Raw genomic sequence first — 72,089 nt, forward strand, 5'->3', positions numbered from 1 at the left:
CTTTTCCTAATCTAAAATTCCATGTTTCTTAAACAACACAAGAAACTGAGGGGACCCAGGAGGAAGCACCAAGCAAGAAAAATAAGAATACCTAAGTTCTCTTCTGTTCTCCCATCTCTCTCTCCAAGAGAAAGCAACCAAGATTGATTTGGTTTTAGGCAGGCTGATTATCAACCCAGGAGAAAATCAAAGGTACTTATTTACTGGATTCCTAATCCCAGTCATTTCCCCAGTTCAGTGAATGTTAAATCATGATGAGGAAGGTAGGCATACAAGATTGTAATCTGATTCTTTTCAAACTCCAGATTGAAAAAAGGACATATCACCAATTTGCATCCTTTTTGGGAGTTCTACGTATTAAGTTTTAAAAGACCTAAATTTAAGGTACGTACAATAAAATAAACACTCCTCTAAGTTAGACTCAAGTATAGCAAAGAATATATTTTTGTCTTAATTTAATCACATTCCAAAGAACAAAAGAAATACAACAAACATATAAATGTCCAGATTTACCCTGCTAAAGTAAGGAGGGCATCCAGAAAGTAAGACTTGGCCTTGACAAATTCAGTCTTCCATTTCCCTGACTTACACATCAACTTTCTGCAGCTCTCCAACCAGTTTTTATTTCCCAGAAGTCTTATTCTTAGCTAGACTGTCTACAGATAATGGCTTTTAGCTAATACTGATGTAAGGTGTTTCTTTTCCCAGGTGTATTTGCATATATCAGTAAAAGATTCAAATCATCAGCATCAGGTTTAAGGGACAAATTATGATATTGGAGCAGGGGGAGTACGGTGGAAAAATAAGAAAGTGCTTTTGTGGAAAATTCTCAATTGGCCAGTTTCCTTGCCAAAGTCCAAGTGGAGGAGAATTGCAAACAGATATCAAGGTACTTAAACCAGAAACTGTCACCTGATGGACTTTTAGATTTCTTTTCATTGCAAATGATAAAAACACAACTCAAATCAGCTTGAGCAAATATTGGACTTAACTGGTTCATGATCTTCAAGAAAGAAAAGAACAGTAAGACAAGGGAAGAGTGGGGTTGCTACTGAACTTCCAAAATGACTGGAACTGGGGACTTAACGCACACTGGGCCTTTACTGCTCCTCATTCCTGCCTCTCTGCCATTCCACTTCATCCTCTCCCCTTGCAGAACGATTTTCTTCAAATGAGAAGATCTGTGACCTTTGACAGTTGCAAAGTATTAGATCTTGCAGATTTAATCCCTACAGAGAGGCTGCCCTCAGGCTCTCTCTGGCCCCCAGTTTATCCAAGAGAAATATGTATTAGCCCAGCCTGAACCAGTGCTTGGACCAGTCAATTGGGGCCAGAGCAAGGGTCGCCCAGTTTCAGGATAGACCAGTCAAATAGGGCCTGGGAATGGAGACATGAAAGTAGACTCAAATGTGTGTCCCCATGTTAATGGTGAGACTGAGAAAAAGGAGAAGGGTCAGCGTTCAGCAAAGGGATTTAGCGGACAATCCCAGGTGCCAGATGTCCTCTGCCAGTGGAGCAGAGCACAGTGCTGCTTACAGCCCCAAAGTATCACATTGACAGAAAATCCTCACCCCTTCAATGTGGATCACCACATGGTTTCAGCTCACTGGGGACTGTAAAGAACATATAGCCTTCTTGGGTTAAACTGCTGAGAAAATATGGAGGCGAAACTAAGACAATATCCAGGGGATATCTGAACAGGAAAAAAGCATTCAGTAGATAGTACATATTACACCAGTGTCCACTGGCCCACACCTACAAGACAGTCTCTGGGAACTTCAGAAATAGTTGAGGATGGGAGCAGAGGGAGCTTTGCTGGAGACTGCAGTTTCTGCAATCACAGTGAGGTGCTAGAGGCTGCAAAAAATGAATGCTGTTGGTGTGGGATGCAATGGCACGGGACTTAATGCTGGCGCCCTGGAGCTACGGTGCCTGAGTTCGATTCTTGCTCCACCACTTCCTAGCTGAGGGGTCTCAGGGTCCTTGTCTGTAAAATGGGAAAAATAACAGTACTTCTCTCACAAAGGGTGTTTTGAAGATTAAATCAATATATGTGAAAGCACTTTTAAAATTTTATTTCCCAGCCAGATGTAGACAGAGACCTTCTAGAAACTAAAACCTTCCAGATCTAAAGCAATTAAACTCTAGGGGTAAAGCTGCAGATATGAATAGGATATGTCAGCACAGAATCATGCCTAATACCTCAGTCTACCCACCATATACACATCTCCTCACCCTGATTTGGGGTTCACTATATCAGGCAGAAAAGGCTATTTCTAATTCTTATTCTCCTCCTGCCATATCTCTAAGGGTCTGATCTCCAGTAGCTTTTTCATAGGTTAGGAATTCTTAGGCCCAGGACATAAAGATGCCCCCACCCCCCACCACCAATTTGTGCTCCATCCCAATTGATTCTAGTTTCTAAAACCTGGAACTTCACAGTCTGTAAGAACTACTGGGCTACTGGGTAGGAGTAGGGGAGGAAGGGAGATAAGTCCTGAGAGGACTGAGAAATATCTCACAATGGCACACTGAAGGAGATAAGGAATAAAAGAGAAGAGCGTCCATCTGCGCAGCGTGGTGCAATGGCCCAGGCTGTCTCAGAGACTAAAGATAACACTCAGGTGCCCTCTGGGACAAGGTCAAGGCAAACAAATTTATCCTTGGCTACCTACCATGCCTCTGAAATAATAGGGAGGCAGAAGACAACCAGGTTAATCCAGGGCACCTAAGATCAAAGAGTGGCAACACCCAGGTCAGCTGTACTACCTCTTCCTGATGTCAGGGAAACATCAGCTCAGATACAAAATGAAAAACTAAGCTCTTTTGAACTGTTGACTGAGAATAACCATTGGTTGTGAGTGCAGCAAGTGTTTTTCTTTCCCTCTCTGTTAAAAGAAAGTTGCTAAACTTGTTACTGGAAAGAGTCAGATTCCTTAGATTGTTCCATATGCCCAGAGCTGACAGTTACACTGGCACACTTCGATTCCCCATTTCAGAAATGTGTGCGGAGACGCAACTGAACGACTTCCATGTCACATCCTGTTCTCTCAATCCAGCTTTTGACATTTGCAGAGGACTCTTCCAAGGGAATAAACTAAGCACAGATAGACTCAGTCTTCTTCCTTGAAGCCATCTCTTCCTTTAACATATTCTTCATCAAAGATGCACTAGAAAACACTGTCTAGTGCGTAGAGAAGGTGTAATTTTTCAGTTTCTCACTGAGACGCAGGTTGGCAAATAGGTTAATTTTAACTTCACAGATTGCAAGGTGTGTGAATAGAACAGCTATATCGAGAACAAAATAGAGCTGAGAAGAAAGAGCTGCTCTGAACCACCAAATTGTTTTCCCCTAAGGTCACAGAAGGCATTGGAGACTGTTGCATTAACTACTGAAACAAAACTGGTTTGAGGAACTTTGGTTCTCATCCCAAATAGAGAAGGGCATGGAAAATAAAAGGAAGAAACGAACATCCAAATTTTCCATAGATAATAACAGCTAACACTGATTAAGTGCTTACTGCAGGCCAGGCACCAGCATAGAAACACAATACACATGATCTCATTTAATCCTTGCCATAATTCTATGAGAAAGTGACAATTTCAGTCTCCTTTTGTAGATGAGGGGGCAGGGCACAGAGAAGTTAAATAATAGCTTGAAATCACATAGCTGGTATGTGGGAGCCATGAGATTTGTACCAACGTCTGTCTGGCTCAGAGCCCATACCTCATTTCTTCATCTTGGCTTGTGTTATGAACCCATGATATGAAAAGATCATTTACTGTTGACCCTCAGTTGTCTGGGGCCTCTTACACAGTTTATGGATTACCCAGCCTCTCACCACTTTCTTCCAGCACTAACAATTTGTTGGATTTTAATCTAGATTAATCACATTTGTTAGATTTTCCTTCAGAAGAGTGAGCATACAGGGGCCAAAGGCAGGGGAAAAGGAAAAACAAAGTGATTGATTTGACTCACCTGCTACCAAACCCATGGAGGAAGTTATTAAAATCAATGGGCAGAATGATATTCAGGGATTATTTGCATGTTTCAGTTACCAAAAGTATTCACTGTCTTTATAAACCTACATGATCAAGTTGGCTCCCAAGCAGTTTTGTTTGCTTTGCCCTTTTACCCACCTAATTAGCCTAGACAAAGACCTAATCTCTGATTTGAGATAAACAAAGTCATCTTGTATGAAACCAACTGGTTCTGCAAGTCATGCAGCAGCAAGGACCCACCCTTAGATTAAATACAATTTAAGGCCAGTAATGAACAAGGTCATTAAGTCATTTTAGGGTTTCTTACTCCTGCTGCTTACCCAACCAGGGTGTGTTTATTCATTTTCAAATGCCAGAAAAGTCTAAAGACAGATACCATGCTCCTCTTAATAATGAATGGATCTTAAAAGGTGCAGCTTCAGTACAAGTGATTTAGATTCATACTTATGTCATTCACTGGATCTACACCCAGATCTCAGCGATAGAAAATGCACACATGCACCCACACAATGCATACTCAAACAAATGTTTTCAATGATGATATATTGAAATAAGTAAATCTTTGTTAAACACTGTTAAAAACCTGACTTTAGCCTTAGGATATTAAATTACTGCCTTCAAGAATGAAGGCAGAATGCTATTCTTATTTTATTTGGGGGCAAAACAGGCAGAGCTAGGGCAGCATGGAATGTAGATATTTCGTAACCTTGTAAATTAAAATAAACATTTCCCCTGGAATGAAGTTATCTGAATACTTTGGGGGGAAAAAGAGCTCCCTTTTAAATCTTTTTGGCAAAATTCATCCCATGAATAAAATACGTCTTTTCCTACAGGTCACGACAGCCCTTGATTGATAAACAGAGATGGCTATAAACTGCTGGCTGCTCACCTCTGTCATCCACTGCTTCCTGCACAGGCAGACTGTGTTTCCCACCTTCCTCTGCAGTTAGATGTAGCCAGGTACCCAGTGGAATGAGGGCAGAAGGGATACATATCATTCCATACCTGGCCCGTAAGATCCTCCCATACTTGCTCCTCTACCAAATGTGCACATGGAGACCACATGTTGAAGAGGACATAGCTTCTATCCATTTGGGCTCCTAAATGACTTTATGAAAATGTGCAATGCCTTTTGGCCAATTCACTTCCCCAGTATCATATGTGAGCAAGAAATAAACTTCTATTATGTCTTAGATGTAATATAGTTTATGATCTTTTCTCATTGCAATTAACATACTCTAAATAATACAGACACATTTTCTGGGCAAAAATCAACTCCAAATTTCTTAAAATCACTGCAGTTTTGACTGCCCTTCTGAGTATTACTCACTAAAAGCATTAACCACATATATAGGTAAGTCCCTTTTGTTATTCACCCAGAAGCACAGCTCCATAGACTCGCTTCTGCAAATCAACATCTATAAACAAGAACATCTGCCCTTGAGATGTTTCACTTAAGGCTCATTTTGAAACAAATATTGGCTTTCTCTGCCCAAGGAGCCTTGACACATGCAAAGTACCTTTCCTAATTCACAGGTTAAGAATTTCTAATTCATCTCAGCCTATCTGGAGAATGAACACCTATCTCTTTGAAGTGGGCCCCAGGAAACTCACAAGTGAATTTCTCATATGCCATATAGTTATTGTTTGGATAAGATTATTTAATTTTATTTACATACATTATGCATCAATTCCCATCTCAACTGAAGGCAAAAAAAGAATTTGCAGTGTTTTGAACAATGTGAGAGCTGACTAGAAAACAATGTGCATAAAGTGTAAGGTAAATGCTTTTTTTCTTCAATAGTCCAAGCAATTACTCTTAAGTATTTTTTAAATGGCTTCAAAGAACATTTTAAATGATTTTTAAAATCTGCATAAAGAGTATGTATAAATTATCTGTTGATGTACACAAATTATTTTTTCACATACAAAAACACCAACACCTCTCTTCCTCATCCTTCCATCTCCACTGTTGAAGAAAAAGTGATTTGAAGAAGTTAATTGATTCTTCAGTTTCTAACTTCAAAGATTGCTGGGAAAAGAGAACAGAATAGTGACCAAAGCAGAGGCCAGTTCTAGAAACTGAAGCAGGCGGCAAGGTTAGGAGGAAGATAGAAGAGAAGATGTGAAGGGAAGAAAAATCTAAGACTAGAAACAGGGGAAAGAAATTGCCACGTTCAGGCAACCAGGAAACATGGAGTTAGAAAAGGGAGTGAGAGTGTCAAGAATAGTTCGTTATGCAGTGACTGAAGGCGAGGATGGGTAAGGGGACAACCCCCCATAGGCTGCTTGAAAGCAGCTCAGTAATGTGACCAGTACACTAAGGTTCTTTGACCTGTGAGTTATAGATTCAGAGTACCTTTACTTTTAATGTTCAAATTACAATAGTACTCCCTACAAATGACGTTCTTTGTTTTTTGTTCAACACCTGTAAAGTGCTTCCCCCACACTATTTGTGCTTAAAAACAACTGTCCACTCATCACCATTGGGCATCGTCCCTGGTTGATGTCCACTACCCTCCTAGAAGAAGCCTCGGTTGCCACTGTTAACACGTCCCTCGTGAGATCACCAACCAACTTAGGGGTGTGAAGTGGGGGACCGATGACTGAGGTAAAATGGAAAAGGTTGAATAAATGACCTGCGGCTGGACATCCACCTGCCTTCTCATCTAAATTCAGCTCATGTTAAATTGCTGACCAGATGAAGTAACTTTTGAGTGATATGTTCTCTCCACACTTTAGTTCTTCCTCTGTTTCCTCTAATCTTGATTTCTCTGTAAACATGCCTTGAAGGCAAAAGGAATCTGATCTCAAAATGGATTCCTGTTTTGGTTTTTGAGGTCTGCCAGTAATTTGTACCATCTAAGGACATCAGAAGCAGCTATTTTGACCATAACCAGATGGCTGCAGCTTCCCAAATTATCTGTATCTTCAGTGTAACATTTTTTCCCATTTGTTTCATGGAACTTTTTGTGAGTCTATTGGTATCTTTTACTTCAGCAATGAAAATTCCCCCAAGGAACATCTTTTCAGCCACCCTCTCAGCTTTTTCTAATAGTTGTAAATTGAATAATCTGTTCAACTTTACAGTGCTGCAAAGAAACATCAGTAACTTTCGGGTAGGTCATGCTTATATAGACAGAAAAATTAATCTGCCTGAGTCTCAGTGTTTCAATAACAGCTCCCTACCCCAGGTCCCCACCTCAGCTTCCCAAGAAACCAGCCTCAATTCAAGAAAAAAAGAAAGATAAAAGGAAGATTAAAAAAATAATATGTACTATGTGTGCATGTATCATATAGAGATATGTATGGTTGTATATACATATACATATACGTGTATAAACTTAAGGGAAATAAGGTTATACAAAAGTCTAAATTTCAGTCAAAATTGGGAAGACGACGAAAACAAGACCGTAAACTCTGGTATTTGGACTTTGCTAAGAGTAATTAATAAAAATTGATGTAATTAAGAGAGGATTTTGCCCTGGCTGGGGTGGCTCAGTGGATTGAGTGCCGGCCTGCGAACCAAAAGTCACAGGTTCAATTCTCAGTCAGGGCACATGCCTGGGTTGTGGTCCAGATTCCCACTAGGAGCTGTGCAAGAGGCAACCACACATTGATGTTTCTCTTCCTCTCTTTCTCCCTCCCTTCCCCCCTCTCTAAAAATAAATAAATAAAATCTTTTTTTAAAAAAAGAAAAGATTTAAATGAAAGCAATGGAAAAGCTATAATTACCATCATCAAACTGAAACTCTCCAGGAAATTATATATTCTCTCTTTCTCTCTCTTCTTCTCTCTCTCTCTCTCTCTCTCTCTCTCTCATATGTTCCTCTTTAGAAAGAGAAGCTTGGTCCTCACCTCTTTCTCACACATGGCAAGGGAAGGAGATGATGACTGAGACTCTACATAAGATCAGCGAAACTATCTTTTGTACCCATTCCAGTCCTTCAACTGGATCTTTGTGCAGGCTGGTGTTACTCAGGCAACATGTTGATAAATTGTCTTCTTCAGTGTAGCCTGCCCTGGTAAAGGCTTCAACTGGCAGTTAAGGAGAAAACCAGGCTGGAAAGGGAAGGTGGCTTTGAGGTAGGGTGGAAGGCTAAGCTGGAGGATGTTATTATAGAAGCAGAGAGGGTTGTAGGATTTTTCTGCAATGATTTATGTTTCTTATACCAGCCTTGAGTATATGGGAAAAAGATCACCAACTGGGGTTAAGAGACTGATCTGAGGAGTGGCTTCAGTTCATTTCTTAACCCTCTCTGGGCCTTCATTTTTTACAAACATAAATTAAGAGAACAATTTCTTCTTGTTTTTTCAGGCAAACTCAGAATTTGAGATGCTGACCATTAAACACTGTCATTTTGTGTTGTCAGGATAGGTTAGATTATGCCAAGGTTAAAAAATTAAAAATTAAAAATAAGAAAATCTAAACTAGACCTGTTGGCCAGAACTTGTCATTTGACCTCTTCCAAGTATGAGATGGAGGCAAGGAAAAATACAATTTTCCCACGTACCCAAAAGAATGAAGGGAGAACTAAAAATCTCTTCTGAGTTATGTAAGAAAGTACATGGAATATACAGTGTCCGACACAAATAACGCCCCTTTTTATTACAAAATCTTTTATTACAAAACCATAAGCATGTAATTCTGTAACATAATGATAACACACCCAAGCACACCATATGATATTTTAGGTGAAATATTCAAATTAAAACTATAAATTATTACACCCATATTATTACCCAGCCAACCACACCCAAGCAGGGTTCTGCTGAACCCTGTATATAAAATGATATAATATATTTAAGAGAACATAGATAATAGTACAGGGAATTGTCAATGTGCTCACAAGAACCTAATAAACAGAATGTTTGTGCCCAAAACCCAGCTACATGCTAGGGGAGCTGAACACAATTGTAATAGTTCTTTCTCTCAATGAGGTTTCACCCTTGCTGGGGAGACAAGATATGCTTCAAAGAAATGAGGACGCTAGAAATGATGGAAAGAGCTCTGTGTTAGGAACCAAAATATTTGAACTCTGCTACCAGCTCTATGACTTACTAGCTGCATCATCTTGGGCAAGTTCATTAGTCATTCTGGGGTTCCCCAGCTGAAAAATGCATATGCAAGCATCTGCTTTATCTACTTACAAGGAGGGCTGTGGTGAGGACCAGATGAGATGACCTATGCGCCTGAGTACTATGAATGCAAAGTGTTCTCCACATATAACATATAACTGGAGAACAATACAAACTATAAGAGCAATAGTATTTGAATCATCTTTTGAGCACCTGCTCTTTTAGAGACTATACATAGTACTTCTCTCCTTGGAGTCTGGCTGTGTATTTAAACAGGAAAAAAAAGAAGGAAGAGAAACTCAATTCCATGTGTGGAAAGTGGCTTGAAATAGATGGATGGGCTAAATTTCTAAGAGTAAAACTTATTGTTAAAGACAAAAAGAGATGAAAAGTTTCTGGAGATTTGTGGTTGTACAACAATATGAATATATTTAACATTACTTACTTGTATACATAAAAATGCTTAAGATGGTAAATTTTATGTGTATTTTATCATAATTAAAAATTAAAAACAAACAAGAAAGAAGGTAGATCTGAACAGCACAAACATTTTCTGGGAAACCTCAGGAGTCATAGGCAGGGCCCACTGATGAAGAAATTTTAAAGGTAGGCTGACAAGAGTGGTCTAAACCCAGGTGTTAATAAGAAGCTGTAACAGATTCTTCAACAGGGAAGTTACATGACAAAAGTACTGTTTAATAAGATTAATCAGGCACAACATTCAGGATGAATATTTACATCCAGAGTGAGGTAAGGAACATCAACCACATACAGTTATTCCTTAAATCTATAGGAATGTGACTACAGCCTGAGCTAGAAAATAAAGGAGAAAAAAATTGGCATGAAAACAAAAACCAACACATTGTAACACTGATTACATGAGGATAATGGAGAAAAGAGATTCAAAGAGACCCTAGATTTGAATCTGGAAGATGGCAAAAAATGACTTTGTACCTTCATCTGCAATCATATGAGGAGAACCATCTTAAATACTTTGAAACAATAAAAAGAAAGATGTGATTACTTAACACTAAAATGAAAGCTGGAGACAGATTGTTCATTTTAATCTACTTGGAGTGGCCCACACGAGCTCATTGGAAAAGTGGGGTTAAATTAAGGTCTGAAAAGCATATGTCAGTCATACATCCACTCCGCCCCCTGGATGGCCATCTTTCCATCACTTCTGAACAAACCCACTGTCCTGAGCATATCACACAAGGCCTTGGGTAACCTGGCCATATCACAGTTTTTTTAACCTTTAACTCACTACAACTTCTCATATGCCCACATGTCTCCCACACCAGACTGCTTAAAGCCTTCCACAGGTCAGCCATTCAGTTACTCATTTCATGCCTTTGCCTCTTCAGTTCTGTATGAAATGCTCTTTCCTTCCTTGTGATGAAATTTTCCATGCCTTGCCCTATTCCTCAATTCCTCATTGCTATTATAACTTTGTTTTTCTGACATGCAATTTGATTTACTCTATTTGGGATCATGACTAACTGAATACATGTTCTTCTATCTGTAGGATGACCAATTTATCTGGATTTGTCCAGCACCATCCCCATTTTAAAACTGACAGAACTGTATCCCAGGAAACCCATTGATCTCAGTCAAACTGTAATGACCAGTCACCCTACACTTCTTTTGCTATATCACAAGCCACAGGACATATGGAGCATTCAAGGTATTTCTATAAGCACTTTATTTATATTGTCTCAATGATCACAACCACCAACAAGAAAGGTGTTCTTATTCCATTTCATAGGGAACCCAAGATGTTTAATTTTTGAGCCCATTTAATGAAGAGCCAGATATCGAAGCTGGAGCAGGAGGTACTGACAAATGTTTCCCCACGTCATGCCTTAGCCAACCCTGCTTTTTAATAAAGAACTTTTTATTCTATATTCCAATTTTGGCAATGACTAGTTAATTTGTGCTCAATAAGTGTTCATTGAATTGAGGTTCAATGATTGCTAGGTACATAATGTGAAGTAGAGGAGAAATGGATAAAGAAGCAGGTAGTCACGAAAGGGAAATATTAGCTAACTTTTTTCAGTACAAAGGAAAAAGAAGGCTAGCGATGGCCCTTCTTGTTAGAGCTTGAGATAAAATTATATCTAGTCTGACTGCTCTTCCAAGTCTCTCCTCTCAGTCGGATGGAAACCTGACCCTTTTTTCAACATTTTTCTCAGAACATTTCCAAATATTACTTCTCATTATTCTTATATTATTCCATTTGCATTTTAAGCATACAGTGTAAAGGCTGGAAAACAATGAAACATGCAAATAAGGAAGCTGAAAGTGTTCTTTGAACAGTTAAGTGATGAAAAGTAATGGCATTCAAGTTCTTTAAATGCAATACATTATCTCTTAAATCGACTTTTCTGTTCCTTTTCTACCTTCTCCCTGCTTTTGTTACTCTCTGCAGTGAAAAATATATATATAATTCCACAATGGTTTTTTGTAGGGAAAAGTAACTTTTAGAGTTTGAATTATTTATTTTTAATCTTATAAAACATAATGCTTTTTTGGGAAAAAAAAAGTTTAACCTGGATAGAAAATTCTATGACAATTCCTTATCATTGTTACTTGAGATAGATTATTAAATTATTCCAGATGCATTTAGTACTGAATAGTCTTAAAGTTTTGGCTTATCATGAGGGTCAAGGCCAAACTTAGTGACGTAAATTAAACTCAATTAAGGGATGTTTTTAAACAATTGGATTATTATAGGGCCATTCAGGGTCTCCCTGTGAGCAGCTACATTTTATATTCTGTTTACATAAAGGAAGCTTTTAAATTATTTTCTTTCATCATCTGCTAACTTTTAGAAGAAAAGAAACAATTTCTATTTTATTAACCTGATATTTAGAGTGCTCAAAATAGTGCACATATGCATCAATTGAAATAAATGTATCTTCATCATGACAAAGAGACAATGGCCATGGAAACATTCTTCAAGGATGCTGGAACGGCCAGTAAAGCATTGTGTATGTTTTTAAATAAATTAAAAAGATCTCTGTGCTCACAAAATGTCTTATGTGAGCCAAGCCCCAATCACCTCAATGTAAACTCTGGTTCCTTCCCTTTTCTCTCACAGCTGAGCCCTTGGCTACACTCTTTCCAGACTCTGCTTCTGTCTCTTCCGCCCCTTAGTAAACAGAGAATCTTGTATAGCACTAGTCCTCAGGCAATATGTGCTAGTGTAAAAAAATGACTTACCTCAGTAGGAAATTTGTAAAGACAGGTCTTGGGTAAATGAAGCTTGTCTTTTGCTTGGCCTTGAGGATTGTACAGCCTTCTTGGTCTGCAGCCTGTCCCCCACAGGCCTTCTCTCTCAGGCCCCTTGAGGGCTTTCTCCCACTCCTGCCTGCACAAGCCACCCTTCCCGGGGTTCCACCATCACTCCCTGCCTGGAATGTTTGCATTTTATATACAGAAATATCCTCCCCAACCCCACCCCACTCCCCCTAAAATAGAAACTGTTTTATTACTTGTAATAATAAAATTAACACACACTTATTTCAAAAAATATAGAAAATGACAATGGGGGAGTGGAGGATTAAATGTGGCAGGTGGGGGGTGGGTAGGGCAGCAGAAAATAGTAGGGAAAAAATAGGGACACCTGTAATTAAACAACAATAAAAAATAAAACATATATCTAAAAAATGATAAAGAAAAATGGTTAAATCACTGTCATGCAGAGATGGAATCCATCCTTCCAGATTACTTTCTAAACTTACATGCATATACAAATGAAAGAGACCATGCATACATATTGCAACCATGCTTTTGCACTGTATTACCCAGTTACTAAGGGCACTCCAAGCTCTTTTTTTAAGCTCCTTCATAAATGCTTGCAGAATCTAAATCTAACATTTTGTCTTTTCCTGGTAGGAAATGACCTGCTGCATTCTCTCTCTGCACCCCCCACCAACATAGGCTTGGGTTGGAATGATGTAGAGAAAACTCTTTATTCATGAAACAAATGATGATTCACTCTACAAATAGGGCTCAGAACAATTCACCAAATATGGCAGGTCTAACTGCTCCCTACGCTGGGCTCTCCAAGGACAGATGCCAAGCCACTTCCTTCCTCTTCCTGCTCCTCAGCGCTCAGAACTCAGAATTTTTTCTTTCACCAAGTGGGAACTTTCAAGTTGAACATTCACATGTTTCAACTCTGGGAGTTTTCTCTTACTGTTCAGATTATTCTTTCTCTTGTTTTCTCTCTTTTTCTTTCTTCCCCCCACACCCCCCAGATGAGCCTTCTGGCTTGATGTCATGCATTTTCATATGTTCCTATTTGTTTTTATTGCTTTATATTCTGAGAAATTTCCTCTACTTCGTTTTCCAGCTCTTGCACTAAATTCTTTTAGTTAGGTGATAAAATTTTTATTCTTTAAGAGCTCTTACTTTTCTGATTGCTCTTTTTTCTGTGTAATACTTTCTTGACTTTCTCTGAGTATTTTTTAAAAATTTTATTATACTTCCTAAAGGACCTTGGTTTCTTTCAGGTTTAATTTCTGTTTGTTTGTCTTGCTCTTTCCTTTCCATGGTGCTAAATTCCTTTGTTCCTGGCCTGTCCTACCGCACTTAAGAAAAGGGCATTAAGAGGCTGCTAAGGATTCTGCTGTTGCTGCTGCTGCTGCTGCTGCTGCTGCTGCTGCTGCTGCTGCTGCTGCATAAACCAATCTACTCCTTGGAAGAGCTCTCCTGCACCTAAGAAACCTAATATAGACATACGTGTAGTAACGTAAGGTGTATAATGGCAGGCTTTATGTAGAGAGTGAGGCTGAGAGCCAATGCCAAGGTTGCAGACCCTACCCCATCCCCTATCTCCTTATTCACTAAGAATAAGAAAGGCACAAAGCCTTCACTTTCCTCCAAGAGTTTGTTCAATTATTTAAGAGCTGAGATCTCAGAATATTTTCCTGGGAATAAATGACTTTTTAGGTTCCTAGTAATAGAAAGATACATCATTGAAACAGGTGTACAATCTTGTACCCACAATTCTGAAATCCAAAGACGTCTAAAAGCCAAATGTTTGCCAAAGCTGTGGGCTGCCTCATTAGGTAGCAAACTGAACCTGAACTGACTGCAACTATATAAAGTCTTTATTAATCTATTTTATGTAAATAGCCATAGGCTTCACTGTAAAAATATTAGAGTTTGGTTACATGACGCTGTACCAGACCTTTCTGGGGTATTATGAAATATATATTCTTCCAAGACCCCATTCTTTCAACAGATTTTCTCAAAACAGAAGATTGGTCGTTCACAAGGTAAAATTGAAGATAAAACTGATTTATACTTTTAAATAGTCTTGCTTTAATAATACTTTTGTTATTGAAGGGTTTAATTCATTAATTTTGTTTTTTATCATTCATATCTATGAAAGTTCAAAAATAAAAGAAGTCTCAGGACTCAGTTTTAGCCAAGGTTCCCCATTTATATACAAAATAGGGAAATTATCAGTGATCCGTTAATTTATTTGTTGTATCAGATTTCTTTTTATGCCTGGATCAATTTTTTAAAACCTGGGTCTATTCTTCTTGACACATGTGTAAAATGGTAAGATAAATGAACTAAAATCTATGGTGAAAAAACATAGTGAAAATAAAATTTTCATTTAGAAATGCTTCCTCACCCAGAGCTATTCATATTGGCCACACATACTTCTCCAGTTATCTCAGTCAGGCAGAATTATTTTTCCAGTTGCATGTGGAGCCAGAAGGTGGAAATCAAATTAGCCTCCCTCTTAATTGGGCCCAAAGCTATTAATAATAAATCCAAGAGACATAGTTTAATTTAAAAAAAAAAAACTAGAAAGTATTGTCAGACAGAAATCACCTAATAAAAAAGTAATTTATAATGCACACGTTAATTAATAATTTACCTCCTAGGGTAAAAAAGTATATAAAAAGTAATAACAATTAAAACACACTATTTCTTTTTTAAGGATAATAGGATAACACCAAGAAGCTAGGGAAATCTCAAGCAACAAATTCAACTGCTGATATCACCACTTTCTGTCAAAACTATAATTAATTTTTTATGCTTTTTTAAAAAAAAATACAGAGATTCCTTTCCCTCAGTTCACACTCTTTTAAACAGGTAACTGTAACTTTACAAATGGTAAAAAGCTTCTGAACTTCAAAAACTATCTAAGAAAGATATTCACTAATTCAAAAGGATTTGGGAAACAACAATCAAGCACTTAAGGCCAGAATGACAGATTAAAATGGGCTTAAATTAGGACACACTGAGTTACTGACCTAGAACCAATTTCTGATTAACAAGAGGCTTCAAGGAAGGATATTTAATACCAATAGTCACCCCCTGGTTATAACATTATAAAAACAGGAACTTGGTACATATTTTTCATTATTATACCCTTAGCCTCTCCCACAGTGCCTAGAAAAATTTCATGCTTAACAATTACATGTTGCTTGAATAAATGAAAAAATAAAGCATTATAATATATACCTATATAAATCATTACTTAATGATTATACACCTAATGTTATATGTCAATTACATCTCAATTAAAAATATTTTTAATAAACAATTTTGCCAAATAAAAAAAATATCTACAGAAAAAAATGCATGAACATAAACAGTTATGCTGGGTGTTAAAATAAACTTCCCGGATCCCCGTTAAGGAATGAAAGACTTATTTTCCCCAGCTGGAGTGGAGGCTACTGGCTGATAGCTCTCAGGAGTCAGCCCCCTTGATCAGTTAAAGAGCACCACCTTACCCAAGGACACACCCCTTTCCTCAGGATGGCCCATATCCAATGACAGATCTTTGTGGATATAAAAGGCCCAGCCTCCACCCCCTAGCTCTGAAAGTGTTATCCTAACTTCCAAAATCCCTATATGGCTGAGGACTCTGGAAATTGCATCATAGCCCAGTTTTTTTCCTCTGCCCAATTCTACCTGCTTCCATTCCCTTCAGAGGTGTTGATCCCAAGAGCACTCGCTAATAAATCTCTTGTATGGAAATCTCTATTTCAGATTCTGCTTCTCAGGGGACCCAACCTGTGACAATGTGTATTCTTCAGCTGCAAAAATTAAAGACTTAGAAAAATAAAATATTTTAGAATTCCCTCCTCCACTGCATAACTTACAACTAAATGTAGTGGGCCAGTAGAGAAAAGCTGGGAAAGGAAGATTTGGGTTGAGACAGACAAGAATCACCATGACAGATTATTGACAATGACATCTTATTGGAAGCCAGTCTCTCAAAATAAGCATGGACCTGATTTGCCTGGCTAGTGTCCAGAAGTAGGGGCACCCCAGAGACGCATAAGACGGTCATTAACAACATGGAAGTAGGCATCCCACTGACCTTAATTTGAATCATTTCTTCACACCCGATGGGTTGAGTGACTTTGAGCAAGTTACTTAACTTTTCTAAGCTTTATAATGGAGATAAAAAATATATAAAGTTGGGAAATGTTTAACAAAGTACCTGGCATACTCACTAAATGGTAGACATTCTTATTGCTTTTTAAATATTTATTACTAAGAAGGCAGAAAGATAATGCCCTTCCCTTGTCAATCTCCCAACCTGAAAACTAAATGACTGCTATTGTTGCCAAGAGGAAAAATAATCCTCTGCACTTGAGTTATCAGCACTCAGAAATGAGAACACTGAATGCTTGTTCACAAGGAAATAGTAGGAATTATCGGTAGAGCCTCTTGAAGGGTGGGTGATGGATGCAGGACTTCCCATTGCTGGGTATACCCTGAACACAGTGTGTGACCTTCAGAACACGTGCTAAGATTTTATATTCACATTCAAACGGTATGGACCACTTATTGTCAATGAAGATCTTGTCACTACAGCTAAGTGTAAAAGACTTCCACTTCCACTATGACAGAATAAAAAGGTCAAAAAATCCTCTCACCCAAAAGCAACTATAAAGCTGGACAAAATGGTCATAAACAGTCATCTCAGCACGTTGGAATTTGACCAAAGACATATTAGAAACTGAGAAGCATTTATTCATGGAAACAACTCAACATTGGCTAAGAAGAGCAAAAACCTGTGGCATTTTGCCTGAGGCTACAACCATCCCTCCTTCAGCTTTTGGCCCAGGAATGCAACCAGAGTTGGGGAAGTGATAAAAATATAAATATAAGTTTTGTTGCTGCTGCTCCTAGTAGAGGGTACTCACTTCATTTGAAGCATTGTCAGTTAAAGAAGAAATCTGGTGGCAATGGATGGCCAGGGCTCCACTAGCCTGAGGATACAGGTCTATTTGGGGCAAGCCATGGTTTGGTGGACTAGCCAGAGCTTTAAAAGAGACTTGTGGGAAATGAGACATTCATTGGAAATTTAATAAACTCTTCAGATATCCTGGGTTGACCACATGCACAGCCACCCACACATTCCTGGTTGACAGAGCTGAGTCTGGGTATAAGAAAAGAAGATACAAGAAAGTAAATACTGATACACACCTGAAATTGACCTGAAGTTTGAATATACTCCCTGACCTACACACAGATCCATAAGCAATGAATGAAACTGTACTGATTCAAAGTGTTTAAGCCCAGCCTCTCACCAATCATGGGCTGGCTGTGCACATTAACCTATGCAGGCATAAAGGTAATCTGTAGGAAGCCAAGCTTAAAAATAAAAACAAGAGGCTTCCAGCCAAGATGAAGGTAGATACACTTTGTGTCCTCCCAGAACCAAAAGAAGGATACCAACCAATTTAAAAACAAAAAAAACAACTAAAATTGCCAGAAAATTGAACTGTATGGAGGCCCAACAAACAAGGAGTTAAAGAAATATTCATCCAGACTGATAGAAGGGGCAAAGACAGGAAGCCAGGGTTGGTAAGGATGCATGACAAGGTGCCAGCTGGTGGACCAGGCCCACATTCATGTCCTGATAAACCAGAAGGAAAATCTGGAGAGCAAAACAAATTATGCAACCCAGGGTTCCAGCACAGGAAACTAAAGCCTCAAAACCTCTGGCTGTAAAAATCTGTGGGGATTACTGCAGGACAAACTCCCAGTCTCACAGGAGAGTCCCTTGGAAGCACCCACAGGATTCTTGAACATACACAAGCCCTCCCACCCAGGAATCAGCACCTAAAAGGGCACAATCCAATTGTGGGAAGCAAGGGAAGTGACTGAAAGCAGGCTGAGGGACAAGCAAGTGGTATTGTTTTTTCTTTCACCCCTACCCCACATATAGTGCCACAATGCAGCCAAGTGGGTGGCCCCGCCCTGGTGTATACCCAAGGTTTCACCCATTACAGCATAATAGGTGTCAAGACAAATACATGTGGCCCAAAGGAAAGAACAGATCAAAACTCCAGAAAAGGAACTAAATGATAAAGACATAGCCAACTTATGAGATACAGAGTTCACAACATTGATAATCAGGATGCTCACAGAAATGATGGAGTATGGGCACAAAATAAAGGAAGAAGTGAAGGCTATACAAAGTGAAATAAAGAAAAATATACAGGGAAGCAACAGTGAAGGGAAGAAAACCAGGACTCAAATCAATGATTTGGAACAAAAGGAATAAATAAATAACCATTCGACTGGAACAAAATGAAGAAACAAGAATTCAAAAAAATGAGAAGAAGCTTAGGACCCTCTAGGACAACTTTAAACGTTCCAACATCCAAATCATAAGGGTGCCAGAAGAAGAGGAAGAGAAAGAAATCGGAAACTTATTTGAAAAAATAATGAAGGAAAACAACCACAATCTGGCAAAGGAAATAGACATGCAAGTCCAGGAAGCTCAGAGTCCCAAAAAAGTTGAATCCAAGGAGAAACACACCAAGGTGCGTCATAATTAAATTACCCAAGATTATGGATAAGGAGAGAATCCTAAAAGTAGCAAGAAAAAAGGGAAGAGTTACCTACAAAGGAGTTTCTATAAGACTATCGGCTGATTTCTCAATAGAAACCTTGCAGGCAAGAAGGGGCTGGAAAGAAGTATTCAAAGGCATGAAAGCTAAGGACCTACATCCAAGATTACTCTATCCAGCAAAGCTATCACTTAGAATGGAAGGGCAGATAAAGTGCTTCCCAGATAAGGTCAAGTTAAAAGAGTTCATTATCACCAAGCCCTTATTATATGAAATGTTAAAGGGACTTATCTAAGAAAAAGAAGGTCAAAACTATGAACAGTAAAAAAACAATAAACTCAAAACTATCAACAACTAAACCAAAAGAAAAAAAAACAAAAACAAACCAAGGAAACAACTAGAACAGGAGCAGAATCACAGAAATAGAGATCACACGGAGAGTTATCAGCAGGGCAGGAGAGGGGGGAGAATGGGGAGAAAAATGTACAGAGAATAAGAAGCATAATTGGTAGGCACAAAATAGAGAGGGGGAAGATTAAGAATAGTATAGGAAATGGAGAAGCCAAAGAATTGATATGTATTATCCATAGACATGAACTAAGGGGTAGGGGTGGGTAATGCTGGAGGGAAGGGGATAAAGTGGAGAGAAAACAAGGGACAAATCTAATAGCAAAATCAATAAAATATACTTAAAAATAAAAACAAGGAAAAAAAAGTAGAGGCATCAGAGGCCACACATTGCAGGGTAGACATACTTCACAGGCAGTTATTTAACCAACCAACAAACAACAACAAATCTTACAGGGGAAAAAATGTCAGAATCAGAGTTGCTGTAAGAGATTAATCTAAAATGTCTAATATAAAACAAAAGAACTACAAGACATCCAAAGAAACAAGAAATTATAAGCCATACTCAAGGTAAAGAGAAGTCAATAGAAATAGTCTCTGAGAGAACCCAGATGTTGGATTTAGTAGGCAAAAACTTAAAAGTAGTTACAGATATGTTTAAAGAATGAAAAAAAACCTAAGGCATTAAAGGAAAATATAATGACAATGGTAGAGAATAGAGCAAATAGAGATAGCAATTAGACAACCTCAATCAAGAGATAAAGATTTATTTTAAAAAACTAAATGGAAATTCTGGAGTTGAAAAACACAATAACTGAAATGAAAAATTCACTGAAAGTTTTTGGCACAAAATAGGATATGCTAGAACACTCTGAGAACTTGAAGACAGAACCATAGAATTATCCACTCTAAGGAACAGAAAGAAAAAGAGCAATAAGGTAATTAATACTAACTTCTCATCAAAATAATGAAGGCCAAATGAGAAACTCAAAAAAGAAAGTTATTGAATTGTACATTTGCAATAGGTGAATTTTCAGGTAGGTACATTATAGCTCAATAATGCTCTTTAAAAAAAAAAACAAAACAAAACTTAAGAGTAAGAGACCACACAGCACAGACCTACCTGAAACCATTTTTGAAATTATTCTGCTACTCAATTCTCTTTTTACTCTCTCATTTGCTTTTTTTCTTATCTTCTATCACTGTTTGTTCCTTCTTTCAGGCCACTGTTTTTTTGGCACCCATAATCCATGGAGATTACTTAGGCCCAGAAACAATACTCAAAGATATATTTGAGCCACAAGTACTCTGAGATGGTCTTTCTGCATATGCACATTATTTTTTTTTAAGGAAGAATTGCATTCCCATTGATCAGTCTGACTTTATTAATCTTTGCATAAAAACAAAAGAGAGAGAAGTTGGATACTCAAAATGACAATTTCAAGACGTCTTGCATTCAAAAACAGACAGCTTAAAAAATGGAAAACATAGGGCTCATATACTTGGTTTTGGCTCCATGATTTAGCACAATAGCAATTTTATGTAAACTTAGAATGTCTCAACATAATAGTCAGCTAATTTGTTGTGTATGCCCTTATTATTTATGCTGGTATTTTTATGAAAAATAATTTTATTTACTTCCATGCATTAATTTAAAGCAGGTTTCGGGGGAAAAGGTTCCTTGAAAATCACCATACTCTAAAAGAAGCATCTCTTTGTGCAATTATTCAGATACAGGAGAAATTGGGCAGCCTTTCAAAACTGAATCTAAGCATGACAGATAGGGGCTAGCATCAGGTGGGAAAAGTTACACAGTGTTCTTGGAGCCTGTTGATAATACTGTACTGGCTAAGCTGGTACACTTAGCTGGTGCAGTATGCTACAAGGACATTCAAATTAAGCTCCTTTTACAGTGCTGAAAGGACATAATGTGATTCAGGCTTCACAAAACAAACTTTTATCAAAATGAAATATCAATTATTAGACTTCCACCCAAGCCAACATCTTGATCTGGTAGGAAAATCTAAGGCAGCAGACCCTAATAACAAAGCCCTGAGCTGACAATCAAGAATTCATTCTGTTTCTATGACTAAATTACATAAACTCAATTATGGCATTTACATTCTTTGGTCCTCAGTTTTCTCATCTGTGAAATGAAGGTGTTAGTCCATCTGACCCCAAGTCTCCTTTCAAGCTTACATATAAATGAAGATTATAAAGTAGTCTGCAGCCCCACCTCAATTTTGTTCCTTGCTAATTCATAAGAATTTTTTTTAGATGTCTGCCAAGGACTAATTGTTACCCTCACTGAACAGTTTGGCAGATGACGACCCTGCAACAGACCACCAGGGCTCCAAAGATACCAGAGATCAACTTGTTATAAAAATTTACCAAACCCCCTTTATTATCAATGAACTTTTGGAGCCCAATCATGACTGCTTATGAAAGCATTTGAGATTAACATCCACAAAAATGCCTTCTTGCAGACACATTTGTCTTGTATGGAATTGTGTCTGGGTTTTCATAACAAGATATTCAAAATATTCCACCCACTTTCCATGGAATTGTTAAAACGTTTAGTCAGATATAAAGTAAAAATGAATTCACCAGTTTTTTTCTACCCAAGTTATTCGCTGCCTGTGTGTCTCACAAATTACCCCACCCCACCCCTTATACTTTTGGAATGGATTTCCCAATGAGGGGCTCAGGGAAATGCACACTGCTGGAATAGAGAGATAGAGGTTTACCATAAGGTATTACCTTTCACTTCCAGCAGATAGTGATGAGCAAAGAGAAACCGGACAAGACATGAGCAGGAAAAGAGAGAGAATAAACTCACAAATTGAGAATCTGGTCAATCTGCTCCTTACCTTGAATAATAATTCTAATACAAAAAAGTACCCTCTTGCCCCTCTTTACACCTTCGATTAAGATCAAATCTCTTAATTTTGTATTTTTCTAAAGGTCCTCACTGCAGAAAAGTTTATATTTCAAGCTACTTATTTCCCTCAATCAAATGGTGGAAATTATCTAATTTGCATTAACTCCTGTCTAGTCCTGGGAGCCTGTCCAGTAAAACAGGAACAGGGAAATTTGCATTTGGGCTCACAGATTGTTCACAATTTAATCAGCAGGTGAAAGAAAATCATTTCGCAAAATGTGCCTTATCTTTGGATGGTTCTTAGCTGTCAATAACCAAACTCTTCAGTGATCACACTTGACAATAAGCAACAATTGCTTGATTCTACAGCTGTTGAAGGGGAGTCATGTCATTATAACCTAAAAAGAAACCAATGCTTTATTTTAGGAAATAGGTATTGTCTGTCTCTAAACTATCCATCAATGTAACTACTAATATTTTTTCTACAAAAATTCAATTCTTAATAAATCAACAAGAAATAAATTCCTTTCACTGATCATTCTTTCTTGTAGATTCAATGTTATTTTACTACTTTGGATTTTTATTGACTGCTGTATTGATTTTTTTTTTAAATGAATCAGGCCTGGGGGTTCAACTGAAGATACATGTTCATTGGCCATGATTCTCATGTGCTTAAAGAAGTTATTCATAGTTATGCATCCCTCCTATGCCTGACCAAAGTTTATATCAGTCCTTATGGCAAGGATGTTCTACCATCTGAGATTTTTTATTTATTTATTTTTTAATTGTTATTCTATTACACTTGTCCCAATCTTCTTCCATTGCTCTCCCTTGCCCTGCCCACCCCCTGCTCCCAGTCAATCCCCACCCTGTTGTCCATGGATCATTTATGCCTGTTCCTTGACTAGACCCTTCCCATTCTCTCCCTCCTTATCCCCCTCTCCTATCCCCTCTGGTCACTGTCAGTCTGTTCCTTGTTTCCATGCCTCTGGTTCTATTTTGCTCATTTGTTTGTTTTACTCATTAGGAATAGACACTTTTCCAAGGAGGACATACAGAGGGCCCATAGGCATAAGAAAGGATGCTCAACATCACTAGCCATTAGAGAAATACAAATTAAAGCCACAATGAGATACCACTTCACACCAGTCAGAATTCCTGTTGTTAACAAATAAACAAACAACAGGTGCTGGCGAGGCTGTGGAGAAAAGGGAACCCTAGTACACTGTTGGTGGGAAAGTAGACTGGTGCAGCCAATGTGGAAAACAGTATGGAATTTCCTCAAAAAACTAAAAATGGAACTGCCTTTTGAACCAATGATTCCACTGCTGGGATTATACCCTAAGAATCCTGAAACACCAATTCAAAAGAATCTATGCACCCCTACATTCATAACAGCATTTTTTATAATAGCCAAGCGCTGGAAACAGCCTAAATGCCCATCGGTAAATGAGTGGATCAAAAACCTGTGGTGCATTTACACAATGAAATACTATGCAGCAGAAAGAAAGAAGAAATTCCTACCTTTTGCAACAACATGGAACTGGGGAGTATTATGCTAAGTGAAATAAACCAGGCCGCGAAAGACAAATACCATATGATCTTACCATCTGAGATTTTTAATGAAAGATGATCCCAAGCCATAAAAAGCAGCTAACCCTCACCACAGCAGCTGGATTCTGTCTCCAAAGAGAGTTATAAAAGAATCATTGCACACATAGCATTGCTTTGCAAGAATCTGATTAGATCTAGCGTGGTAACCAAAAAATGTGAACAAGAACAGTTTCAGGAATACTATTCTATTATCAGTTCCACATACTTTCTGAATTTTGTGAGTAGAAAGTCATTGTTTCTCTAATTTCTACTGAAGAAATGATACATTATTTTATATTATTTATCCAAAAGTAAAATTATGAAAGGAGCAAAGTTAAACAGAGGTGTGAAAATTAATGCCAAGGTTATTTCCCCACTATTGTCCATAAAAAGGGGGCAGGCCATACACAGGTGGAGGGCTGCATCCCTTATAAGAAAGAGAGAAGGTCAAAAAGGAGCCAGAGGAAAACTAAGACCTTGTATGCAGAAAAAAAGTAACATGTCTAATGAATTTTAAGAGGAACTAAACTTTTCCCACAATGTTTCTTGAAACAGAGCCCAAAGAGTCACACCATTTTAGAAGATCAAGGAAGCACAAGTGCAAGGATGGCGAACTGAGGAAACTACGCGGCCCAGGCAATCGTCGCTGTTTGCGAGCGGGGCCCCATGTTGCCAGATCTTCCAATTTGCTAAGAGACACTAAAAATCTTGTGTCAAATTTTCTGACTTTCAAACCAATATGTGGCTCAAACAAAACATCAGTGCACATTAGATTTAAATCATGAGCCAGAAGTTTGCAAACCTCTCATTTCACAAAATCAGGACACTAAGATTCAAGAAGTTTATATTCAAAGTTTGATAGTGGCTTGTGGGCAAATCCAACCCTGGAATCCAGGTCTCTGTGTTCACTTTATAGCCTTCAGTATATGAGTAACTGGCTTCCTCTGAATATGTTAACAATATAAATACTATGAAAAGGAAGAACAAAAATTACCACAGGTGGTTAAGGAGCCTCCCATTCTCCCATATTAGCTAAGCAAATTGCAATTATACTATTGAAAAAAAGAATCTAAGTCTCCCCAACCTGCAAGAGCTCTGCTCTGAGAAGTGAGATGCTCACTGATGCAAAGCCACAGATCTTCTGAGGGATACTCAAGGATACTCAGAACCCTTCTCAGATTAGAATCTGACTTAAGGAGTGCAAACCATCTTCTTCTAGGATTATGACACTTTCTCAAAATGACAAGTGTGTTGACACAAGGCAATAAACACAACTGGCCAGTATTTTCTAAGAAGTTTTACTCGTTAATGCCTTGAAATAACAAACACTATTTAAAAATCTTCAGAAATAACTTGTACTGCAGTATTTACTTGTTCCTGTTGAGAACTGAGCATAAAAATAGCCACTCATGGAGACTTGCATAAGAATAATGAGCTACAGTTTTCAGTAAAATCACGACCAATTCTCTAAGGTCAGAGGTGAAATCCACACAACTTTCACTAAACAAGATAATGCAAACTAAGGAGGATATTCCATTCTTGCAAGGAAAGGAAATGTAATGGTCTATGTAAAAATGTTATTGGAGTGTAGTGACTTGCATCTTGCAAGAGGGTGGAATGCATGATGTATGCATAACAGATTTGCTGTAAAGTTGGGAACTGGTATTTAACAAGTTTGCCTTAAAGGAACTGTCAGCCATTGGTTCTAATATGAGAATTTTAGTAACTAATACTACAAATACTATAAACACAAGTCAAAATTTTTATTTTTAAATGCATATATTCTTATGCAAAAGTTATGTGATATGTGTAATGCCTGGATGTTTAATATATTTTTATAATAATGTTGACAATCAAAGCATGATTTGGCACATTCACTGGCAAATTATTTTTAAATCTGTTTTGTTTAGAACTACATAATCAACAAGGAAAGACAGTCCAAAGAAATTCCTTTACAGAAAGGTTAACTTAATGTCTTCTAGAATGTTACAGTATAGTTGTTTGCTTTCTGACACTGCACAGTCTCAGATGGCTGTAAGAGTATAAAACAAATTGTACTTACCATAGACTATACAAATGTCCTCTTATGTTATCAAAAGAAATCGGATTAGAACGGCACTGCTTTGTAAATAGCTGATCACGTGATCGGACATTAAGCTAGGAGGTCATTCTGTAAGGACATTGGAGCTTTAAAAAGATCTAGGAAGACAGGAAACTGAACCAATAACTAAATACTCCCATGATCTCATGCTTCATTTTGGGAAACAGTGTAGTGGCAATAAAGAGAATTTTAGGACTATTTTAGATACAACTATGCAAGGATGGTGAGCTTGCTGTCTGCAAAGGAGCGAAGTGCTCCCTTATGAATGTCAGAACCGACTTCAGAAGGACCGAGGCCAATATAACATCATCTCAAAAAATAACAGGTATTATTATAGATCATACGGCAAATGGTATTTTGAATCATACCATCCATACCAAATTAACTTTCCAAAAGGTAAATCATGTAATTCTATTATTTCAGCAGCATATATCTAACCAGGTTCTTAAGATCAAACATTCTCATAGGCAACAAACATTTGCTCACTATTTTATTATATTCCTCACAGTTAGAAACACTTTTGTTCTCCCAAACATGCCATACTTCATTAACGAACATGAAATTTTTCATCCTTGCATTATAACATTTGTCATCTTTCAGGGTTCAGAATTTATTAATCTTTATAGTTTGTATTGTCTAATGGTGCTCTGTACATAGTAAATGCTTAATACATATCTGCTGATTGATTGCCATCAAATCCCCCTTTGATTTATTCACTCAATTAATAAACCTAATATAATTCAGATAAATCAAATTTTAAAATTGAAGTATAAAATTTGTGCTATTTGCTTCATACTATTTCTATGATCCATTTCTACCAATTAAGGTGTTTTTGTAACCATGCTTTCAAGCATTTCATGAAGCACATTCTCTCCTTGACATTCCTAGACATAGTGTTGAAATCAAGGGGAAAAATACCAATTTCTAATACTGTTTATAAAAGAAATATTGTCCTTAAATCTCTTCCCTACATATAATGACATATAAGAGTTCCATCTTCTCATGGAGAATTTACAAAGATTGCAATACCTACCCACTGTGTCATGAAACTTAATCCCCTAGTGTCTGGCCAAGTTTAAATTGGAGCACATCCACTATGCTTTCATCATCCAACAAGATGCAAGCAGGAGTTCTGGGACTATTTATCTTATTCTCTGGTAACGGGGGTCCCTTCCACCCTTTACCCTGAGAAATACTATTTGGCATGGTCCTCAAGCCACTGCTGCTCTTGGATTTTCAGTTAACAGCCTAAGCTGACAGTGTCAAATTCTGGCTGTGTGAGGGCAAAGAATCACACGTTTATTGACTACCTACCTTCTACAATTCACAGCAACAGGGAGAGACCATACTTGGAAGGTAGAAGGTCCTGGTTTGGGTCATTATTTTTAATCAAAAAATAACCCTTTACACTGAATTCTTCATGAGTAAAATAAAGAGTTCAAATTAAAATGTGTAAGTTATCTTCCAGAGATGAAAATCTACAACTTCAATGTCTTAGAATAATAATTTTCTCATTTATTAAATGGGGACATTACAAAAATTAAACTAGATAATGTACATTTTAGTTAAGGAACTTTGTTTCTTTTGTCACTGCTCTAGCCCAAGTGACCAGAATAGAACCGACCACTTTGTAGGCATGCGATAAATATTTGTTGAGTGAATTAGTGGGTGCTCTGAACAAGAGCAGCATAAATGTGATCCCTTCTTAATGACTGGCCACGCAGGTGCAAACCGAGGAGATGATCCAATAGTTCTGCCTGTCTGCGGAGCAGTACCAGCCAAACAGCTGTCCACACTTTACTTCTTGCCTACTTATCTCTGGTGCAATTCAACATCATGCCTGTTTTGGAAAGGTCCTATGGTTTTTGCTCCAAATCTCTTAACTCCCTAGGCAGCAGAGTTTAAGATTGTAAGATACATCTGAATCACCCCATTTTCAATATTGTGCACCCCCTTTTCCAATGATGCTGCCAACTACTTAAAACAACTGTACTTAAGACAACTACTTAAAACCACTGAAGATCAGAGACCCATGATTTCAAAGTTTACCAGGGCTGTGCCATCTCTCATCACCCTTTTGGCATGAGGTACACATTGATCAAAAGTTGAAGATTGAGGCAGATCTAATTTCAAATTGTCCTGTAGTCAGAGAACATGCTAGGTTATGTGTGCCAGTTTTTGTTTCAAGATACATATCTTTATCTCCCCTGCTCTACAGTTGTTGTTTAAGAAATTTGGGACACCATTTCCCAAAGCTTTCCCCTCAAAACCTAATCTTCAGAGATATTATGGGGGGTGGGGGGCAATGAGTTTTATGGGAAAATAATTTGAGGAAAATATTGCATATGCTATTAATATTAAAATTGCCATGTTAAATGCTCTGAGGAGTCATGTAAAGAAGAAACCATCTTGGCTTTTTCAGCATTTCTCCAGTTTTTTCCACCAGAAAATGTTTCCCTTTTCCAGTAGAACTTATAAACACCCCTGGAATAAAGGAATACTTTTTGAGAAATGATCACAAATCTATTTTAATTTGGGACAAAGAAGGAAATTAAATAAAATTTATAGAAAAAAATAGCAACCCTCAAACTAGTACTGATAACATTTCAACCTTAAAATTTAGCTGTGAATAAACTTCACAATTGTAGAGGCAGCTCCAGCTTTGATAGATGCTGGCATTAAACTATTAAAAGGGGCCCCAGTTAGGCATGCTTTCCTCCAAGGGAACAGTCTGTAACCTCAGCTATTACAGCCAAGTTTGGGGTGGGGGAGGATGATATATTTGATAACCTGGAACAGTAAACTGTTACAGAGAAAAGAGCTTCTGCCCAATAGGTAGAAATCTTCCAGGAGCCACACTGGCAGAGATCATCCTCTCCCTGTACAGATGACTCCTCACAGATTTATTTTAGATATGGAAGACAGTTTTGTTGTAGGGATGTTTTAAAGAGTATATTCACATTGGAGATGAAACATATATCCTATATTTCTCCCATATGATACATTTATACAGAGCAACAGGAAAAGTGCCAAAAACAAATGCAATTGCCAGAGTTCATGTGTGAAGTCAGAAAGCACGTGTACAAGACTGATCCCTTTACGGGCACACTGGCCCTAAGACACACACACACAGGGCCTCCTAACTACAGGGGGATGTTCATGGGTTTCTTGAATGCTTAATACGACTGTGTGTAATCCTTGGCATCTTCTGATTTGACAAGGACACCATCTGTTAGGAGAAAGGGCTCCGGCAGACAGGGACCTGCTTGGCCCTGCCTCCATCACTTGCTTCCCAGCAGTGTAACTTCACGTAAGTTGCCTGACCTCTCCAAGCATCACTTTTCTCTCTCTGTAATGAGAATAACATGACTCAGCACATAGGGTTGCAGTGAAGAATACCTGAGCTACTACAGTGCTTACTGTGCTCAGCAGGCTGCTTGGCAAGTAATGAGTGCTCAGTAAATGTTAGCTGGTATTGTTAGTGGCTATCTGATGGGAAGATGCAGTTGGAGCTAAAGAATTGCAACAAAGGTTCTGTAAAATAAAGGTGTGGAGAATTAGGTAAGCTGCCTTCTCTGTGTTTAGCAGGCACCTGGTCATCTACATCTTACTAACAGCCCTACAGCTGATGGTGATGCAGCCAGAATGAAGGACCACTGCTCTATTCTCTTCCATGGCAGTGCAGGTTAAGAAAAAAGGAGAAGAGAGGATAGAGACAAAAAAACACCAAAGACAGAAAACAGAAGGGTCTCCTTCGCATGTCATTTGGAAACTCCCTATGCAAGTTGGTGATTGGCTGCAGGTGAAGAGTGATCAGAGGTAGAGATTGAAATTGACTGTAAGTAATAGCAGTATACAGAATATTGTTGATCACGATGACGGTGAACAGGGGAAAACAAGAAGATTTTACAAAGCCCCAATATACTTTTGTAGTATAGAGTTAATTCCTTGCAGCAAATTCATTGTAACCAAATCCCTAAAGACCAACTTCTTAATGCCATGACATGTAAACATTATTTTTCAGAGCCCTTGGTTGCAATTCTCTAGTTCCATCTTTATCATCCCATCAGATAGCCACTGATACCAGCTAACATTTATTGAGCACTCATTACCTGCCAGGCAGCGTGCTAAGCTCAGTAAGCACAGTAGTAGCTCAGTTACTCTTCACCACAACCCAATGTGGTAAGTCATGTTACTCTCCTTATAGAGAGAGAAAAGAGGCTTGAAGAGGTCATGTAACTTACTCAAAGTTATACTGTTGGGAGGCAAGCGATGGAGGCAGGGCCAAGCTGGCCCCTGTCTGCCAGAGTCCCCGTTCTTAATCACAGCTGTCAGGCAGCCTAGCTGGATAAAGTATTACCTACCACATTACCTCTGGAGTATGTTCATGTTCTGGGCAAAGACCCGGCAGATCCTGCATCGTTCCTGGTGTGAAAAGATATTAGAGCTGGCAGCTCTAATCCCTCTCCTATCCTCTGTAGGTCCGAAATCTTCAGAACTTATACATCCAGGTGAACCAACTTTCATTTTTTCCTGGATTTGGAAGCCAATTCCTTACACAATGTCACATAAAGGGCATATCTGAAAAACGTGGTTTCTCCATGGTAGATCCAGGTGTCATTGTGACCTGCATCCCACTTCTGTATCTGGTGGTGTCCTTAAGTTATACTCATAGTCAGCTTTGATGCTGCCTTTTATAGGGTTCCCTCTGTTTTGAATGAGCCCCCTTCAACATTCATAGTTTGCAATTATCCAATTGAGAAGGGAGTCCACTGTCTATAGACATAAGTCATGAATCTCAGTCCCAGAATATAAGGAATAGTATATTCCTCTCTCTTTGGCCAATTTATAGCAACAATTTTCAGAAACAGCCTATGAGTTTTATTTTCAAACAGGTAAGACACCATTTAATCAGTCCTGCTTAGCACAGCAGTTTGCAGGTCTCCAAGGATAGACCATAGTAACAGTGCTTTGCTGATCTGGTTTCCACACACACACACACACACACACACACAAATCTATTAAAAGAAAATCCGTTAGAACAGATGTGTTGACAAATCCCTGTCCACAAAGCAGTCAAGCTATTTAACAAAAATGTTGGTTCAGTATTTGTTCTCTCTGTTAGAAGTGTGAATGTTTGCTGATTCTCAATGAGGGGTGGGCTGGAGAGGGTGGGCTGGGGAGAACCAGGAAAGAAGCATTAGCAGAACCAGGTGAGGGTAAAAGGAAACAGCAATGAGGTGGACCAAGAGGGAGCCTGGAAAGAGAGAAGACAGGGCAGGACAATCACAACCAAAGTTTGAGAGGCAGTTGCCAGAAAGCAAAATCCAGAAAACCATGACACTGACCATTCTAGGCAATGACAATATCAACAGTTCTTCCCCTGATGAAGCCATTTTAAGTCATCTTCCATTTCACACCTTCTCCTCCTATAAACACTCTCTCAATAAAAACAAAACAAAAATAAAACAACACTGGATTATCAAGGCTGAAATCTCTGAGTTTTCATTGACTCTTCCCTCACTTACCAGCGTTGTCAATCACTGAATTCTGACAACTCTTCCATTTTATTTTTTCTCAAATCCGTCATCTTCTCTCCATTACTACTATAACCTCTCATACAGATTCTTCAAGTTACCCCCCTACTGTTTAGTTACACCCTCCTTTGACTCATTTCCCTCTCTGCAGCCCAGAGGGCATTACCTAAAATGTAAAATTTATTGTCTAATTGTATGTACACATACTCGTTCTACTCCCACCTTTCCCTTCTTCTCCTGCCCCTATATGCCAACATGATGCTTAAATTCCTTAAATGACTCGCCTATATCATTCCAAATAAACTTCAAACTTTTAGAATGGCAGACAAGATGTTCTAAGATTAGACTGCCTACAGTTCCAGCTTTATCTTTTCTCCTGTCTCTCTTTCTAATCCCTATCTATACTCCAGCCAGCATCCTCAACTCCTGAATATTTCCTTCTCTACAGCATTACACACGCACAGCTCTCTACATGGATCACACCCCCACCAACTCTTCCCACCAGGCACAGAGCTAAAGCACAAATCAAGCTGATTCTCCTGACTGCCCCCCACCCTGAGCTCCCACAGGCCTTTGAGTTGTCTCTCTAGGTGCCTTTGTCATTGTCATACTGTCCGTCAATCTCCAAATGATACTAACCTCCTCAGGAGCAACAACTCTGTCAGGATATCCTCAACATAAGCCTAATGCTCCCTACATAATAACTTCTTAATTAACTGCTTCTTGAATGAAAGAACCCATGCCCCCACCCAAACTTTCAGAGTTGAGAAGCTATTATTTGCAAAGAGTGCACACCAAAACAAGAAAAAAAAGCCAACCTTCCATACCCTGCAGCACTAGATTTTTTCTTTAACATAATTTGAATTTAACAAAAGCATCTGAATAAGTCCATCTGGTTGATAAAAATGGAATTCTTACCTGCAAAATGAATAAGGGTTTAAAATAACTTTGTACACTATTTGAATTGTTTTCTCTGATGGAATCCTATCTGCAGTTTAATCACAGTGTTTATTGATGTTTCCATAAATGTATCTGTACTGAAGCACAGTTTATTTTCCGGACCACAGAGCTCTAATTTCAACCACCCCAGAGAACACCCATCATTTTTATCCAATCCTTTAACTTCATAGGAGGTCTTCCTTTCTCCTCAATGGGACAAATGAACCATTTCCCATCATTTAAGCTCACAGTTGCTGCCGTAGTGAAAGTCCTTTGCACAGGAGAGAACAATTCATTAGGCACTCAACAACACTACACTAAGTGCCATGAGGAGCTATTAAAGACCTCAATAAAGACCCTGCCATTGTGGCACCTCCATTTTCAGATGTGAATAGTCAGCAACTTGGGAGAAACTACTGTTTACACTCCTTATTCTTCCCAATCTATCCACTTCTTTTCCCTGTTTGCTTTTTCTTTCCCTTTTCTGATTTTCCTGGCCTTTGTGTCTACTTCCATTTGTTTTCCTTTTTACAGTTCCTTAACACTTGCCCTTGGCCCTAGACCCAACATCGGCCATTCCAATAATTCAAAACTCCCTGGCTAATACCAAACTTTTCCCCTGCTCCTTGCTTCACTTTCTGCTGTCGTGGCTGCGTGGGGAGTCCCGGCATTTCCTTCCTACTAGTAGGGAATCCTTCTGCAGATGATTTAACTTCTCTGCATTACAATTTCTATTGATAAGCCACATATGCACAATATTTTACAGAGTGTTGCTGTGGCAGATGAGATAATGAATACAAAAATATGCTAACACCATGAAGTGTTGCACAAACCTTATCATCATGACGATGTTTATGATCATTCTTCCAATAAAAAGATGAGAAACAAGCATATGACTATCACATAGACAAAAATAGCCCATTTGATCTTGATTTAAAACTCTGCCTAAATGTACAGTCCCAAAGCCAATCTTAATTTTTAAGAGTGTATAATAATATGTGGGTAAGATTGGGGCCTGAAGAGCAAAAGATGAGGGGAGGGTAAATTCAGTGGCAAAATACAAGGAATTTCCACGCAATTCCTTGGAGAAACATTGCTTATGCTGACTATAGGAACTCCAGCAATAATGACATTAATAATAATAGGTAATATTTATTAAGTAATTTTTATGTACCAAGCACTCATTTAATAACGTCATATGTCCTACAGCCAAGATTGCTTTACCCAGCAAAGATACTATTTAGAATCAAAAGGCAGATAAAGAGCTTGCCAGACAAGAAAACACTAAAAGAGTTCATCATCACCAAACTATTATTATATGAAATATTAAAGGGACTTATTTAAGAAAACAAAAAAGATCCAACTATGAACATTAAAATGGCAGTAAATACATATCTAGCAACAGTTGAATCTAAAAAACAAATTAAACAAACAAGAACAGAGACATAATCATGGATACAGAGAGAGTTTTGATGGTTGCCAGGTGGGAAAGAGAGATTGGGAAAGGGTGAAGAGGTAAGAGGACCAAGAGGGTCGTTACAGAATAGCCATGAGGATGTACAGTCCAGTAGAGGAAATAAAGCAACCAAAGAAATTATACAGACATGAACACAGTGTGCGGACTGCCTGAGGGAATGGGGGTGCTGTCTGGAGAGGGGCAACGGGAGAAAAATGGGAACAACTGTAATAGCATGATCAATAAAATATAATTTTTAAAAAAGACCTTCACATGTATTAACTATCTAACAACGCTATGAGATAGAAACTGTTATTACCCTCACTTTACAGAAAGGGAAATCAAGGCACACAATGTTATGTAACTCAGTAATCTGAGTGTAGAGCCCACACTCTTAACAGTGCTCTCCATTGCCTTTCAGCACAGGGCTGTGCTTAAGCACATGGGTTACCGGGCCAAACCATCGAGGGTAGAAGCCACTGCACCACTTCCAATAATGCTTAAGTTAATGAGATAACAAATCCCTTGTACGTGGTAGGCACACCAAAGATTTCAGCTAGCAACACACTGACTCAATTTGCTTTCTTTTCTCCTCAAGCAATGAACTGGCTCTATTGATTGTCCCAAAGCAAAACAGTTATTGAAGGCAATATATTTAATACAGGGTGCCTAGTGGAAACCCACACAAATGCATAGTGAACCAAGTGAACTGGGATCATTAAACGTGTGAGGCTCAGTCCCTCCCAGGCTTGAGAGTGGAACGCAGCAGCAAGAAACTGGAAACACTCTTTTTGCCATTTGCTCAGTGCCACAGTGGCCCTCTGTGAATAGAAGTATTTGAATTTTTTGGCCCCAAATCAATCCATACAGGGTAAAGCAGACATAACCTAAGGTCTGTCTTTCTAAACAGATAAGGTGAAATAGAGAGCAAGGCAATTTTAGACAATTTTAATGCAGTTAGTCCAGTTGAATAATTCAAGCCAAAAATATCTCTGTTTGGCCTTAATGAAGGTTTTTTAAAATGAAATAATTTTGGTAATTGTCCCAGAATTCCCATTCACTTTGCTTGTATCCACAAAACTTAAACTTGCAATGGAGAAACTCATTTTATTTATTTTTTTAATTTTACTTTACTTTTTAAAAAAAATTTTCGTTGTTCAGTTACAGCTGTCCCCATTTCCATCTCCCACCCCCCCGCCGCCCTGCCTACCCACTCCCTGTATTCAACCTCTCTCACCCATTGTCTTTGTCCATTGGTCCTTTATACCTTTTCCTTGACTTAATCTTTCCCCTGCTTTCCCCAGTTTTCACTTACCTCCCTCCCCTCTGGTCACTGTCAGTTTGTTCTTTATTTCCATGTCTCTGGTTCCATCTTGCTTGCTTGTTTGTTTTGTTGATTAGGTTCCACTTATAGGTGAGATCATATAGTATTTATCTTTCACCCCCTGGACTATTTTGCTTAGCATGATGCTCTCCAGTTCCACCCATGTTGTTGAGGAGGGTAGGAGTTCCTTCTTTCCTTCTGCATAAATTCCATTGTGTAAATGTTCCCCAGTTTTTTAATCCACTTACTTACTAATGGGCACTTAAGATGTTTCCAGCACTTGGCTATCGTAAATAACACTGCTATGAACATTGGGGTACATAGGTTCTTTTGAATTGGTGATTCAGGATTCTCAGGGCATAATCCCAGCAGTGGAATTGCCAGGTCAAAAGGCAGTTCCATTTTTAGTTTTTTGAGGAAATGCCATACTGTTTTCCACAGTGGCTGCACCAGTCTTCATTCCCACCAACAGTGTACTAGGGTTCCCTTTTCTCCACAACCTTGCTAGCACTCGTTGTTTGTTGATTTGTTTATGATGGCCATTCTGACTGGTGTGACGTGGTATCTCACTGTGATTTTCATTTGCATCTCTCTGATGGCTAGTGATGCTGCGTATCCTTTCAAATGTCTCTGGGCCCTCTGTATGTCGTCCTTGGAAAAGTATCTGTCCAGGTCCTTTGCCATTTTTTAAATTGGATTGTTTGTCCTCCTTGTGTGGAGTTGTGTGAGTTCTTTATATATTTTGAATATCAAACTTTTGTCTGAGGTATCATTGGCAAATATGTGTTCCCATAAAGTCGGTTCCCTTTTCATTTTGCTAATGTTTTCTTTAGCCATGCAGAAGCTTTTTTAATGTGATATAGTTCCATTTGTTTATTCTTTCCTTTATATCCCTTGCTCTAGAGGACATATCAGTGAAGATGTTGCGGCATTGGATATCTGTAATTTTCCTGCCTAAGTTCTCCTCTAGGGCTTTTATGGTGTCATGCTTTATATAAAAACTCATTTTACAAAATGACCAGGAACTCGGCAATCTGTTCGGGTGGAAGGGAAAATCTTCTGCAGTCTCTGTTTTACCTGATCTGAGGTATCCTTAGCTAGTTTTCTTTCATGGGTCCTGAGTCAATATTTCCTCTCCAGTCCCTCATATCACAGAGAAAATATGATCAATTATTTCATAATAGAGTGTGGGTTACTCAGTATATCACTTCTTCCTGCAGTATTCGAAATTTAGAAGAGTCACTATGGGAGGGAAAAGCTTAACAAAAAACAATGAATTGCTGGTGGCCTTTCAAATATACACAGTAGGACTGTGTCTTTGAGCAGGGAAACTTCCCAGCTTCCTGTCAAATCCACATCTATTTACAGTATATATATCGAAACACTTCAAGCTTTTTGGCACTTTAAAAACCAAAGCAAGATGAACTTTCATTAATGGAAAATAACACAGAATGGGATTATTTATTCAATGTACCCAAAAGGCTATGAAATAAATGGGACCTTTAGATTGTTTTCTATGTTTTAATGTTATAAACTAGAGAAGATAGTCTTTTCAAATGATATATATGTCTTAAAAATTACTGCAGGTAAGTCTGACCATGAAATTTGGCATCAGATATGCCATTTTTTAGATCTAAGAAAGTGTAGACAAGCACATCTGTCACACAGGAAAGTACAGGATCATTAAATAATACACACTTAGAGCAAGTTAAAAGATCATAACATGTGTGGTACAGCTCTGTGTCTGCATGCACACAATGTATGTATGTGTGTCCCCAGGAAGAATACCTCCAACTAAATTTTAGAGACATGATACAATGTCTGGAGTTTTTACCAATTTTTCTTAAGAGCTATTCAACACCATGATGATATTTATAAAAATTGCCCATATGTATTTTTAATATAATATTTTAAATCCAGAATTTAGAACAATTGCATTGTGTAATGATTTGACAACTTATCATTTGAATTATTATCTTTAATAGCAAAATTACATTTTGTATGTATCATTGGACATAGCACAATACTATATAGTATTTCAGTCTACCCTCTATGTATAAGAATAATTTTTTGAATTGTGGTAAAATACATATAACATAAAATTTACCATTATAGTCATTTTGTATACTGTTCAGTATTGTTAAGTATATTCACATTATTGTGCAACAGATCTCCAGAATTTCTGTCGTGTAAAACTGAAATTCTGTACCCATTAAATAACAACTTCCCTTTTTCCCCTCCCCTCAGCCATGGCAACCACCATTCTACTTTCTGTTTCTAACAATTTGACAACTCTAGATACCTCACATAAGTGGAGTCATACAGAATTTTGGGACTGGCTTATGTTACTTAGAGTAATATACTTAAGATTCACCCATGTTGTAGCATATGTTTGAATTTTCTTCCATGTTATGGCTGAATAATATTCCATTGCAAGTGTCTACCACATTCTGCTTATCTATTCCCCTCTCAGTGGACCCTTGAGTTGCATTTACATTTTAGCTACAATGGATGAAGCTGCTATGAACATGGATGTACAAATATCTCTTTGAGACCCTACTTTCAATTCTTTTGGGTATGTACCCAGATGGTGGAATTGCTGTATCATACGGTACTTCTATTTTTAATTTTTTTGAGGAAACACCATACTGTTTACCACAGTGCTGCATCATTTTACATGCCTGCCAACAGTGTGCACAGGTTCTGGTTTGTCCATATCCTCACCAATAATTTTTATTTTTCTGGACTTTTTAAATAGTAAGTATCCACTCTTATAGATGTGAGAAAGAATGGTTCTTTAAACATATTTCTCTAAAGTCAAGGTCAAAGGTTATTTATTGATCGAAATCAGTGCTATGTTTTTCTAATTAAAGAAAATATTTGGAACCAGACATACATGAATTCATATTGCAGCTCCATTATGTTCTAGTTTCTTCTCCAGCAATTTAGAAATATTCACACTTTTCTTAAAACATTATTGTAAAAACTATATAAATTGATATAAAGTACTTAGCACAACACCTAGCATACTGTAAGTGCTCAAAAATGGCAGTTGGTGCTGATATTGGAACTGATGTTAGAATAAGAAGACTTAAGATATCCGCCAATAAGAAAATAATAATTTTGTGGGGAAGAGACCACTATCTCACATGGACAGTTAAATGAAAACAGTGAGCTCTGGAACATCCAGAAGTTTTAGGGTGCAGCAAAGGCAGAAATCAACCTACAGAGTTCAAAGCACTTAATGTCCATGGCACTTATGAAATGGAGATGAAAATGTTCATCTCCATGAATAGTTCATTCCAAGATTACCTGCAGGTTTTTTATTAAGAAGGTCCGAGTTGACTTTCTCATTTCTGTAGCTCAATATATGGTGTCGTATAGGGGGTCAGTGGGAGGCTGACTATAAATCCAAACCAGAAGAGGCTAGACTTGTAGGTGCAGACATGGCAAAAAGGAAGAAAGCCAGGGATGATGGGCAAGTTTTAAGGCGTCAAACAGTAGACAATAAACAGAGGTCTATAAAAAGAGGTTGTTTGGTCTACTACCTTGAATCAAGTATTCAGCCACAGGGATTGGGAGACCAAAGGCAGGACTACGGAAACATGGAAGTGTCTAAAGTAAGGTACATCCTAGAGAATATCATCTCTATCAGGCAAATTATCAAGGTAAGCCTAAGAAGACAAAATTTGGCTACTGAAATTGGGCATTGTAGCAAAACAAGAGCCTACTAGCCTTATCACAGAAGATAAAAGGTGGCAGAGTAAGCAAAACCTTAGGGTCCCTGGATCAATCATCTAACAAAATGCCCCTAATAAAACATAGGCACAAATGAACAATTTCTGGCTAATGAACCATTAGCCTCTCTAGTATGATGTCTGTCACCTTCCACCAGAATCAGGTCATTTATTCATGCGTTCTACCAAAATTACTTGAACACCTACCATACACAGGCTCTATTCTGAGTGCTGTGGATACAGAGATGAATATGCCACAGTCCCAAATGGCTCTCAAGTGCTCCCACTCTAATAGACAATAAGAATCTTTTAACAGCCAGGACTCTTTAGATCAAGCATTTTTCCTCATTCGTTTCAGCTTCCTGCCAATGCTACACAATAAAACTGTGACACATGGTGGATATTTCTCTGGCCCATCTGAGAACACATACCATACTTCCACAGGTGGATAAAGTCACAAGAGGCAGACGTGGAAAATTGGAACAGTTTCATTTGTTTTCAGGGCATTCTACTACCACCAGGCCTTGGTTGAACCGGTGGACTGACTCCTCTACTTACTAGCCATGAAATACTGGGCAAAAATATGATTCCCTGTACCACTCTTTTCTCATCGTTAAATTGGGAATGATAATGGTTTCGTACTCAAAGGTATTATTATGTATGGAACAAAAGAAGCACTTAAGAAGACTTGATCATTTTTTAATTTATGTCACTAATAATTTCAAACTACAGATGTTAACATTTCTGAGAAGTGAGATTAACTGGGCCACAGTGGTTACTTAAACTAGCAGCAGCATAGAAAGTTACACTTAGACTTCTTCTCGCCTAAAGTCATTCCAGCACATGTTCCTGACTGTCCTCACCACAAATCTGAAATGTTGAAAAGATTACTTCAATATTACAAAACAAAACAAAACAAAAAAACCTTCCTATGTCTTAGTAATAAGTAATATACCATAGCTTAAAAATGTATGGTACATCTCAATAATATACCATAGTTTAAAATAAAGTAAGTATACCATATACTCTAAAATCAAGGATTGAGGAAGGAAGCAAGGAAGGAAGGAAGGAAGGAAGAAAAAGAGGGAGGGAGGGAGGGAGGAAATAAGAAAATTGCAGTTATATTTATTGTTAAAATGCATTATTCTTGGTACTTTGGAAATTGGTCTGAGCTCTTTGGAATTATCCAAACATCCATTCAATAAATATTTACAGTGTGCCTTCCAAGAGCCAGGGACTATTCTAAATGTTAGAGATTCTCTGTGAGCAAAGACAAAATCCTGATCTTTTGGGGCACACAAAAAATTGGGAGAAATTGACAATAATAAAATTAATATGTATTGTAATATTATTCAGAAACTAACAAGTGTTATAAAAAATAAAGCAAAGTAAGAGAGGGATAAGGGAGATCCTTCAGTTAGAATGGTCTCTCTGAGGAGGTGTTTGAGACCAAAATGGAAGAGGAAGCAAGGTGTGCAATAATCTGGGGAAGAACATCCTAACCAAAGAAACAGCAAATGCAAGGGCTCTGAGAAAAGAAGGAGCTGAGTGTGCTCAAAGAAAAGTAAGAATGCCAGTCTGGTAACAATAGGAGAGTGAGTTTGGGGAAGATGGCAAAATATGAAATCACAGAGCTACATAGAGGCCAGATCACATAGGCCAAACCTAGAGTTTTGAAGTTTGTTGTAAATATGATAAAAAGTCATTGGATACTTTTAAATAGAGAAATGACAATCTGATTTGTTAAAAGATTTTTCTTAACGCTGTGTAGAAAATAAATTGGAAGCTGACAAGAATGGGAACTGGAGGCTATTGCAGTCATCTAGGTGAGCAATGATGTTGGTTGGACCAAGTCGGTGCAGTAGTAATCAGAAATGGTAGGTTTCCAAATCCATGTATTCTAAAGGTAGAGCTGGCAGGCCTACTGATGAATGACCATTGAGAGAGAGAGACAAAGGGACAAATCAAGGATGACTCGTGTTGTAGCATTCAACTGGTGGAATGGCAGTTCTTTTTACAGAAATGGGGAGGACTTGATGAGGAAGGGGGTTGGTTAATTAAGAATTATATTTTAGACATGTTAAATCTGAGATGCCCATGAGATATCTAGGTAAAGATGTTGGGCAGTCGGTTAGAAAAAAGCCTAGGGGGAAGACTGGAGTTGAAAGTGTAAGTTTGGAAGGCATCAGCTCTTAGACGGAACAGGAGATGATCACTAGATAACAAGTAGGAACTAAAGAGAAGAGGACTGGAGACTGAGCCCCAGGGCATTCTGCCACTCCGAGGTCTATACTAGAGGAAGACCCAGCATAAGAGATTGAGAAGGAGCAGCCAGTCTGGCCTTGGGAAGACCAGGAGGATGAGAAATCAAGACTATAGAGAATCCAGAAGAAAACAAATGAGTAAAAGATATGAAAATACAGTTCATAGAAAATAAAATATACATGATCCTTGGGAAAAAAAGATACTCAGGCTCCCTCAAAACAAGAGAATATAAAATTTAAACTTTATTATAATATCATTGCTCAGATTTCAAAAGATCAAACCCCATCACATTACAAAAGATTATATAGTTTAATAACATACAATGTTGATGAGGCTATAGGGAAATAGACGGTCTAATATATTGTGTAATAAATTGGGATATTCTCTTTGGAAAGTAACTTGACAATATCAAGATTTTTAAGTGTAAATATACCCTTTGACCAAGCAATTCTACTTCTGGGAATGGATGCCACAGTATATTTAGATATGTACAAAATGATAAATGTACAAAGATATACACTGCAATACTATATTAAATAACAAATGTTGGAAACAACTGGCATATATATCATCAAGGATATGGTTAAATAAATTGTGGCTCATCTTGAAAATAAAATACTATTTAGCTATTGAAAAGGAGGTATTATATAGAAGGCTCCTAAAGATATATTACTAAGTAAAACAAGTCAGAGTTTATTTAAGTATTTTCAGTATGTTACTTATCTATTATATAAGAAAATAAAAGAATATATACATGTATATTTGTATATGCCTAGAATATCTCTGAAAAGATACACAATACTCTGGGTACAAGATTGTCTCTGTGTGTGAGAACTATGTGGGGTGGAAGAGAGACTTACTCTGTTTATACTCTGTTGTATCTTTTAATCTTATAGCATGTACATATGAAGGTTTATCCAGAAAAAGCCCAGCCACTATTACTATAATGAGAATGGTTTGCCCAGCCACTATTACTATAATGAGAATGACATTGACCTGTTAACCAATGAGAGTGGACTGGAATGTGCATATGTGAACAATGACACCTTCACTGTACTAGTTGGTGTGGGTGGTAGATGCCACTGAGTGATCATATGTACTGTGTGTCCATCACATTCAAAATGACTGAGCAAGCAGAGCAACAGATCTGCATCAAATTTTGCAGTGAGCTTGAACATTTCTTTGTGGAAACCAATCAGATGATTCTGAAGGCTGCAGCTATGGTCAACTGATGATTGGCAGCCTAAGCACAAGTGCACACTCATGCATCATATCTCATGCAGAGATTTTTGATGAACATCAAATCACCCAGGTGACTCAGTCACCCTACAGCCAAGATTGGTTGCCCTGTGACTTCTGGCTTTTCCCAAAACTAAAATCACCTTTGAAAGAGAAAAGAACATGAATTACATTCAGGAAAATAGAACAGAGTAGCTGATGGTGATTGGGAGGACTGCGTGAGGTCCCAAGTTGCCTACTTTGAAGGGAACTGAGGCATAGTGATGTATATAGGCACAGTGTCCTTTATACAATGTTTACCTTGTATCTTCTTCAATAAATGTCTCTATTTTTCATAGTACGTGACTGGATACTTTATGGACAAGCCCCATATATTATCTATTGAAAACTATTTTAAAATTTTTGAGGAAAAAGTGTTGTCAAGAAGACGAGTAAAACAAGGACTGAAAACTGACCAATGATAAGGCAAGATAGAGTTCTTTGGTAAACTTAATAAGGATGAGTCATTGGCTTGGTAGAGATGAAAACATGGTGAGACATTCAAGTGGAAGAAGGAGGTAAATAAGTAGTGATAGTGAATGTAGAGTTCTATACAGGAAAGAACACTGAATTTCATTTTTTCAGACCCAGCTATTTCTTCCCCTTTCAGCTTAAACAAGTCACTTAATTTCTCTGAACCCAGTTACTTCATGAGTAAAATGAAGAAAGCCATATTTGCCTTGCCTACTAGAAAGTATCCTTGTTGGGTACAAATGAGAGAATTTTTTAATTGATAAATTTATTAAATAAGACATTTCATTATTACTATTAGTACCCAAAAACCATTGCACAATAGAAGAAATCTTAAAAGAAGTATTTCTGAGAATTTGAGATTTAATGCTTGCTGTAATGGTCCATTTTTGTAATGTGACCTATATTATATTCTAGGTATATTTATGTTACTATTTCTGAAATACTTCTTTTTTCTGAATGAAAATATATTTTATTTCTGATTCGAAATGCATTGCTTTTAAAGTTATAGCTTGGACAAAAAGCTTGTGAAAATCCCAATGATTATCTTTGTTCTGACATTTTTTGATAATATAAAAATATATAAATTATAAAAATATTATAATAGTCTCATTTCTCAGAGAGACCAGTATTGATTAGTATGTTTTTAAATCTTTTCATGTATTTATTTATTATAATCAGGAATATCCTCATGCACATTTACATTGAATTTAAACAAAAGCAGCTTGATTCCTCTTGAAGCTTAATCCAAAACTGAATGAGCCACAGTTCCCACCCCCCGCCCCAACAAAACACTTTACTGATCCAGATTTGACTTACAATGGAAAGATTAAGAGCTTTATTTTCTTCCATGAAGAAAGCACATACAAATATTAGAAAAGAAACCATTTTTATTTTAGTTCCTTCCTAAATGTTTAGGTTTCTAGGTTGAGTGGAAGTTGTAGAGTTAATTTTACCCTCCCAGATAATTTGTTTCTCATTGGAAGCCAGGGCAAGAGTGTGGACGGGTGCCCTGCAGAGTAAGAAATGCAAAGCTCCCTCTGCTACTAATCCCTTTGACCAAGATAATTAGAAATCACCTAATTTAGCCCTGAACACTGAGTAGTGAATAACATATTCCCACTTGAAAGAGAAATTTATGACATAATAAATTTTCTTTTTAATCAAATTAATCTTTGTTTGCTTAAACAGATCCATCTCTAGGGCAGGTCCAAGAATAGAATTTGCACATGAATCATGGAATACACCTCTATCTACACATGTGAATTTGTGATTTGCAGAAAGTTAGCACACACTGAAGGAATGAAGATACTTCTGTTTTCCTTCTTAATTTCCCACTGTTCATCAAGACAACATCAATACTTGTAACACCAAATCAATGGGAGAATAGTCAAATCTGGCCATATTTAAAAAAGTATTTTTCTTTTATTGGTTGTATTAGTCTCCTTGGGCTAAAATGCCACGGACTGGGTGGCTTAAACAACAGAAATTTATTCTTTCAAAGTTCTGGAGGATGATAAGCCAATGATCAGCATGATTGGCTTTTACTGATGGCTCTCTTCCTGGCTGCCAGCAAACTTTCTGGTGTGTCTTCTTCTAAGCACACACATCCCATAATGAAGGCCTGCTCTTATGACCTCCTGTGACCCTAATTACCTCCATGAAGGCCCCATGTCCAAATGCAGTCTCATCAAGAATTAGGGTTTCAACATACAAATTTGGGGGAGAAATAAACATTCACTATATAATACTGGTTCTTCTGAGGTAATTTACAATTTAGAGAATTATAGAAAAATGAAAAGTGCTCTGGATTAGAGGTCAAGAGATTTGAGTTGTGTTAAAACTCTTGTGTGTGTCTTTGAATATCTCTCAGTCCTTTCACTTGTTAAAATGAGGCAGGTGGACTAGAGACTAACTATCAGAGCTAATACTCCATTTATTCAAAATGAAAGGAATGTCATAGCACTTAATTTTATAACACCAGCTAAAATTAATTTCTGTCCTGCTGTGAAAATATGATTGCATTATAACTTTCCTTTCCTTTTCAAATATTCTCTTTTCCAAAAAAAGTCTTATTTTGTTGCTAGAAATAAATTCCAGTATTTATAGGAGAGATAGCTTAATGTTGTAAAACCATGTATAGTATATACCACATGACTGATTAAAAAATTAGCAGTATATTGGGGGAAAGCCTCTGGAGAAAAAGTTTAAGTGATTTTAAATTTCTTATTAACTTTCTTTTTCATCTCACCTTCCTCTCTGAATTTACTCTTTAATACTATGATTATGTTATTATGACCAGACATAATACAATTAGTTAGTAATCTTTCCACTTTCATAGCAATACCTAATTTCCTAAGCCTCACTTGTGAGAGTAATACATAGGTCACATGACTTTCACGAGCTACTCCAGAATACTGTGAAATGTGATAGTAAATATTTAGGAATTTTGTTATTTTTAGCACCTAGATATCATCTAAACTTAAAGGCTGTGCTATGCAACTGGAAATTTAGCAAACAAATATCCTCTTCCAATAATAATCCTGAGTCTAAGGCAATGCATGTCCATTCTGAAGCAGGCAGATGTTGGACATGCAGAGTGTAGGATGCAGAGAAGAAGGCATGCAGAAGGAACAACACTAGGGCAGAACTCTGATTCACACTTACCTAAGATTCTTCCAATTTCTTCATATGAAGAGGTGACTATCTCTGTCACAAAAATGTTCACTATTCATTGTAGTGTGTTGGATATATATTCAAGTAAACTTAATTTTAAGTATAATAGTACTAATTTCATATAATGTGTTCAGTTATTTTAATTGTACAGCGTTAAAGAAAATTGTCTGGCCCTGGCTGGGTTGCCCAGCTAGTTGGAGCATCATCTCATACATCCCAAGTTTGTTGTTTGATCCCCTGTAAAGGCATGTATGGGAGGCAACTGATGGATCTCTCTTCCTCCCCGCCCCACCTTCCTCTCTCTCTAAAATCAATAAGCATATCCTCAGGTAAAGATTTTAAAAAATGTCATCTAGACTAGGTGATCTCCAATACCCCAACTAACAACTGCAGTCAAGATTCATTTGCCCAAATTAACAAGGGTAAGGTAAGTGTTATTCCTAACAAAAGGTACATGAATAGGTCTTATTCCTACCTGGATATATGCACATTAAACAAGCCTCTGGACACTTAACACATATACTATAGAATACATACCATTGTCCTGGATTTCTAGAAACTTAAGATATAGTTGGAGAGGCAAAACTAACATACACACACTCACAAATTTAGCAAACAAGGGGCTATGTGTAAGACACTATGCTAAGCAGAATATAAAGAGGAATGAGACTGCATGGTCCTTGACCTCAAAATGACTATAATATTTAAGTAAGAAAGGATGTAATAAAAGCAATAAAATAATAACTTCAAACATATGTTGTTGGGTCATATGAATGCCAGTGACTTCAACAAGGCACATGCATGATCTCATTTAATCCTCATATTAACACTATGGGGTAGATATTGTTATTCTTATTTTACAGATGAGGAAACTAAGCTTACAGGGTTGAGGTAATTCAAGGTTCTAAAACTAATAAGACAGACATGTCTGTCTGACTCCGAGAAGCATTATTTTCTTTTTACCACACTGCATCTCCCACAGGTAGACAAATTACGGTGATACAACAAACATCGTAAAAGCAGACCCTTGAGCTATTGGTTTTTTATAGCAGTCATTTCCAGCCAGAGTTAACTGGAAACGTTTGGAGGAAGAGATGGCTCTTGAGTTGGCCCTTGAGTGATGGCAAGGATTCAAATAAGATGAGTAGCTATAGTAAGCCTAATCATCCCAGGAGGTAGGAGGCACATAGGCAAAAGCATAGAGGTAGAAGAGCATACATTTGAGGGGGAAAAAAAAAGATTGATAATCTATTTTGGTGGGAACCTAGAAATATATGGTGGAGTGGTAGGAGAAATAAGTGGGAATCATGTTGGAATTACATGGTAACAGTAAGTCTTAAATGCTACTTTAAGGGGTTTGAGGAAGAGGGCCTTATCAAACCTGCCTTAGTGCAATTTAACAAAAAGACAATAATTACCTAATGTTTCCCTGGCTGGTGTGGCTCAGTGGATAGAATGCTAGCCTGCAAATCAAAGGTTGCTGGTTTGATTCCCAGTCAGGGCACATGCCTGTGTTGCGGGCCAGGTCCCCAGTAAGGGGTGCACGAGAGGCAACCACACATGGATGTTTCTTTCCCCTTCTCCCTCCCTTCTCCTTTCTCTAAAAATAAATATATAAAATCTTTTTAAAAAATTAGCTGATGTTATATGACAAACATTACCAAGTAATATATCAATGAGGAAATATTTTTGTTGTAAAGAAGACCTAGTAGACTGCTTCAGGAGTGGCTAGTTAAATAACTGATCACATCTTGACAAGAATCATCACAGTCTGGAGGGCCAACAAGGTTTACAAATTCAATTTCATCAGTTTTACCCCCAGCAGTCTGACTGCACTGGGAGAAATGATAAAATAGCAAAGAAAATAAAGTAATAACTTATAATAATAGCTAATCTTCTTGGAGCCCATATTATGTGTCAGGAAATGCCTCTCCCTACCCCCCATCTGGCCCCAAGCTTTTTATAATAACAGTCTGGTGTCTGCTGAACCCAGATTCACTGAAAACAAGGTTGGATAGTCTTATGAACTATTTAAATCAAGCCATCTGAGAGATCAGAGAATCTGTCACTTTTCAAACGGTCAGAGTACTAGTGACATTAAATATAGTCTATTCCTCCTGTTGAGCAGTCATGAATAAACACTAAAAAACACTCACCAGCGTTCCCTTTCCTAAGCGCCATAAGGATCATTTATCGCTAGCATGCTTCTATTTCCAAGATTACAGTTCCTTTTACCTCAGTTACATTTTATGGGGCTTGTTTCCTGGCACTTCTGTCTCTTTAGCAAACTCTCTTCTTCAAATCAGAGTGTAGGATGGGTTATTTCTAGGAAAAGCTCCTGCGAGTAAACCGATTCCACCCACTATGTATTTGTTCTGGTGTCCTCTTCCTGCATTTAGAAGCACTTCTGGAACCCGCTGCTCACTGTCTATGATTGCCCAAATCTTCTCAATGTAAAGGAGGAGAGGTGTTGGGAAAAAGAAGAGAAAGGTTTTGCAACCATTATCAATCTGAGCTACCAAAGGAGACTTAGTCACCTATTTTCTCACTCACAAAACACCTACTGTAAGTGAGCCAAATGCATAATCAGCCACGTTAAGACAGAGGGTGGTTGTGTGTTTGTGGGCGAGGGGAAGACACTAGTTTTAACTAAAGTATTATAAGTCAGTTCTTTAATGATAGAAATTACTTCTTAATTTTTGTATCTCTGAACTGCCTAGCACAACGAACTGCACATTCTAAAAACTAAATAAATATCTGTCAAATAAATGAATGTTTTTTAAACAAACCATCGATCAATGGAAGAGAGAGAAAATAAAATTCAGATATGAACAATTTACTTATTGTAACTGAGTTAAAATATCTCATGAAGAATATGGATGATGGCTAAATCGAAAAAGAATGTTGACTTTTTATAGAGATCAAATAGCCTATTCTTTTACATGACCAATGCTATGCATATCTTTACTAATAATAACTGATTATTTAATTCAATAACTCAGGCTCTTATTAGGTGTCCTCCCAGCTAAAAGAAAAATTGCAGGCATTCTTCCCTTTCATCCCACATGCTTTACCCACAATCTCCACCTTTTCAGTGAATGGTGTAGTGGATTGAATGATAGCTCTCCAAAAAAAGCATCCAATTTCAAGTGCCTGGAACATGTGAATGCTACCATATTTGGTAAAGGGGACTTTGAACATATAATTAAATTGAGGATATTGTGATGAAGTCATCCTGGATTCCCTCATGAGGGCCTGGAGACAAGTGCCCTAAGACACACAGGAAGGAGAGGCAATGTGGCCATGAAGGCCAGGACTGCAATGATATAGCCAAGGAATGCAATGAAAGCCACCAATTCTGAAGCTGGAAGACAAAGAATGGATGCTCCCCTAGAGCCTTCAGAGGAGGCACAGGTCTGCTCACACCTTAACTTTGGACTGATGCTCTCCAGGACTTGGAGAGAATATATTTCTGTTATTTTGAGTCACCCAGTTTGTGGTATTTTTTACACCATCACTAAAACTCTAACACAAATGACAATTCTTCCCTTCTAGATGCTTGCCCAAACTCCTGGAATTGTCCTTGACTTTCATCTTTCTCTCATGCCACCAATCCATCTGACAGCATTGCTTTTAAAATGTATCCAGAATCTGACCACGTCTCACTACCCACGCTGCTCCCACTCATTGAAGCCATCATCCTGGATTGGCCCCTTAAAGGGTTTCCTTAGGTCCACCCATGCCCCCTGCAATCTACTCTCAATGCGCCATATACGATGAACCTTTCTGTTTCCTTACTCTTTTTAAATTTTATTTTTCAATTACAGATTACACTTAACATTATTTTGTATTAGTTGCGGGCATAGAGCATAGTGGTTAGAGAATCATACACTTCACAAAGTGCTCCCGGCCCCAATATTTCTAGTACTCATGTGGCACCGTACCTAGTTACAACAATATTATTAGCTATATTCCCTATGCTGTACTTCAGATCCCTGTGACTATTTGGTAACTATCAATCTGTACTTCTAAATCCCTTCGCCTTTTCCGTCCAGTCCCCCAAACCGCAACCACCCCGCAACCCAGGCCCGCCTCTCGCAAGCACCCCTGTGCTCTCTGTGTCTGGCCCTTTAAAACTTAAGTCATGTCTTGTCAAAGCACTGCAAGTCCTCTCCATTTCACCCAGAATAAAAACCAAAATCCCTGTATTGGCCACAGACCCCACTGACCTTCTGACCTCGCGTCCCTGTGCATTGATTGCTGTGCTCCATCCAGCCCGTGGCCTCTGCGATCCTCCGGACTCTCCCTCCAGCCCTCCAGGCAGGGTCCCGCCCTAGTTCCTTGCACTGTCGGTTCCCTCTGTTTTGAAAGTTGTTTCCTCAGGCATCCACAAGTTTTATTCCATCACTTTCTTTAAGTCCTGCTCAATTGTCACCCAAAGGTGAGTAAAAACTTATTGCATAAATAACTAAGTGAATAGACTTCAAAATAATATCTTTTATACATATCAGGAACTTCTACTCTATAACTAATTATTCTATTTTCCCTATTATTATTCTTTAAAAAATATGTGACCTGGTTTTAGTGTTCCATGCATATTTTCTCAACCTGTACAGAATTAGATTCCTTTATAATGCCTCGTACACTAAATGCATGATAATTTAACGGTCTTGGATATTTTGGAAATATATAATAATGTTCAATATTTTCTGAAATAGTATGCCATACCTTGCCCAAGTAATTAATTAGTTTTAATTTGTAACATAAGTGAAGTAGTCTTTTCCTTATAATCACAGAGATAACTGTGTACTTCCTCATTTTCTCCAAAGTTACCAACTACTGTCAGAAGCGTGAATGGTGATTAGTTAATGAATAATGTAAGAGAGTAGTTAGAATAATATAGAAAGTTAGCTTCAAAATGAACAAACCTATCAAAGACAGAGCTCTTTCTCCAATGGGGTCTAGTCATGATAGTAGCAGGTATATTATCACTACAGGAAGCAAATTTGACTGTCAAGTTGGTGAAGAATAATTACAATTGTCAGGCAGAAAAACGATGAGATTGTGGGAAATCAAGCATTCCAAAATTCTCACAAAAGTGTTGACTTCATGTTATAGTCCCGAAACTCATTTTAATGCTCTAAGATCCAACTCAGTCTTCCAGAAGTCATTGTTGCCAGTTTTCATCCTGCCAATTGTGAAATGTTCCAATGTGATTTTTGTGTTTGTTTGTTTTATTTGTTTGAGAATTCATTAGCACATTGTCAGATTTCTAGGTCATTGCTTGGGGAGGCAATTTTAGTAGTGTTTTAAATCACCCATGTGATAAACCTTTTCTTTGGAAAGACCTCTGTCTCAATCATCCAAAATAATTTCATAATCTCTCTTGGATTAAAAGTTTATAAATTTGAGGCCACATAATTCTTTCTTTGGCTTAGATAATAACTTTTTCTAAGCTAAAAAGAACTTTCCCAACCATGTTGAAAACAAAATTGTGACACTCTACTAAGTGTCGAATTAAAAACTTCAAATACAGTTTCAAAAATTTCAAGCAGATAAAATATTTCTGCAAATGCGACATTGTGGGCCCCCTTCTTGTTTCACTGGGTACATGGTCTGTAACGTTCATAATAGCACAGTTCTTCTTTTGAGGTCAGTATTCTTGAAGTCTCTGGCAGTACTGGGCCCAGATAAGTTCCTCAGAGACAGACCTGGTATAATTTGTGTAACAGCCCACGGCATTACCAATTCATACTATAATTTTGCCAGATCTTATAAACTAAGCAGGCTTGGTCCTAGTCATTAGAGAGATGGGCAGCCTCCAGAGTAAATCCAATTGCAGTAGAAACTATCATTAAACTATTATTGAACATGTATCTGGTGCCAAAAATATATCCAACTCATTGTAGTCATTTGGATCTGCAGCAAGACAATGCTTCTGTGCTTCACAAGGGACACATGAATGCCTTGGCAATTTCAACCCAGGGAAATGCTGAAATGGAAAAAGCACTGGTCCCACAAGGGACTCAGGCAACATCATTCTGCTTCCTCTTATTCTGGACCACTTCCAATTTCAGCATCCTTTATCATTCCCTTATGCAGCCAAGAGTCTGAAGGGAGGCCCAGATGTAATTTGATCGTGTTTGGCCAATTCTGACTCCAAAACACTTCTCAAATCTATCTCCTCTTTCTGTATGCCAAACACCATTGTCTTCGTTCAGTCCTTTACACTGTTTACCTGGATTAACACAAAACCTTCCAAACTAGTCTAATTCCCATCTACCTGTCTCCCCCATCCTGAAACTACCCTTACATACATTTTCCACATTGCAGTCAGAGTGACCTGACAAAAACACACACCTGATCCTTTCTCTCCCAAATTTTTAAAGATTCTGAATTCATTCATTGCATTTACCCCCTCCTCAAAAAAAACCCCTCAGTGCCAACAAAACAAAAAGACAACCTATGGAATGGGAGAAGATATTTGCCAATGATACATCTGATAAGTGGTTAATATCCAACATTTATGAAGAATTCATATAACTCACACCAAAAAAATCCAATTAAAAAAATGGACAGAGGACCTGAATAGACACTCCTCCAAAGAGGATATACAGATGACCAACAGACATAAGAAAGATGCTCAATGTTACCAATCATCAAAGAAATGCAAATTAAAACCACAATAAGACTTCACTTCACACCTGTCAGAATGGCTGTCTTCAATAAATCTACAAATGATAAGTGTTGCTAGGATTTGGAGAAAAGAGAAACTTGTGCACTGTTGGCGGGAATGCAGGGTGGTACAGCCACTGTGGAAAACAGTATGGACGGTCCTCAAAATATTAAAAATGAAACTTCTATATGACCCAGTGATTCCACTTTGGGGTATTTATCCAAAGAAACCAAAAACAGTAATTTGAAAGGATATATGCACCTCTATCTTCATTGCAGAATTATTTACAGAAGCTAAGATTGGAAGCAACACAAGTGCCCATCAACAGAGGAGAGGTAGTGGTGGTGGTACATATATACAGTGGAATATTACTTGACCATAAAAAAGAATGAAATATTACTATTTGTGACACCATCGATGAACCTAGAAAGTATTATGCTGTGAGAAATCTGTCAGTCAGAGAAAGACAAATGCCATATAATTTCACTTAAATGTGGAATCTAAAGAACAAAATAAACAAACAAAATAGAAACAGACTCATACATACAGAGAACAGACTAATGATTGTCAGAGGGGAGGGAATTTGGGGGGCTGGGTAAAAAAGGTGAAAAGATTAAGAAATACTAATTGGCAGTTACAGAACAGTCAACAGAGATATAAAGTACAGCATAAGGAATATAGTCAATAATATTATGATAACTATGTATGGTTCCAGGAGGGTAATGGAAATATCAGGGGAAACACTTTGTAAAGTATATGACTATCTAATCACTATGCTGTACACATGAAACTAATACAAAATAATATTAAATGTAAACTATGATTAAAAAATAAAATTTAGATAAATATTTTCAGTGCTCCACTGGTAATACAACAGTAAACAAAAACAGACATGTTTTTGCCTTCTTGAAGTTTACATTCCTGTGGGTAAGACAGGCAATAAGCAGACAACAAGACAGAGAGTGATCGAGGTGAGGAGTAAGTTTTAGAAGGATGATCAGGAGGGCGCTTTCTCAGAGCAATGAGAAATGACAGAAATGAGAGAGTAATGAGAGGGGAGAGTCAGTCATGAGAGAGATGGACAGGAAGCAAACAAGAACATTACAAAGATTACTGAGTGAGAGAGGTGCCAGCATGTCCCAGGCACGTAGGAGGCCTATGTGGTTGGAATGCATTGTGTAAGAGGGCTGAGGATGAAGTGGGGAGCAGGGCAAGGGCCAATTCAAGTAAGGCCTCGCCTTTTAGGCTTTGGTAAGGGAGTGGATTTTATTCTAGCTGTGATGAAACTATTGGAGGTTTGAGAACTCACTGGGGAATGTCATTATCTGATTCATGTTTTAGAGGGATCGCTCTCACTTCTGTAAAGGTAGACTTTAGAGGAACAAAAAAGAAAGGAGATTGAGTCCCACTATAATTTCAAAGCTATTGCTGTGATCCATGGTAGCTTGGATTAATTTGGCAATGGTGCTCAGATTTGGGTTATCTGGTCAAGAGGGTTTGCTGAAGGGTTGAATGTGGATACAAGAGAAAGCAAGAAATGAACTCAGCATTGCCCATAGAATAGGGGCCAAGCTGCTAGAACAGCATCTAAGTCCTACCAGATCTGATATTTTTTTTCATTTTAGGTCTCATCTCCTACATTCCATGTCTGAAACATTTCCCTCCAGTAATTATGGATTATGGGAGTTTTCCTGCCTATGTCCCCACATTATTTAATATTTCTGTGACATTATTAAGGCTGTGCTTTTTGCATGGACTTCTCTTCCCACTATACAATTCTTTCTCAACCTTCAAAACTCAGATCAAGCATCATTTTCCCAGGAAACTTCTCTGGATCCCAGGTAAGGCTAAATACCCTTCCTATAGTCAATATCCAAGAGTCTTCTCTTAGCATTAATTATATTACATTGAAAAACTGACTTTGGTCTGTCTTCCCACTAGGCTGTCACCTCTGCAAAAGTAGGGATGTTGCATTATATGTCTTGGTACTCCCAGTGCCTCACCAGTGCTTACACACGGCAGAGGCTCAATGAGTGCTTGTTGATTTAACTGAATCCCCTAGGTCATACCATGAGGTCAGCCTGATTTTAGACCAGAGGGAATTATATCATCAGAGAGAAATGGAGGGTGAATCTTTCCTGGAAAATTCACATTGCATATTAGTATGTGCTGCCCATATGAATAACCTGCTCTTCTTATGGAGTGCTCAGGTCCTTGGGTCAATGTAAGCCAGCCCCGAATATCTCTGGATATGATAGGGGTCAAGGAGTAAAGGTTTGGGGGGAAAGGTAGAAAGAACACAGTCACTCACACTCTTTTACACATGGGGTCACAGATTTCTAGAAAAATGAAACAACAAGCACTAGGTACCTGCCATCTCTGCCTGTGTCCTCACCACTAGCCCATGCTGCTTTACATGGTCATCATGTCTGATAGAGAAAACGGAGAGAACAATCCTGCAAACAGCAGGTACAAAACAGTGTTCAGAAGATCTATAATCACATTACATAAAGTAGGGTTTATATAAAGTTGACAGAATGTGCTGATGTGAGCCATTTACAGTTCAATTGTAACAGAGCAGTCTGGCAAGCTGTTAGCTTTATCTGGGAGATGATGTACTTTGGATTCTGCCATCAAGTCAGATTTAAAATAACAATCTGAAGGGAACACAACCCCTCTTTTAAAAATCCTGCCTTGTCTTCCTTGAATCCAAGGAAGCAAAAAACAACCTAAAAGAGTCTGCATAATGCCAGCAGACTTTTCATTACTTTTTACAGACATATAACTCATCTAAAGATATTTTTTCAAGGGAAACATATTTAATATACAAAACTCCATTTTAATACAGTAGACAACAAACTTTTTTTTAAAGGAACAAAACTATGTTCTTTTAAGTTAAAACATTTGCCTGATGAATTAGCCAAATCTTTAAAATTTTTCAACATAGCTTTACTAGGTACTAAAAAATACACAGTCAATGAGAAGTCTATAAAGGGACTAAATTATGGAAAAGACACAAATTATTAGTCCACATGTTACATGTGTGTGAAAAGATTGAGAACTGTTAAACACAGGACTATATTGTCACATGATTTTATTTTCAGCTATATAAACATTTGTTTCAAATATTTTTCCCAATTTGTTTTATGTTCTTTCTGTTTTTCATGGTTCATGTTGCTATACTAATTTTTTAGTTTAATACTTAAATATTTTAATATTTTTCTTTAGGTTATATGAGGGAGTGTGTATGTGTAATGGTAAAATGCTTTCCCTACCATAAGAGTGTAATAGTAGCTGCCCTTGATTTTTTTCCTATAATTCCATAGTTTAGATTTTACGCAAAATTTCGTATCCATTTGGATTTTATGTTAATATAGTAAGTGAAGTCAGTATTGAGTTCTTTTTTCCTGAATGGCTAACCTGTTTTCTTAATACTATTCATTAAATAATCCAGCTTTTTGACACTACCACCTTTATCATATATTTTATTTCTCTACTAATGAGTCTCCTTCTAGACGACATCATCTTATCTCGCCTTTCTGCCTATTCTTGTGCTAGCAGAACCCCACTGACATACTTACTAATGCTTTGATGCTAGGGAAAGTTACCTATCATCACTTTTCTTTTTCAGAATTGTATTATCTGTTACATTAATTATCTAATATATTTTCCAGGATATTGTTGACTATATTTTTGACCCAATATTATCTTTACAATTTTTTAGTCAATTTCTCTTCAAGAAACCCATTTGGAGTTTTGATTGGGATATCATGTACATTGACTTTGAGATCCTTGACATCTTCACATTAGTGAATGTTTCTAGCACAGAAAAGGGATCTTTCCATTTCTGGTCTTCTTTTATGCACTTTTTATCACTTTCTTCATAGGTAATGTATCTTTCTTGTTAAGTTTATTCCTAGGTATTTTGGGTATTTACAACTTGGAAATTATAATTTGTCCAAACCCTATATATCAAAATTTGACAAAGATCTTAGCCTCCAACTTTTCATCAGCACATCCTGTTAATGTGTCACCTAATTTTAATTTCTTTCTCATCCTGAACTAAATGTGTCCTCACCGAGGTTCTTTGGTCATAGCCTTTGGAACTTTATCATTTGTAGCTACCTGATATTTTTTAAGCATTCTCAATATTTTGATAGATTCTCATATCATGAATCAGCCTTGCCAAAGTAGAATTAAAAAACAAAACCAAACAGAACTCCTTCTAGTCTCACTTGCAGCTACGGTACAAGTATCAGTTCTAGGTTGCACCAAACAAATATACCCATATAAGACTCCAGAAATGAAACGTGCAAGGTAGCAACATGAACCAGTAGCTGCACATGGGGAAATTGATCTTCTGGCAAATGTGGGAGTGGAGGTTATCTGATTCTTCAGGAAGTGTGTGACATGTGGCATAAAGCCCAATCAGTGGACGCTGGCAGCAGTGGTCAATTGATAATAACGATCCGGCAGCTGGTGAAGCAGAGCTCTCAGATGTATTATCTGAGAATGTGTTGCATTCAAATCTGATCTAATGGTCCTTGCAGAAATTCTGTGAGCTACCTCAGATACTTTAATAAATCTTTCTGTTTAAGCTAGGCAGAGTGGATTCTGTGGCTTGCGACTAAAATCTCTGACCAATTTATAGATGAAAGATGGAAACCCATGTAGTAAGGACTAAGAAAAAGTAACTATAAGTAAAAGTGGATGGATTGTTCCAATGCTTATCTTTCTACTCCCTAGGTATTTATCTAATTATAGCCTTTACTATGCTGCTGGCTAATAAACAGTTTCTGTTTGAATTCCTCAAGTGCAGCTAAACTTGGCTCCCCAGTGTGAAAAGCAAACATACTTTCAGAGCACAGGACTTTGATCTCTCAGTTGTGTAATTAACCATGTGTTAGAAAGAAAAATTAGTGAATTTGCTAATTTGTTTTGCTTTAATCCTTGTTAATGTTGACCATCAGTATGTCTGGAGAAGATTTAAGTATAAGTATGCTTGAACACAAAATTAAGTATTCATATATAATGATTAATCCACAATAAAACAATAAGCATATATTATTGCTAAACCACATACTGGTTTCAACTATTCACCACCAATAATCGTACACATTTTACTAGGTTCCCAAGGCCACAGTAATAAGCTAAAAGAGACCAAGCTTTCAGAATCAAACAATGCTAGCATTTATTGCTTTTGTTATTGACATGTGATACTGAAACATCCATTGAAGAAAAAAAAAAGCTCTCTTCAAGGTTGTTAGGTATTAAATAAATAAGGACACGTGAAACTGAATATATATTCATTCTCTTTTTTTCTAATATCATTTTCTTCTCGCCACTTCATACACATGAACTCCCTTCTTTTGTCAGGTTGACTTTCTACTTTTTCAACTAAATAATGAAATATCTGTTCCATTCTTCCTTAGTCAAAGTTCAAAGATACCTAAGGCTGCTTCTCTATTTGTCTTCACCAAGACTAAGATAACCCCTACTCATTCCCGGAAGTACACCTCGTACCCTGTTCAAGACATCTGTTGGACATTAGAAGAACAACTATTAACAGAGGATTGATTCCCCAGAATGCTCACAGACATCGCAGGTGCCATTTCATTTCTCTAGTTTCAGAACCTCTAGCCTACAACATACATAAAGAAAGAACATTGTTTCTCTAGGGTTTAGCACAGCCCCTCATATAGGGTGCATAAGAAATATATATTAAATAGTTTTTAAAGAATTTTATTTCTTTTTAGAGAAAGAGGAAGAGATGGAGGAAGAGAAGGAGGAAAACACCCATGCATGAGATAAGCAATGATCATTTCCCTCTCACATGCTCCCAACCAGGGACCCACCCTGCAACCCCAGCTTGTACCCCAACCAGGAATCAAACTCACGATCCTTTGGTTTGTGGGCAAACACCCAACCTACTGGGCCACACCAGTCAAGGCAATATATATTAAGTGATGTTTTGATTTTCCATTATCACTGATCAGTTTCTTGTATGTACATGAAATACATTATAACTAAATTTAAATTTCCAGAATATCTGAGGTGGCCGATGGTTCAAATAGCATAATGTTCTGAATAAGCATATATTTTTTCCTACTAAAATTCATTTTTATAATCTATCTTAGAACAAAGAGGATAAAAAAAATTCATATTCATTCCACAGTTGCCTGACCTGAATGCTTTTTTTGAAAACTTTATGGCTCTGCTTACATATAAAACTGTGTGCATTAGAAGTAGCTATTCAAGTAAAGTAATCAACAGGGACCATCTAATAGAGTTGAACTGAAATATTTAGCCAGTGAGAGTCAGTGGGATTATCTTAACTATTCTGCATATTGGAATTGGTATTTCTATATTTCATGTTACAACATAATTATGTGGGGAAAATCTTTATCAAATTGAAAAGCCTGATTCTTTTTCTGACCTTACTAATAGGCCATGCTGTCTAGACATAGGCTTTTCCTGTGAGGGTATGGCTAAAATGAGTTTGTAAATACTAGTTTCTTTGACTCTAGATTTATTCAACTGCCCTTCTAAAAGATAAACCCTAGTTCAGGTAACTACTATAAATTTTTTCTCTTGTGCAGTAATTCATTTTTCTCCTACTGACCTTCTTTTTTCAGTAACAATTGCAATAAAAATTAATAGCAATTGGGAAATCAAGAAGGATTTTACCCAAGAAACTTGAGAATGTGAAAAAAACCAAAAACTTGAAGAGTAGTGGCCTTTCTAAGTGCTTTCTTGAAGTCATTTGTTTATTGCCTTGCATTAATCATGTTGCTTGGAATTATTGGCTTGCATATAAATATAATTAAGAAACATTTTCTTTTCATATGAAAAACAGATGGGTACTTGTTTTCTAATAAAGCTAAACTGATGACAGAATGAAAAAGGAAAAGAAGGGAGACTCTCCAAAACCTACAAGATGATCATTGTTTTTTCCTCTTAAAGGATATTAAGGGTCTTTCTACCCTCTGCCTTCATACACTGGGAATTTATCTCCACAGCTACAACCATATTTAACAAGAAACTGATGGTTTAGCCCTGGCCAGATATTTCAGTTGTGTGCCCCACACACCAAGGTTGTAGATTCAGTCCCCAGCTAGCGCACATATGAGAATTAGCCAATGAATGATAACTAAGTAGAACAACAGGTTGATGTTTCTCTCTCTCTAAAATCAATAAATATAAAATTTTAAAATAAGAATCTTATGGTTTAATGTTTATATATCACTTTAAAAGAGAGGGCAAAGCTGTAAATAAGCATTTTAAAGTGACAAGTTTGTTCTTAGAGTTCTTTCAACATTACTCTGAAGAAAATCAACTTCATAGTAGTTGGGAACAAAAAAATTAGTGATAGTTACTAAAAGTAACTGGCCATTTACAAAGCAGAGGCTGACTTCTTTTATGCAAAAAGTACCCACATTATTTACTTCAGTTTGGATGACCCATTTCTTTCCTATTTCAAGTTTGTGTCAACTCTAGTGATTTCTTTTCTTTATGTACCATACTGTAGATTAAGGTCACTGGTTTTGCATAGAGCAAAATGGAGGGGGGAAAAAAGTAATTTCAATCAGTTATCAGGAGGAAAAATGTCAGTCTGATAACAATTATCTTTTAAACAGCTACTATCGGTGGAATATTGTAATAGATTCTATATGAGGCAACAGGGAGCACGAGGTAGTACCCATACCTCTTAAAACACTCAAAGTCTAACAGGAAGAGAAAGAATCTAACACGGACTGCATGAACACAAAAATAATGCGATACAAAAATATAGTGAAAATACGTATGACCAGCCTGAGTAGACCATGAAGGAGCAAAACCAAAGATAAATGTTATTCACCATCTTAACTTTTGTGATAAGTTCCCCCCTCTTTTGGGTCTTCACCGCTTTGCTGTGCCATAGGACAAGATAACAGGGTCAAACAGGTGCAACTCACGTGCATCGATCTTTCATCATGTAGTTGTAGGAACTATTCAGATTTCACTCCAGGTGTGTGAAGTCAGAGTTTAAAGAAACTATTTTAATCCCAAAATTAAATTCTAGAAAACCATTAACTTTAATCTTCCTTGGAGAGTGAATGCCTCACCTCCACAGGCTTAATAAAAGCAATTCAAATTGGTTAATATTCTTTATTGGATTCCTTAAAAAAAAAAGAATTAAAAAAAGAAACAGTTTTCCACTTGTGGGTGCAGGCCAAGTGAGCAGAAGATAATGTGAAAAATGAAAGATGGCTTTGGCTACCCCATGCAGCATTGAGGGGAGCACAGTGTTGCTTCTCCTGTTTCTCCTCACAGGGGGCTGTCCAAACAGGGGGCAATTTCTGAAAACCAATAGAAGATGAATACAGAACAGCAAACTGAGAAAATCACCTAGCATGCCAAACAGTCTTTTGCTTTTCCTTCCTTCATTTCCGACATTTGTTGGCAATGAGAGTCACCAAAATACAAAATCACATGTATTAAACTTCCTCAAGTTGAAGTTTCTATCTTAAAAACAGTAAATTCCTGGTGAAAGCAGAATAAGAGGTATGTTGATTTTATTTTTCTTTTATTTTTTATTTTTTTGGCCGAAAGATGGTTACTACTGTGAATGCCAGTGTTTTTGTTGATTCTGTTTTTTTTTTAAGTGCTAGGAAGGGGGTGGGGGAAGCCATCCATCTGTCCTTAATCTGGAAATGACTCAATGGTTTAGAAGCTTTTGTTTAAAACTCACAGAATTGCTATGCATTGACATGATTGCCTAAATGTGAAACTCAGGCCTTCAATTAGATACCCAAGTGGAAAAAAAATGATGAGAGTAACAGAATTATGTTTTTAATAACCATTTATTGTCATCCAGTGTATTTAGCTTAATATTATTTCTTCCTTGACATCTAGTTAGAATGTTAGTCTCATCTAACTGAAATTGATGAAATCTAAAATGTATAATTAATGACCTCCTTTGCAGAAGAGCAGAAAATTAACTTTATTTCTTTTAGAAAAGGTGTTATTCTCATGAATAACCAAATTTCTCTAAGTTGTTGGAAGTAGTTTAGCTTAATAGTCACATAAAAAAAGATCATGCAATTTTTATTCTTCCTTTTGCAAAAGAAATAAAAACCATATGTACTGTAACACTAATGTTCAAAATTAAAAATTTTTGCTCGTTGCTTCCATTCTCATCCCCTACATTCATTCTTTGCGTTGCCCCTTTATACCCTTTTGTATTATTTCTGTGCTTACCTGTCTCCTCCACAAGACAGTAATCTCTGAGGAAATCTGGACATAGACCTTGTTTATTATAAGTTTCAGCACTCCCATCTCTCAGACCAACAAAGTGTACATAGTAAGTGCTCAGTAAATGTTTGCCTGCAAATATTTTAAAAGGTAAATTAATAAATGTGCCAGAGATTGCATTTGTTTCTATATAGAAAGAGGGAATTTTTGACACTCTAGCCCTGATGACATCAACACTTCCAAGGGGGCACGTGATGTGAGAAAATCCCAGCCCACGCCTACCTTCCCGCAACCAGGCCTGGAGCGACTGTCTGATTGTATGATACAACATTCGTCCTTTTCCATAAGTCTGCTCTTGAATGCGAGAGAGAACATTGTTGAGGGAGGTGGCCAAACTGATGATGAAGGCAACATTGGTGAAGGCAGGGGACAAAGCCCCAGGGAAGTCAAAAAAAAAAAAAAAAGTGAGACCTATCTGCAGTTCCAACAGTGGCACCTCTGACTGAGACCAATGAAGGGAAAACCAGAACAGTGGTTGTACTAACTCATTACTTTCAGCAATAACAGGTACTTGAGCAGCTGAGAGGATCCTGAGAACCCAACGGAGCCAGAGTAGCACACAAGGCAGTATTTGCTAAAGGAAAGAATCGGGGATACTGCATCCTTCCTGTGGTATGCGAAGACTGCTTGTGAAAATCACGACTTCCATAATTGGATTGGATGGTTCAAAATAGCTTTCAAGAAGGAGCTCTCCATGTGTGACTGAGATTCAGTTGGATGCTTCATGCATAGGCAGAAGGGGACAGGGCACTTTCATTTGTCATCTGCAAATATTTATTGAATGACAACTAGACACAGACATTGTTCTAGGCACTTGGACTATGGAGTAGTGAACAACAACAAAAACAACAACAAAAGGGAAAATCCCTGCCCTCATGGAGCTTTGTTTCTATCAGGGACATGAATCAATAAGTAAAATATATAATGTGTGATAACGGTGATAAGCATAATGGAGAAATATATTAGGGAAGGGAGTTAAGGGATGCTGCTAGGGGAGACGTTGCAATTACAAATAACGTATCCAAAGAAGGTCTCACTGAGAAAGTGATGTTTGACAAGTGACATCTTCAAATAACTTTTTTTACCATGAAAATTTATATTATCTTTAAGTGACTGTTGAGGAAAACATTCTTCGCCAAAGTTATAGTCTCCAACTTATAACCAGAAAGATAAAAGAAGAGCCTGAGATGTCTGTAGAGGTAAGGTGTTTCCTGAGAAGCATGTGTGGAAATGTGTTGCTCAGCAACCAGCAGTAGGTCCGGCATTGAAGTATTAAAAGGAACTCAGGAGTTCTCTGGAGTCACTGCTTCCTCTTTCGGGAAAATGGTGGCCTCTGTCCTCTGGATGCAATCAGAAGCCTGTTTTTACTGCTTTGTCCTCTCCAGGGGCTGCTCCCTCCCAGCTGGCTTCGCTGTTGGATGCCCTTCAGTACTAGACCCCCATGTGCAACTCAGAGCATTACTGGAACCTGGGAGAGGAAGGGATGGAGTGAGTGTGCCTCTTCGCCTTTGCCACACTAGCTTTTAATTTCCACAGGAGTAATTCATCAGACTGCACGGACTTCAGCAAATTTCTTTCCTAAAGGGTTAGTGGTATTTCAGAAGGGAATAAAAACAGAGGCAAAAGAATTCTTAAAATTCCAGCGGCTTGGACTCTTTTCTTGAGTGTCAAGGGCACTTGATAATTACATCCCAAGACTTAAACGTTCCCAAAGGAAGGTCCTTAGGGAACCTTTGAGCAGGGCCCCCCTCGCTTCTCTTCCGCAGGAATATGCACTCGCATGCTCCCTGACACATGCATGTGCCCTTCCTTCCACCCCACCTCCAAAGCAGATGTCTGTTGATGGTAAGAAAAAAGGGCAAAAAGTTTTAAACCAATCATTTTTAGTTTTTATTGACTCCTAAATGTTACCTGGGTGTGGAGAGAGGGTCTCCAGAATCCTTTTTTTTTTTAATTTAGTATTTTTTAGGATTTGCACATACAGCCATCTCCATATCTACACTGTCTCCAACCTATAACCAACCATTTAATTTTTAAAACGCTGTGGTTCATTCTTCCCCAATTTAACTGACTATATTTGAGAAACGGCTCCAAGCACAGAATCAGATTAGGAATCTAGACATGAAAAATGAAGAAAATTAACCCAAATTTCCCCTTGGAGTTTGAAATTTATCTTTGAAAATATAGTGGGAAATTTATCTATGAAATTTCTTCTCCAATAGGACATCCACTGGATAAGGAAATTAAAGTTACCAGTATGTCAAGAGTTAAATATGTATTAAATATTTAGAAGAGTGAAGGCTGAATGATTTGGTATTTTTGACCCAATAAGTTATAATAGAGAAAAAAAGGCCAGTTTAAACAGAACCCTTGCTGGATCATGCCTCAGCATAGGGAAACTGATCAATGTGACCACTCAGATTTGTCAAGGATCACTTTAACATTTAGTAAAGGAAAATGTAAATATTATTCTACTATTTAATTAGAGGAATACCATGTGTGAGAGTTCAGAGCACTCATGTTTGCAACTCAGTCTGATTTGATGAGCACTGTCCCCTTTGCTTTCTACAGATTATTTTTCTGTAAATTTTTCTTGATAGGGTTGCATTTTGATCTAATATTCTCCTTATGCAAATGAATGTTATTTACATATATAAAACCAGTTAAGAAATCAAAGTGACATTCAATTGATATTTACAGGCAATTTCATCTGCTTATTTTTCAGTTTCATAGAATTTAAATTTAGCATTTTCTGACTTGGATTCCATTAGATTAGTACACTTAAGAGTTAAGCTGATTTTCTATCATTAAAGTTTAGTTTCTGTGGTTTAATCAGTAAACATATAATTGCTTAAAGTGTTCATTTTATAAGATTTTTCAATAAATTATCAAGGATGTTTAAATCTAAAAACAGTGCTATTTTTGTACTTGTGGTCAGAGATACACAGCACAATTTTTGCAGCTAGTCAGCTTGCTCTACTTTAATCTAATAAGCCAGCTGGAAAAAATGGTTCTGCTTTCTCTCTGCTGGATTTCTTTCATTTTTATCTCTATATGAATATTGCCCTTTCATACCTTATCATTCTGTCTCAGAGGTCAGGAGCTTTTATTTTAATTACTTCTTTATTCATCAGGTAAAAGTTAACATTGACTAAGAGCTTAGTATACACTAGGCATATAGTAATGAATTAATTCACTTAACCCTCACAATAACCCTAAGAGATACTTACTATCACTATCCTTAAAAAGATAAGGAAAGTAATAAACTAAGAGTTCAACTTTGAGAAATAATACCCACCTTCCAGTTCCACCATATTCTCTTTAAGTGCAAGAGTACACATCTAAAGCACGTAGCTACACTGGGTCTGCCATGTTCTTATTAAAGGCAATGAGATATGTGAAGCATGCAGCATAATGTCTAGCATACTGTTTGCACTATAAGCATTCAGCTAGTGTTTGTTCCCTTTGTACACTCTGTGTGTGTTCCTTTATTATAGCAAGTGGCTCACTACCTTCCAATTATTTAGTTAAACGACCTTGAGCAAAGTGCTTAACAGTTAGTATGCTACATAGCAGGATTCTTAACCAGGCAGTTCTTGCCTAGAGCCCTAGTTCTTAACCAGTACAACATGCTGTTACATAAACAATATGACATAGATAATTCCATAAAATCACCACATATCCCACCTTATTACACTATTATGGTACAAAAGCAGTAACTCTATTATCACACTGATCTGAAGATATCTATAATCAAATCTAGACGACAATGTCAAGGAGTAAATATGAAAGGAAAATATAAAATGGAATAAGTGCACACAGAAAAGGGTGTAGGCGTGTAGTGGGTACTCTCATAAAAGCTGGGAACCTGGACTCAAAGTGGGCACGAGTCATCAAAGTCTGAAGAAAAGGGAAAGTGCAAAATCTAAATCCCAAAATGTGAGAGGGATGAAGAGATACCTTGTCCATGACCTTCATCTTGGTGATGCTTTTAAGCCAATAAAGAAAGTAGTATAATAACTATAATTTATACAGCTTTTTAAGATATAATCATTCTTCTCAACTGCTACTAAATTGCTCCTTCTGAAAAATAAATCTGATATTCCTCTGCAAAAGTGTTTTGATGGCTGCTCAGCAACCTCAAGATTCACCATGATCCTGCCTTGTTTCTTGAAGTTCTCTCTTCTTCCTCCACCTCACACAGACCACTTGATGTGGTGGGGAGGACTTGAGTTTTAAAACCAGAAGGGTGCATATTTAAATTTCTTACTCCACTACTACAAACTGGGTGATCTAAGGAAATATACTTAACCTCTCTGACTCATATTTCTTCTGCAACTTAGGGATAATAATACATATCTTTAGGGTACTATTATTTGTTAAATGTAACATATGTATGTGTGTGTATTCATATATATGATATATGATTTTATATATGATTTTATGATATATAATATGCCATGTGATTTTATATATAAATCATGTAGCATATATGATTTATATATAAATATATAAAAATATATACATATGTAAAAATATGTATATAAAATCATATAGCATAATGCCCAGCATGCCATGGGCATTGCAGGCATTCTATTTGCTTTAATTTCATTATGTTTTATTTGTGTATTTTCTCTATAATATTACTAGTAAATACTTCTAAGTTTCTTTATTTAGGCCTTATTTTTTCATCTTCAAAATGAGTATGAGAATAAATACCTAGTAGATTTTTTAAGAGGAATAAAGTAATGAGAGCAAGGCACATAGTTGTCACTCAATAAATGTTAGTTGTATTTTTGTCTCTGCTTCTGCTGTTAGTTCATGAACTCCTTGAAGACAGCAACTCTGTCTTATTTTTGTTTTTTTTATCCCCAATATCTTACATAAAAACTGCTTATGGAGTAGATGCTCAACAAAATTTCAAAATGTGAACAAAGAAGTTTTATCTGTTCTGTTCTTGAGGCAGGATTTCTTGGGACCCAGCAATAACACTAAACTTAATAGAAGTCTCAAATCTCATATTAGTCCTACTACCGATTTCAGAACCTGACTTTATTAGTTAATGTAAGTAACTACAATCACTATAGAAGAAAACTCCAAAAGCTCAGTAATTCAACATAGAGTTTATGTTGAATTCTCAATGTTTCATAATAGAAATAAAATTACCAAAGCTGAATAAATTCTTATCAAGTACAGTCAGTGTTGTATATTTATTTATATGTGTGACTTCCTTAATCACCACTACCCCTTTGCTCATAGTTATTAGTACAGTGCATTAATTGTCTTCCATAAGAATTCATAAAATATGTATTATTTACCAATGAAACTACACAATAAAATTTGTCTATTTTGGAGGGAAACAAACTCTTATTAAAGAAAAGTTAGACATCGCTAGTATTTGCTAGTATTATCTAAATTATTTAACTTTGCCCTGACTGGTGTGGCTCAGTTGGTTGAGCATCATCCTGCAAAGTGAAAGGTCTCCAGTTTGATTCCTGTTGCAGCACATGCCTGGGTTGCAGGTTCAGTTCCAAGACAATGAGCATATGAGAGGCAACTGATCAATGTTTCTCTCCTTCTCTTTCTCCCTCCCTTCCCCCCTTTCTAAAAATAAATAAATAAAATCTTTAAAAATAATAAATAAATAAATTATTTAGCTTTGCAGAAAAACTGCTTAAATCATACCCACATTGAAAAAATTTTTCTACTAATTTCTAGCACTCCTTCTATATTTAAAAAAAATTTCTCAACAAGCTTAGTATGTACATGATCAGGAGTGGTAAGTACTCTTACATACACAGGAGTCTGAATCTTCCTTAATTCAATGTAGAGAATGTGTTGAGTAGAGAATGTGTTGAATGATTTCTATTTGTAGGCACTAAGCTAAGTGCCTTGCATGAATTGACTCACTTAATCCTCTTAACAAACCTCATGAGAGAAGTCCTATTATTATTCCTTTTTACAGATGAAAGAACTGAGACACAGAGAAGTTTTAAAAAGTATCCAAGGACTCATAGCTGAAGAGTGCCAGAGTTGGAACATAACTTTGGGCAATCTAATCCATCGCCTCTGCTCTTAACCACCCCCTCCTCTCCTGTCTCTGTTATAGAGCATAGATTGAAGAAAAATAACATATTTTTGATTTCCAACTTTGTCTCAAAGTAGAAAGGACTGTGTAGACTATCTCATGGGCAAAACATCATCACAAATAATATAGGCACAATTGTCTTTTTTTTTAACTTTAAAAGTATAACCTAAAATGACAGCCTTGAGTTATGAATTAGCTTGGGGGTTGCTTTCTTTGATCTAAAAAGACATTTGATTTGATGTGGCAAAATAATAAAATCCAGTTTTAAAAGTAACATTTGAGCTGAACTCAAGATTTGCTTTTTTAAAAACAATCTGTAATCTTCAATTACCAATGGCTAATTTCCAGGTTCTATTTTGAAAGTGATAATTAGGCCTGGAAATTTTTTCCTAACTTTGTTATGTAAATCACACCTTTGGAGGAAAAATTGGACAAAATGACACAATAGCTATAGAAAACAATTTTACCCTGAATGATTTTATTCATCTGTTCAATCAGATGAGATATGTGATAGGTTTTTTCTATACTCAATGATTCCTAGAGCATTTTAAGATCCAATCTCCCATTTAAAAAAAGAATGGTGTTTTTCTTTGTTTATTCCAACCTCAGATTTAATCTTGAGTTTCTCAGATCTTGGGTCTCCACTCTTGGACTCATTATAGAATTTTGAACTACCAGAATCTTAAACACTTTTTTCTTTTTCATCAAATTTCCCCCTCAACTTAAATATCTCTTCTCTGAAAAGAATATAAATAATTCTTCTGTTCATGTTTTTTTAATTCTTATTTCTAAGCTTTTTCAAACCTTTGAGACTGAAAAAATTATGTAACTCTTGAAGACTTTTCTTAGTCAAGGCAATCCTCAAATAAAAGTCTACAACCTGTGTTGCACAACCAATTGGAGATAGCTTCTCCAGACCAAACAGAGAATTAACTCTATCTGCTCTTTTTACCACCATGCAGCTTTACAGTAGAAGGCAATATGAAAATGGTCCAACCAAATAGCATTGAGCACTCTGTACTGGCTCCTTGAGAAGCAGTGTCTGGTTTTGATGGGAAAGTCCAATTCCAATGATAGACTCAAGACATCTGCAGAACTAAATATATCTCTAAATACAGCACAGCTTGAAAAACAGATCAGATCTGGTTTCAAAACATTATGTCTTTAACCCTTTTCAAGATATGGAATTCCTTGAAATGATTATCCTTCAAGTTTAAGAGAAAGAAGTCACAGAAAATCATTTTGTATTCAAATATTTGCTTGTATCCCACTCTATGACATTCCCACAGTGGTGACATTTTACCTTAAATTGCTGCATGGCATCCGGTGGCTTCCTGACTGCACAAGCCAAGAACAAAACCAAAATGGATATAATTCACCTATTCTTATATCAGGTAAGAATAGAGAGGCTGACTCACCATAGAGTTCTTAGCAAATCATAGTCCTTTCTACAATGAGCTTGTTCATTTGTTATTATGAGCTATTCAGTTGCTGTTTTTCTTTCTTCATTCAGGGCAGAAACATAAGGTCTAGGCCAAAGAGAGTGGAATTCTTAATGGCTCTTTTGTCTCTCATTTCCCCTCTTGACAGGATAGCCAGTTGGCTTACATAGCCAGTTCAATGTAAATGCCTTTGTCATCTTGCCTCCTCATGCCATCCAGCTTTAAGCACTTGTAAGAGTGCTTTTGTCTCTTTTCCTTTGAGAGGATAGGTTTCCTGAACACATATGCTCTCCTTGTTGCTAGATATGGCATTTATCACAGTACAGTTTACATTTATTGTAAATTTAGCAATTTACTTACTTTGAGAAAGTCTTTTTTCTTCTATTCATATTCTTCCCAATGATGAAGATCCTACATGAATAAGGGTTCTTTATTTTTTCAAACTCCAGATCCTAGTTAATGTAGTATGTTGCACACATGCAGACTCAAAGAAATCTTCCCTGATTTCATAACAATATTTCCCTTCTCCATCCCTTGGCAGTATTATTGGAGTATATACTTAATGCTTTAATCTAGTCTTCCTTATTCTCATCTTGCCTATGAGTGGTTCCCAAACCTGATATATATCAGAAATGTCTGGGGAAACCCTTCCCCTGCAGATTCTCATTCAGCAGCCCCTGGAACACCCAAGAAACTACATTGTTTTTAAAGGTGTTACATTTTTTAAAATCTTATCCACCCCCTAAAAGGGCTTGTTTTGATTGCTCAGTCCATGTGAGCTAGATTAAGTGGGCCACAATATCTATAAAGATGTGGCCTAAGAGTATAATTTTTTAAGTTCTCTAGCGATTCTGAGGTAGATAGTCATTGACAGTAATGGGGAACTTTTATTAGCAGCTCATAGCAGTGATGGGGGATGTAGAGATGGTGGTGCAGAGAAGACTGATGTGGCTGGAGCACAGAGGTAGGGCCTGAATGTTAGGCTGAGACAAATGGATAAGGGCTCTTAAATGCTATGTTAAAGAACGGGGGGTTATTTTATAAATAATGAAATACTACCAGAGCTTCTTAGAAAAGAAGTGTCATTATCGAGCCACAATTTAAAAAATGTAATTCTGAAAGTATTAAAAGGATAGAGTTGAAGGGAAGAGACCAGAGTCAGATAAAACCATCAATGGGCCAGAGATACAATGAGGGCCTGATTAGCAAAGGAATAGATGTATGAGAAAATTATGAAACATCTTCAGGTATTTGAGTGGAGGTGGAGGAAGGAGTTGAAAACTGACGCTCAAGTGTCATGCTGAATTACAGGAAGACTTGTGATTCCATTAATTGAGAAAAAAGACCTAGATTTTGAGATAAAGATAATGACTGCAGTGGTATATTTCTTACTTGAAAATCAGACTCAACTTGATTTTGGAAAGATGCTAAGTAACCAGTCAGAAATTTAGGTCTAGAATTGAAGAAAGTCAAACCAAAGAAGAAGGTATAGAGTCACCTATGCCGAGGTATTACTTAAAATAATACGATGGACTGCTTCTCAGAAAATCTATATATACAGAGAGGGTAGGGATTTAAGATCTGCAGGGGCCTTAAATTTGAGAGTAGGCTGACTGAATTTTTTGTTACTCCGTTGAATGTATGAGCTCAGTGGGGAATGTGAAAAGGAATAAGCTGAGAAGGAGTAAAAGAATCATATAGCAACATCAATGATTCTATCAGTCAGACTATGCCAACTGCTGTAACAAACGGCCTCCAAATCTCAGTGGCTATTGTCTCTTCCATCTGAGGGTTCTTCCTTGTTAACTTCTTCTTTGCTATGTCTGGAATGGCAGAATTAATTGAGAGAATTAAATTCCCTTCTTGTAGACTGCACAGTTTCTATAAACCACTTTCGGTGACAGAAACTTGGGAGTCCAAGATGTCTTACTGCTTGAAGAGTGAAGCCTTTTTTTAAAAAATAATCCAAGTTTATAATTTCTAGTTTCTTTGGTAATACAGTTTCCTCCAAAGCATAGATTATTTCTGATCTACTTTACTCATGTTCATCCCATTAGCTAAGTATTCATCCCCAAATTAGTTTCTAAACATAATTTTCAAATAATCTTTACTGTTTTTTTCCCCACTCTGTGCCTCGTTGTCTCAATTTAATGACAGTTACCTCACTGCCACGAAGCTTGGTTGGAAAGCCACATCCTTAATGTGATCTTTGTCAACTGCTTAGACATTAATGGGTTTTCTAATTTTTTGCAATCTTGTTTTCCACTGACTGGGGCTTAGAAATAATCACCTTTGCAAATCCTTCGATACCCCAGATTTCTCAGCTCAATTCATTTCTGTTTGCTATGTGGGCAATTCTTCCCAGAGCTTATGTAATTTTTTTTTAATTTTTCAAAATTTAGCCAACAACAGTCAATACATATTAACAGTTTGATTCTTTCCAATTATTTCCTCTAGAGCTATTTGATCAATAGAGCTGGCTCTGCTTTTCAAAATACAAGAGGCGACAGTTTTACCCAACCATTTGCCACTATATAACATAGATTGTTATTTTTTTCAGCCTTTAATGTTAAGTTTTTTGCTACCTGCCTCCCCTCACTGCTAAGCCAATGCCATATATTTATGTAGCATCCTGTCTTATAACCAATTTCTGTATTACTAAAGATATCCCAGCTGCTACAATAACATCAAAATCTCAGTGAGTTAAATAATAAGGGTTTCTGGTTTATGTCATAGACAATGCATATTAGAGAGAAGGGAATATCTATACTCCCCCTAACTTTAACACATGGATTTTGTTACAGGCTTATTTGTGTCCACTCCTAATAGTCATATGTTTAAGTATTGTCTCCCAGTAATCTCAGCATGTGACTGTACTTGGAGACAGGGTCTTTACAGAAGTAATTAAGTTAAAATGAGATCATTAGGGTGGATCTTAACCAAATATAACTTATGTCCTCTTAAGAGGAAGAAATTTATACGTGGACATATATGGCAGGAAGATGATGTGAAGACACAGGGAGAAGAAAGCCATCTACAAGCCAAGGAAAGAAGCCT

Source organism: Pteronotus mesoamericanus, unplaced genomic scaffold (genome assembly GCF_021234165.1).
Source record: "Pteronotus mesoamericanus isolate MK-2021 breed Mesoamerican mustached bat unplaced genomic scaffold, CSHL_Meso_final scaffold_651, whole genome shotgun sequence".
Classification (NCBI taxonomy): Eukaryota; Metazoa; Chordata; class Mammalia; order Chiroptera; family Mormoopidae; genus Pteronotus; species Pteronotus mesoamericanus.